This window comes from Alligator mississippiensis, chromosome 2, assembly GCF_030867095.1.
Source record: "Alligator mississippiensis isolate rAllMis1 chromosome 2, rAllMis1, whole genome shotgun sequence".
Lineage (NCBI taxonomy): Eukaryota > Metazoa > Chordata > Crocodylia > Alligatoridae > Alligator > Alligator mississippiensis.
In genome coordinates, this window is record NC_081825.1 from 23,689,064 (window position 1) to 23,761,152 (window position 72,089).

A 72,089-nucleotide genomic window follows, 5' to 3' on the forward strand; every position below is an offset into this window, starting at 1 on the left:
TCAATCTCATCCTCAATGGCTCTGATCCCATGCAGCCTGAAGTTCCCTCACCTGCCCCTCCAGGGCCACAATCTGGGCACATGTGGAACAGGTGAGGGGACCCCACCCATCCCACTGCCCCTGGACCCCCAAGGACCCCTGCAGGCAGGGGTCCTGGATGCCACCAACCCACCCAAAGACTCCATCTGGGTGGAGGCCTCAGAGGAGCCTCAGGCAGGAGGCGGCATCAGGACAGGGTCCCTGGCAGTACTCTGAGTCACCAGTCCCATTACAACTCCCTCACGTGCACTCACCTAAAGACTCTGGAGACTCTGTCTGAAGCCACCAACTCCAATGCATGGAGACTCAGGCCCCTCCTGCTCTCCCCCCTGTGCAAACTCCTGTGTAAACTCCAGCACACCCCTAATGAGCGCGTCTGTTTGTGGGGCCTGCTCGTGTGACTTGGGAGGTCAGCTCCCGCCTGGCGCTGCTGAATAGGGGTGGGAAGGAAGGAAAACCTCCTCTTGATTCCTTACAGCTGACCCAGCTGGCCCAGGTGCTCCTCCCTCTTCCCCTCTGCTCTGCCCAGCTTAGCTTGATTCAGCTGTCAGCTCCTTGCTCACTGCTCCGCTCAGTGTGGTCGTGGGGAGCCGAGGGCTCACGTGTGCTGACACATATGTGTGCCTTCCTTGGCATCCAAGCCCAACTGGCGGGGATTTTCAATATGTAAAATCCATATACATTTCTGTTGCTGGTTCCTGTGTGACTTCACTTGTACCTTTCCTTCCTCCTTACTTTTCTCTTGTGATGACTTACGCAGAGTCAAGCACCTTCCCGATGGAGTAGGGCCTAAAATGCATATGAGAGACTCAAACTGTCACTTATGCAATTAAAGGAGGAGATGGGTTTGGGATTTTGTGTCGTGGACTTTTTAATTTGTCTTTATATACTGGTATACTCATCCTTCATAATCTGGCATTGGTTCCACTTTCCCATGAGGCTCCCTCTTGAGTTTCAGGTCATCAAAGAGCTCATGATTTAACAAATATTTCTTTTCTTAATTCAATTCCTGTTTTTCCTTTGCACTGGGATAGTTTATACTTGTTCACACTGCTTCTTTGCAGCATTGCCAAGACTTGCTTCCCGTGGTATCTTACCTATCAGTTCTCTAAGTTTATTGAAGTGGAAATGTCAGGCCCAATGATAGTGTGCCTTATCAACATGACTAGAATTTCTTAATCCAACTTCTAGCCAGGGTAGATACAGCAAAATAGATGTATTCTAGGTCAGGAAAACAATCCAGATGTTTATCAAGGTACACTAAACTGATTTATTTTCCTAGTGTAGATAAAGCCCAAGTCAGATGAGCCATCTATGCTGGCTTCTTAGATATTTTGGCCATTCTGGGAGCCATGAAAGCCAATTTATGTCCCTTAGGATTCAGTCCCTGATCTCACCAGGATCTGTTTGGATTTTGACTGAAATAGATATTTCAATTTCTGCCAAAATCCAAAAATTTTGCACAAGGAAAAAGTAGGTTAAGAGAGAACATTTTCCAAAAATCTCTGCCTAATATACTATATTATGTCAGCAAGCTGGAGGGAAAAATGTTAGTTATAAGATATTTAATTTTAAAATTTTGAATTCAGCTGAACAGAAGCAAATTTTAAAACACTGATCAAACAGCTGCAACACATGCTACTGCACACATGTACCCCTTCCCCATACTACATATGCAGTCATAGTACTGTATACAAGTTAGCTCCCTTCACAAAAATACTTATTGAATAATAATAGACTGAATAGAAATAAGTCAGTAAAATATGCATAGTCCTTGTACAGAACAAATAACCACTTTAAATTCCTGGCTGTCAGAAATCTAATTGTGTGGTTTTGTTGGTTGTATGATTAAATCATGAGTGTAGATTTAATTATAGCATCTCCATTTATTCTGCTGCCTGCAATGAAATTCAGACCCATTTGTAATTTAACTAATGTTGTACAGGTAAAGAAAACATGACATAATCCTGACAGGCTTGAACAGACAAAAATGAATTACCTTGCCAAAATGCATTCAACGGCCTCAAAAAGCAACTTCACAGTTTCTAAGTGTGATAGATTTAAATTGTGCAACATCCTACAGCAGCTTGAAATCCAAAATTGTGCTTCACAAGCTTTGTCATGTTCATTGCCCACAACTTTTTATTCATATTTTCCTTTCAATTTTTAGTTTGATCCCTAATATTCAGGCAAACTCTCTACATTCCACCTGAACAACACAAAAATACACAATACTACACAAGGTCACAAACATGTGAGTATTGTCTTCATCACTTCACAGTAATGATACAATAACCTCTGATTTCACTTTTCTTCTGCCCAAATCCCTGAAGGGCCAGTCTGTCTTCCAAGTCTCCTTATTAAACCCATATCAAGAAACCCATTCCCAGGCTGCTCCACTGTCCCACCCCACCCATCTTAGAACAATGGCAAGAGGATAACTTTCCAAAGGAAGTACTCAACAGCACGAACAGAAAGGATGACAGGTAACAGTTTTAGTATCCTTAACAGGAAACTGTATCAGGGAAAACTGAAAAACCACAAAGAGCGTCATTTTCCTTCTAACCTGGAGAGTTGTAAATAGGTCTGGTAAAACTGGTCAGGCCGCAGCTGGAGTACTGCATCCAGTTCTGGGCACTGCACTTCAGGAGGGATGTGGCCAATATGGAGAGGGTCCAAAGGAGAGCCACCCACATGATCAGGGGGCAGCAGGGCAGGCCCTACGAGGAGAGGCTGAGGGACCTGAACCTGTTCAGCCTCCAAAAGAGAAGGCTGAGAGGGGATTTAGTGGCAGTCCACAAACTAGTCAAGGGGGACCAGCAGGCATTGGGAGAGTCCCTGTTCCCCCAAGGACTCCCGAGAGTTGCAAGAAACAACAGACACAAGGTAGCGGAGAGTAGTTTCAGGCTAGACATTAGGAGGCACTATTTCACCGTCAGGGTGGTTAGGACCTGGAACCAACTTCCAAAAGAAGTGGTGTTGGTTCCTACCCTGAGGGTCTTTAAAAAAAGGCTGGATGAACATCTGGCCGGGGTCATTTGACCCCAGTACTCTTTCCTGCCATGGCAGGGGGTCGGACTAGATGATCTCCTCAGGTCCCTTCCAACCCTACCAACTATGAAAATATTTGTCACTGTTAAAACATCTTCCTCTTTTACAAAGTGTATCTTGCCATGGTGGTTTAATGACAGTGGTTGGAGTATAACTCACAGGTGGATTACCCATGCTTGACACTCCAGAGGTGATTGGAAGTGGGTTCATGTTGCATCCCTACATAAAATTGTTTCAGAAATAGCATCAGTGTTCAACCTAAGAAACTCAAAGCAAAACTCAGCCAAAAGGACACCTGAAGGAGATGCAAAGTGGACAAACCAACAAGGAAATTATTCCACTGATTAATTTCTTCATTGGAAATCAATTACCAAAATCTGTATGTGGCATATGCAGACTCTAAATCATATTGGTAAACAGTCCAAAGAACAAAAGACATGGGCCAGAAGAGTCTGGATATACTGGATGCATCTACACATGTATTTTACTGTGGAGTTAAATTAATAGCTCTGCAGTAAAGCATCACCATTTATACATGCCCCCATATTAGGGTGCCATAAATTAACTAACTCCACAGCAGGATAGTACTGTCTGGGACAGGTACTATCCCACAGTGGAGTCATTTAAGATGCTGCAACAGACATGTAGCTGGTGACCGGGATTGGCTAGGGCAGGAGGGCGATATGGTGTGGGGCCTACCTGCTGGCTAGCCCTTCACTGTAGCACCCTTGTGTCCCAGATAGCCCCAGTGCCACCACGTGGAGCCCAGGGCTGACCCCCTGGACCCTCTGCCAGCCTGAGGTTGCTTTGCCCTAGCTCAACATGCTGCAGTCTCAGGTGCACATGTAAACACTGCACACAGGAGAAATAAAGTCCAGCATGGACTGCGCTGGAGTTTATTTCTCCACCCTAATTGTACCCACTGGGCACGTCCACACATGCAAGCACATACACTTGCAGCAGCTCAAATAGAAATGGTGGAAATTTGAGCTGGGGCTTTTTTCCTCAGCCCATGTGCTCGGACATGCACTTTGTTGTGGAGCAAATTGTGCCACTTCACAGTGAGCTGCTAGATAATCCCAAACAGAAGCCCATGGAGGAAACCCCTCATTCTGGTGACCAGGGACTACCATCTAAAACCACGGGCGCCGAGGCTAAGGCCTACCCAAAGGAAGGCCTGGTAGCAGAGCCTCCTCCCTCTGATCTGGGGGATATAGAGGCCCTGAGGCTCACCCCAGTGAGTCCTGAGGGAGGAGGTCCCCTTTCCCAGGACCCCGAGGCAGATGTCGGAGCCAGCCCGGTGCCTGGTGGGTCTCTTCCCTCTCCCTCCCAAGAGAACCTCACCTCCAGCCTGCCCCATGGTCCTGTACCAGAGGGGTCATGGTGGGGTCCCCTAATCAATGGGCTGATCTCATTTGGGACCCTGCACACACCCCCCAGGGCTCCAGCTCTACCCCACCATCTTGTGAAGGAGCCCCACCCCCACCCTTACCCCCAGCCAGCAGAGCTCTCCCAATCCCAACCAGAGTCCAGGGTCATAGTGGATTGGGGGGGTTCAGATGGTGCTCAGGGAGCCCTCTGAGTCTCAGGACCAGGAGGATGCCCAAGAACCAGCAGGCTCCATGAAGCCTGCAGACCTCTCAGTTCCAGTGGTCCTCAGGGATAAGCTACTTGCATTTCTTGACTGTGACTGCACCCGCCGGTCTGCCAGCAAGGTACAGCTAGCCTTGAACCACTGGGGAGATTTTGACAGAGTTCTTGCCACTGCAAGGGCACTCATGGGGGAAGGCAGGGGGCTCAAAAGCTTTAATGCCCAAATCTATAGACAGGCCCGCAGTTTCATAGATGCCCTCTATACATATGGGAGGGCACTACATGAACAAGCAGGCCCCACACCAGGTGTTGAGATGCATAAGGACCCTGCTGAACCATCTACTCCACCCCCCACAGCCATGAAGTCATTTAAGATCACAACCCTCAATGTCCATGGCTGCAGGAAGGGTCTCTGGAGGTGTCAGGTGCTCTCCTTCCTCCAGGAGGGAGGGTACACCATGGTATTCTTGCAGGAGACCCTGACGACTTCAGCCGATGAACCAAATTGGAGGCTGCAGTGAGGAGGCAGTGTCTTTTTTAGTCACTTCTCAGCCACCTCATGTGGGGTGGCCACCCTGCCTTCCCCAGGCCTGCAGCCAGAGGTTCTCCAGGACATTGAGGTGGTGCCAGGCTGCCTGCTGCACCTCTGGGTCCAGATGCAGGGGCCGGTCCTGAACCTTTTGAATATGTACGCCCCTGTGAGAACCCAGAGTTGGCAGATTTCTCCTGCCAGGTGGCCACATACATCAGCACCCTCAACCCTCATGAGTGCCTGGTCTTTGGCAGGGACTTTAACATCACCCTAGATGTGCGAGACCAGTCAGGCAAGGAGCAGAACAAGGCCACTATGGCATCCTCAGGGAGATCCTGAAGGACTACTCCCTGGTGGATGTCTGGTGTGCCTGTCACCCCACTGAACCCCCTGCCTTCACTTATGTGAGGGTGGAGGAGGAGCAGGCATACCACTCCCAGTTAGACTGGGTTTATATCTCTTTTCCGCACTTTGCCTGGGCATACTCCTCTGGCATCCAGCCAACCCCTTTCAGTGATCACCACCTTGTCTGGGCCCAAGCCACGCTGGGGCCTGGGTGTCCGGAGTTGACCTACTGGCATTTCAATGCCAGCCTCCTGGAGGATCTGGGCTTCAGGGAGGCTTTTCAAGAGTTCTGGCTCACCTGGCAGGAGCAATGGGCAGATTTCCCCTTGGCTTGGAAATGGTGGGATGTGGGGAAGGTGCACATCCAGCTTTTTTGCCGTGGCTACACTGGGGGGCACACCCGGCAGAGGGAGGTGGTCCAGGAGCAGCTCAAGTGGGAAGTGCTAGAGCTGGAGAGGCACCTGGCCACCGACCCAACCAACCCGGCCCTCTGCGGAGACTGTCGGGAGAGGCGGGAAGAGCTTTGTGCTCTGGATGACTTCCGCGCCCATGGTGCATTTGTCTGCTCGTGCATCCAGCTCCTTTGGAAGATGGACTATGGCTCCCACTTCTATGCCCTGGAGAGGAGGCAGGGGGCCAAGAAGTATGTCACCTGCTTTCTGGCAGGTGACAGCACCATCCCCTCATGGGTCCAAGCGAGATGCACCAGCATGTGCGGGTCTTCTATGAAGAGCTCTTCTCCCTGGATCCAACTGATGCTGAGGCCTGTCAGACACTCTGGGAGGGACTCCCACAGGTCAACGTGGGTGACCAGGACTGGCCGGAAGCTCCTCTCACTCTGGTTGAGTTTTCGGCCACCCTTTGCGTGATGCCTGGCAACAAGGTGCCGGGCATCAACAGGCTGACCTCGGAGTTCTACCGGGCTTTCTGGGATGTCCTTGGCCCAGACTGCAGCAAGGTCTGGGCCAAATACAAGGGAAGTGGGAAGCTCCCCCTGTCATGTCGGAGGGCTGTGCTGACCCTCCTGCCAAAGAAGAGAGATCCCCCACGACCTAAGGAATTGGTGTCCCATGTCCTTTCTCTGCATGGACTACAAGGTGGTAGCGAAAGCCATTTTGCAGTGCCTGCAGTTCATGCTAATGAACGTAATCCATCCTGACCAGATGTACATGGTGCCCAGATGTTCCATCTTCAACAATCTGTACCTGGTTCGGGACCTCCTGGAGCTAGTGCACCAGGAGGGCTTGTCTTTCACCCTCCTATCCCTGGACCAGGAGAAGGCGTTTGACAGAGCGGATCACGCATATCTCACAAGCACACTGAGGGCCTTTGGCTTTGGGCCTCACTTTGTGCGGTTTCTCCAGGTGCTTCACACCTCTGCAGAACGTTTGGTCAAGCTCAACTGGACCCTGACAGAGCCCATCCCATTGAGGAGAGGGGTGCGTCAAGGCTGCCTGCTGTCAGGCCAGTTGTAGACTGTGGCCCTGGAGCCCTTTCTCATTCTCCTGCAGAAGCAGGTGGCAGAGTTGATGCTCTGGGAGCCAGTGGTGCAGCTGGTCCTGTCAGCATATGCTGACGATGTACTCCTCATGGTCCAGGATTCGGGCAACTTGGCGCAGATGGAGGCCTGCCAGGCATTGTACTTGGTGGCCTCCTCTGCCCAGGTCAACTGGGTCAAGAGCTTTGGCCTGGCAGTGGGTGATGGGTGGCAGGTGGGCTCACTCCCACCTACGCTCCACGGGATGCACGGGGGTCTACCTGTCCCCCACAAACCCCTCCCTGCCAGAGAACTGGCACCAGCTGGAGGCAAGGGTGGTGGAATGGCTCCAGGCATGGGCAAGGCCCCTGAGATGTCTCTCCCTGTGTGGGAGAGTGATGGTGCTGAACCAGCTGTTCCTGTCCATGCTTTGGCACTGCTTACACACCACGCTTGTGCCCCCTGAGGTCCTGGTGGGACTCCAGAGATGGATGCTGGAGCTTTTTCTGGCCAGGACAGCACTAGGTTGCTACAGAGGTCCAAAGTCTCCCCTTGTGGGAGGGTGGCCAGGGCCTGGTTTGCCTGCACAGCCAGGTCTTGGCATTCTACCTTCAGGCCCTGCAGCAGCTGCTGTACAGTGTCAGAAGAAACACGGCATGGGACCACCTGTGATGTGCTTTCCTCCGCCACTTCCAGGGGCTCCAATATGACTGGCAGCTTCTCAGCCTGCAGGGCTTCTCCCTGCAGGACCTGCAAGGGCTGCTAGATTTCTACCAGGACCTCCTCTGGGCCTGGAAGCTGGCCTCCACCTCCAGGTCCCCCACAACAGTTGCCCAGGATGTCAGCCTGCTCATCGAGCCCCTTCTCTGGAACCCCCAGCTAGAGGTGCTGATGGCAGAGGCCCCCCAGTTGTGACAGAGATTGATCCTGGCTGGTGTCACCCATATAACAGACCTCCTGGACTACAATAGGGAGAAGCGAGTGGACCCCGCTGCATTGGCCTGGCACATGGGTCTACCCACGACACATGCAACCTGCTGTCTGGTCCAGGAGGTGAAATAACCCCTACCTCCTGATGTCCTTGCTTTTGTTGACCAGGCCCTGCACAGCGGTGCCCCCTCCCCCCGCGGTGTCCTCCAGTCCACCGAAATTTGTCATGGGGCCGGCACCTCGCCCAGTTTCATGGTGCTCCCTGCTCCACCAGCTGAGCCAGCAGGAGGACACCAGACCAGTCCACTTTTCCACCGTCCATCGCCGCCACCTCTACACACTTGTGCACTGCATTGTCCATCATGCCACCCTCGCGTCCCACCCAGACACCAAGTGGTGGGACCTGCTTAGCAAGGGCGTGGCTTGGGGACCCCAGGGGCTGAGTCTGTACTCCACCCTCATCCCACGAGCCACTGGGGACCTCAGCTGACAGCTCCTCCATGGAGCCATTGCCACGGGTGTGTATATGATGAGCTTCACAGTCACCCCAGTTTCCTGCCCCTTCTGCGAGCAAAGGGAGACCCTGAAACACATTGTGCCAGGCTCAATTGTGCCAGGCTGCAGCCCCTCCACCTCCAGAACCTCCTCTTGAGGTCGTGGTTGAATTTCACCCCCCACCTTTTAGCTTTTGGTCCCCCCCATCCGTGGCCCCACCAAGTCCCAGAACCTCCCGGTCAACCTCCTCCTGGCCCTGGGCAAGTGGGCCCTGTATTTGACCAGGAAGGAGGCTCTGGCCAGGAAGATGCCCAGGGACTGCAGGGCTGCTTTCCTCTTACTTGTCTGTGCATGTCTCCAGGAGGAGCACCAATGGGCGGCAACCACCCTCTCCTTAGATGCCTTTGAGGACCGGTGGATGTGACCTGGGGGCTCTGCTCAGTGTTCCCCTCAGGTGCACTTATTTTCATGTTTTGACCCTTTGACCCACACGACATTCCTATCCTGGTCTTTTCCTTAGTTGTCCCAAGTATTTTGTGTCATCTATCCAGTAGCTCCATACATTAGGAGCTATTAGTTAGCTGTGTGGACCTCAGAGCCCACCATAATTGCATGATACAAATAGTTGGGAGTTTCTGGGGCCCAGCCAATTGGCACCTGGGGAAACTACCCCTTGTGCCAGCTGGACTGCTGAAGCAGCCCTGAGAGTTCCCTGTACACTTTACCCACTGCAGCAGTCTGGCAGTGGGGACTGCTGCCTGGATGTGACCTGTTGTGCACCTGCCTGACTCAGATGGGGACTGCAGAGCCAAGACAGGCATTTGCCTCTCTGGGCCAGCTACCAGAGGGATGTGGCTGCAGAGTTGGCCTCTGTGCGGCACTATTGTCATATGTGCCCCCTGCCCGGCCATCTGGGCAGCTATCACCCGGAAGATGTTCCGGGTGTGGTGGCCTTCTTTGAACTGTCAAAGCATGTCCTCCTGGCCACCTTTGGCCAGGAGGTCAGACACAGCCAGCTGGGTCCAAGGTGCCAGCTCTGAGCAGGCAGGGTCCTGCCACTGGCCTCCCTAGCAGGAATTCTGGAACTCCCTATTGGAAAACTGAAAAATCCCTGATAATAAAGAATTCCAAAATGTGTCTTTAAAATATCCCTAAATCCATGTTCCTCCACAAGTAAAACCAAAGTCCACTATAAAGAGAGACAGAGACAGCAATCAATTGGACAAAGTTTTATTGATATATCTACAGTGTTAAAGTAATGTGGAAGCCTACCAGTGTCTCTACAATAATAAAGTGGACTCTAAATACACGTATTCATGAATTCATGAAACATGAATATATATTTTGTTGCCCCCACACGGGTTATGGCCCCACAACAGAGGCCAAATGGCCCCTGCAGGAGCTATCCCCCCACAAGGCCCACATGCCGCACCCCAGCCCCCCAATTGCTGCCCCACCTGGCCTCATTCCCCGCCAAATGCTGCAGCCCCACCGAATGGCTGTCCCACCCAGCCCCACCCCCCCACTTCTCCAGATCCCCTAATGGCTGCCCTGCCTGGCCCCACCCTGCCTCTTGTACCCCCAGGCCTCCATGGCTCTGCCCCCAACCCCAGGCACCATCACTTTAAAAAGAAAAAAATGCCTCTACTTACCTTAGAAGCAGGGGTGGGAGGGGCTCTGGGGCCTCCTGGCAGAGCCCCCCAAGCAGCACAGGTCAGTGGGGTGCAGGAGAGCCCAGGCTGGGGCCAATGGGGCTGTCCATCTGCCCTGTGCTGTCCGGGTGGGGTCCCAGTGACACAGACAGCAGCTGGAACTGCTAGTAAGTGCTGGGGTTTTTTGTTTTGTTTTGTTTTGTTTTAAACTGGGATGCTGGGGTGGGGGGGCAGGGGAGGCAGGCAGGGAGAGGGGCCAGGCAGAAAAGTGATCAGGGAGTTTGGGGGGCAGGCAGAGGATGTGGACAGGCAGGACAGGGCTGGGGGGAGCTGGGAGAGTGGGCGGGGCTAGTGGAGGTCCCCCCCATAGTCCCCTCCCCCCTCCTCCAGCCCCTCCGACCCATTGCAGCACCAGGGGAGGGGCCACCCACAGTGATGCTCTGGCAGCTAGAGTGTCTCCATGGAGGACCCAGCCTCTGGTTGCCTCAGGGCAAGGTCTGGGACCGTGCCCTGCCCCACTTTTTTTAACTTTGTTTTTTTAGACCCCTGGATATCCAGGGGTCTAATTTTCTCCTTACACTGCATGTTTGCAGTGTAGGGAACATTATTTTGTTCCCACACGTGCCTCATTCCCCATCTTAAAGCAGTTTGAGATGAGGTAAGAGGCACGTGTCTGCTCGTCTGGATGTGCCCACTGACTCTAGTTAAGTTAGATAGGAAACATAAGGATAAAGAAATTTGTCTTCTGAATGCATCCAGATATTTTCTAGAGCAGCAGATATAGATATTTTGTGGGACTGCTAAAAGCCTGATAAAATTGGTACCTTTTTTTACAAAGGATTAATATAAAATAGATTAGATTGAAGTTCCAAATGGTATTTATTGTTCAATATTATGCTCCAAACAAGTCAAGGTTGCCAAGAAAGAAAATATTTTCTAAGAACAGCTACAGAACATAGTATTCAAATCCCCTCTCCCAATATGATGGGGGGGGTTTTAATTAGAGAGATGAATACTAAACTGAGGAACACTTGCAAGGAAAATACTTGGTGAGAATGAAAATGATGAAATGTTTGTTGATTTTTGTGGGATGAAAGGCATGGTCACAGAAGGACCTATTTTTTCTTAATATTCTGTTCACAGTTAACTTGGTGGTCACCAGACTATAGAAGAGGTACCAAATAGATCCCATTTTAATTCAGGCTAGATAGAGAAGAGCTTTGGAAGAGGGGTGCAAACACAGGGAGCAGACTATACCATAGTGTACTGAAATCCAATAAAAAATAAGATCATTAAAGAGAATTGAAAAATAAAAGTATCCACATTATAACAACAGGAAGCAATACCAGAGAAAAACACAACAAAAGTTTAATATTGCATAAGCAAATGGATATCTGGCAGTTCTAAATGAAGACAACAGAACAGAATTTGGAAAATGTAAACCTGTAAAAGAAACTTTCACAAACACTTTCAAAGAAATGCCAGGGTTCCATAAAAAAAACTCATAAGGCATAGTTGTCTGAAGACACCTGGCAAAAAATACAAGACATTAAATCAAATTGATATCAAGCAAGTACAAGAATATAGAAACAGAACACAGAGGTTTCAAAGAGTACCATGAAATGCAAATGAGGGGTTTTTGGTTTTTTTAATAGATAAAATGGCAGTAGGCACTGAATGCTTCAGAGCAAAAGGGTATGAAGTGGTATAGTAGTATAGTGTGAAATATTATATCACTAAAAATCTCAATTGAGTAGCCCTATGCAACAAAGACAACTTAATAAATAAAATCAGAACAATTCCATTCCTCAGTTTCTAAAGCAGAAAACTGACTGCACCATTTGAGTTGACCACAGGCATTATCCCATATCACCCATTATCTCCCCACTAGTAATGGACTGGATAATGGGAAGCACCATAGAAGACCTAAGAAGGATATTATGGACCCCCATGCAGCAATTGGAGGACCTTGGCTTCGCAGATGCCATCTGATGGGTGTCCACCTCTGTCCCTTTAGATATATGAAAGGTGAAGTCAATTTTCACTGTACCTAAGCACAGCTGGTATGACTGAATCAATGACAAATGACAAATAAATATACCTGTGAAAACCAACACACAGTAGACAATGCCAATAATGGTTTCTAGGACTAACAAAGAAAAGATTCAGCATTTCACATCTCCTGGCAGCTTCATAAGCAAAATAGCCAGAATACATTTTAGCCAGAATAACAAAAGACAGATGTGTTTTTGTAACCCTGAAGTCAGCTTGAAGAAACAGAAATTCTGCCTTCTAACTAAACTCTATATATTGTCACCAAAGACTGTTTTACACTGTATACTGCTAAAATTTAGAGGCTTATCTTGCTATCCAAAATCCAAACCTTTCTAAACAGCTATCTTAGACAAAACATTAACATCCTTCGGCCAGATAAATAGCACAATAAAAGCGCTATGGGAAAGGCTGAGACAGAAGCCAATAGAATTACAAGTAACAGAATGAAAACTGAGATGGCTGAAACTCATAGCAAGAAAGAGCAAAACAATATAACAGATCAGCCATTAGTCTGGAAGTCTCAAGGAAAAAAAGGATTGTGATAGACCAAAGACATCATGGGGACATATAATAGAGGCTAAATTGAGAACCATCAAAATGATACAGGAAGTAGCCAAAACTGCTGTACCAGGCTAACAGAAGACAAGAAAGCAAACAGAGAGGGAGTAACTTCCTCAGTGATCTCTCTCGATTTCTAACTTATTCATCTATTATTTGTAGCAATTAACACCTGGAAAAGCCAACCAAATGAGGCTTATCTAAGTACACTGTGCACTTATAGCAAAAAATGGTCCCTACCCTAAACAGCTTACAGTCTATATAAACAAAGCAAACCAATGATGAAAGAGAGAAACTACTGTTATCCTCATTTAAGATGTAGGAACCTGAAACCAAGAGGTAGAATGTAATTTTCCCATAGTCTTATCAGAGTGGAAAACAAAACCCTGCTTTCCCAAGGGCCAGTACCTTAACCACAAAACCATTATGCTTTTTCTTTGTGCAGTTTTTCTGTGTTACCCATTTACATGTAGTTTTTGTATTAGTAGAACTATTTTAGCCATTAGTCTGGATGTTTCAGAGTATTTTAGTTAAGAATACATTTTTTTTTTAATAGTGCAAAGTTAAACCTGTACAAAAATGTGTTTCCTTTATTTCCCTTCCCAAATGGAAATAAATATAGCCACATAAAACATCTGCAGTACAACAGTAGGTGGGAGGTAGTCTAGGTACAGTAAAACTATGTCATTAAACTAACTACACTTATACTTAAAGGTACATCTTTTATGCTTAGACAAACTTTTAATATGATCTGAGAATGGAATGCATGATACTGTTTCATCATCATACAAACTAATTCAGATTGTGAATATTAATTATCCATGCAACCTGTTCAGCAATCTTATTCCTCATTTCCTTTATTCCTGCTTACCTGCTGATTAGAGGTAACTGCAAGTAATATAGTGTATATAAATACCTGCAACCAGCTGATGATGATCCCGAATGCCAAGATGATGGTTTGCCTAGGCAGGGAGTTCACTATCAATATGCTGTATTTCACTATACTAGAAGCATTTCATTGCACCCCTACCAACAAAAAAATCATGTTTTTAAAATTAAAGGAAATATCAACCAAAGAACTGCCCTAAAAGAAAACTCAGTCTTTGAAAGCAACTTCAGGCGTAGATCAAACTTTCATCAAACGCGCTTTATTGCACCTGGAAATATCTTGGAAGACTGATTTTGTAAAATATTAATATTTTCTAGATGAATTTGCATTCTTGCAGCATGGTGCCAACATGGGCTAGAAGCACTAAGGGCCTCGTTATACCTTAAACTATGAGCTGCACAAATGTTGATCAGTGTTAGTGCTTGCTTGAGTTTGGAGCATTCACATGTTCCAGGTCACAAGGACACAGAGGACTGAAAGGTAAGAATCCCCCTGTCCCAATCTGGGTTTGCCCCATACTATCCAGGGCTCTTTCAGTTCCCCCCTGCCCCAGGGTTCCCTCCTTCTCCCTTGGGATCCTCCTGCTTATACTGCCCTAGTGTTAAGAACTCCAGGAACTGCCCAAAATTTCCATGTAACAAAGCCTGAAGACACCAAAACACAGTAACAGAGAACTGTTTGGGATTTGAGTTGGTATAAACCAACAAGCCCCACTAGTACCAGGGTTTGATTCATTTTGACTCTGGACAACTAGCCAGATGAAAGCGCTTATTTTCCATGCTTTTTAAATCATGATTTCAGACTGTGGAAATAAGTTTAACCAGGCCTCTTACTTGACTAAGAAGAGAGACAAAGAGAAGAGAAAAAGATGCTGATGCTGATGCTATGTGTTTCAAAATGTTCTAAGATAAGGAAAAACCTTCATGCCTTGTTTTGTCTGTGTGCAGATGTTAACCTCCTCCCTTCCCCTGAACCAGAAGCTGATAACTGTTCCCAAAACACAGTGGGGTTTTTTCTGAATAAGTAAACTGCTTACGTGTGACAAACGAATGATCAACATCTTTCTGTTTCTCTCAAGGTTGCTTTGTCTGAACCCTGCATCTTTTCTCGCTGTCTAAAGTATAAATACACGTGTAAACTTGTAGAAGTCAGAGTTCCTTTGAGAACTCTCCTTGTGATCAGTTGTATAGCTTTAAATAAACCTAGATGGCTCTGCCAATTCTAATACAACCACAATGCAAAGTTTGATTTCTTTCACACAGACATATTTGAGCAATGAATGCAAAGGGAGGGGCAGTACAGAATTTTGAAGAAAGACAGTGCCAAAAGTACCATTTAAGGGAGGACTTTCATTGACTGCTTGGGTCAATATGTAGAAGCTGGCAGAAGAAGATGAGGAGTCAAAGCAAGGGGAGGTAAAGCTACACCATATCCAAGAAAAATTGTACATGTATATTGATAACAAGAGTTGTCATAAATTGATGATGACAAAAATATTTGGAAAAGGTATTAAATGCCATGCTTCTGGGCTTATGCCAAACTGATTATTAGATATCAGGAGTTTACATGGCAGACTTATTATCCTAATTTGCCTACAACAGACTTCATTGACCTTCCTGCTAAAGCATTGGGCGCTAAGCACTGCTTAAGATGCTGTCTGATCCAGGTTATTAACTCCAATATGAAGTAAATGAGTCTTGAAACAGGAGAAAAGGGAAGAAAAGAAAAGAAAAGGAAAGATTACAGTTGCTGCTGATTAATGCTGGTGGATTGGGAAGGAGAATGAGAAACTTTGACTTGTAAGTCAATACACAAACTGTCCAAATTTCTGGACCAAGATATCCTTTTTTTCTATCCACGTTATCAGATGAGGGAGTAAAAGGGACAGTGACCTAAAAACTAAGGCACAAAATATCTCCTTTACCAATAATGTACATTACGTTGCATTACATTGTACTGTTATTGCTGAGTATCAGTTTGTAAAGTCCTGGTTGTGGATGTGCTGAAGAACACATTACACTCAAAGCTACAGGCCTTTTCATGTTCCTTTTTCTGGCACCTCACACAATCATTTGTGCTTATGGATGCAAAACAGCATGAAGTTGGTGTAAATAACAATCCTTTTGACTTGATAGTGGGCTGAAAGCTGTATTGAGCATTACAATCTCTAGTTTGCATATGGGGTCCTTACAACTATTTAAAGCAGTACCAGAATGCAAAGGACTGAGGAGGGGCATTCTCAAAAGGTCCCTAAAGTGGACGCTAGAAGTTTAGGGCAGCTGATTGAAACTAATTTGGCAGAAGAGTTTGATACCTGAATCCTTATGTCAGCCCCATTCCTAGGGCTCACTGCGTAGGTACTGCATACATATTGTGGGAGTTTGTGATTAAATTCCCTTTCTTATTCCCCATAATTGATCACTCTTAAATTATTTATACTTGCCACAGCAAATCTGAATGCAACACAGAAGAATATGAGTCTTTTCTCCTTTCTTAGGATGTGATGTATGATCCTGTTGTATTCAGACAGACTCAACTAAGGTGGATGGTCAGTGAATGCAAAAGTTGTATCATTGCAGCTAATCACAGAATGACTACCCTGCAGTTGTAGCAAGGGCCTTTTCTGATCTCAGGAATAAGATAGGTTTTCTTCTTGTCCTTTTTATTTTCAGAGGTTTCAGATGAGATTCAACCAAAAGAAATCTACAGAAAACCACAATATATCATTCAAATACCCTGATTTACTCAATTAGACTCAATTTACTCTACCTATTTACTCAATTAGAAGACAAGTTTCCCCCAGTACATTTAACATGGGGGGAAAAAGCCCCCCCGCCTTATAATTGAGCATGAGGTGATGGGTGGCAGGGGTTAGGGCTAGAGCCAGAGCTGCAGCTGCCACCTACCCCTGCTGCCTTTGCATTCCCAACCACTCCTCCTCCACAGATCCCACTCTCCTCCCTATGCAGCTTTTACCCTTCTCTTCCCACTTGCTGGACTCCTGCTTACCTTTGCTCTGCACTGGCAGGCTCCATCCTTGCTGCAGCCTGGAGCACAGAGCATGGAGTGGCTCCATACCACTGCTACAGGGCTGGGCTAGAGCCATGCTCCATGCCCTAGGCTGCAGCAGGGATGGAGCCTGCTGTGCAAAACAAAGGTAAGTGGGGGAGTGGAGGGGCAGGTAGTGGGAGGGACTTTTGGAGAGGAGACAGGAGAAAAAGGGTGTGGGGACCCAAACCTAAAGGGGGCAGAAGCAGCATGGAGGGAGGTAGACAGGGGGAACAGGGGAAGGAAGATTGGGACAGCTTGAGGCTGCAGGGGGTGCAGGCAAAATTGAGGGCAAGTGGGGTGGGATAGGCAGCAGGGGGCAAGCTGTCTGCCATTTAACTGCCTGCCCCACTGTCTCCACACTGCCTTCCCCCTACTGCCTGTCCCCCACTACCCGCTTCACTGCCTGCTCCTTGAAGCCCCCACCACCTGCCCTGACATATGCCCCCTGTGGCAGGGCACTGTTTGTGCCTGCCACTTGAAGGCCCTGGAGCTGGCAGCTGCCAGGTGCCTGATTAGGGCAGCCATTTGGGGATCAGGGCTTTCATATAAACAGCGCAGTTGAGCTACTAGAGGCTAGGTAATAACATTGCCTAGTTGTAGGGCTGCTGATATCATCTGAAGATAAGGGAGGAACTGTAGGGGAAGGATAGGAGGCTCCTGGTCCTGGTCCTGGGTGTGACCTAAAACTGCACCCTGCCAGGAGTGGGAGGCCTGGTGGGGCTCTCAGTGGTGTGGGAGCCCCCAGAAAATACCAGGCCAGTTACCACCTTGGTGAAAGGTGGGTCGGGATGCCTTAACCCCTAGCCCCGACTACTGGGTGGGTAACCCAGGGCAGACCCCTGGAGAGAGTGGGGGGTAGAGACTTGGACCTGATCAAGAGAGTACCCTCGACTAGCCCATGCTGGGGCCAGGACCAGGGCAGTCAAAAGACCACACCCGAGAAGGGAAAATAGTTTCAGGGAGCTAGATAGCCGAATGAAGGCAGGGTAGGCTGCCTGAATGGAGGGATCTTGGAGGGGTCCTGATAGAAGGATTCTGGGGCCCAGTGTGGGGCCGGTGATGATAAGAACACCTAGATGCCATCTGTGAGGCTTGGGCTGTGGTGTAGGGGAGGAAAGGAGCTGCAGATAGCAGCCCCTGGCATTGGGGCAGTAAATGGGCAGCCTCCCACTTAATTAACATCTTCTAATTAATCAATTAACATCAAGGCATGGCAGGTAAGAATGCAGGTGGTTGGCCCAGGAACAGGTGGGTGGGCCACGGAGATCAGCTCCGAGTAGGCCCCCTGTTACACCTCCCTACTGCTTCCCCCACTGTCTTTCCATCTACTGCCTGCATCATTACTGCCCCCCCCATCACCTCTCCCCCCGCTGCCTGCAGTAGTGCAGGGGACAAATGTAAGATGATCCTCCAATAATTAGATTTCATACATGGAAGATTATAATACATATACATGGAAAAATTACATAGGATCTAATTATTGGGGGGGTCATCTTAAAGTCAGGGTCATCTTATATTTGGGTAAATATGGTACTTTGCAGATTGCAGATTGGCCAGGAGTTTAGAAGAGAGTGCATATGACTGGACTAGATGACCTCATGAGGTCCCTCTCACCATACTTTCCTATGATGCTATGATGAAACAGGTAGTCTAATTTTTCACAAGTGTTTTCTTCAGAGAAAGATGCTAAACTCTCACTGCTTGGAAAAATGCTGAGGACTCTTGATTTTTTTTTTTTTTTAAGAGCTGTACTAGTACAAATTTCGCATTTGCCATCCATGGATCCTCCTCTGAGACTTTCTGAATATTGAAAACCTTGTAAATACAACAGGATTGTATGCCCTGCCCTTACATGAAAGAAGGAAGAAAAAATTCTGTGTTCCTGTATGCTCTTTTGTTTGTAATGATTTCTATGGAAGTTGCTAGGTGCATAGCACTCTTAAAAATTGGACAACTTTATTTTGGGTCATAAATATTAATGGAGGTGTCCAACTTTGGGCATTTAAAAATCTTGGTTCTTCTGGTCATTATTAACCACACAATAGTATATTAATTGCAGAATCTTAACTCCGAACCTTAATCTGATTTTACTGCCTTGAAATTAGTATGAGTTCATGTTAATCCTGGGCAACACTGAAAGCTGAGATTTCAGGCTGTCATACTTCAGAAAAACAGAACCCTTAAGTATGAGAGATTATTTCTTACAACAAGCACAAAAAAAAAAATGAATTCTATTATATTATGTTTAAGCCTGAAGAGTCTCTGGACCTTCCCCAACTATAACCTTAGCCATGAAATCAAAAGACGTCTCTTCCCATTGGTTCCACATAGGAATTAAAGTTGAGGATGAGAGAGGAGATTAGATCAGGAATATCTTTCAAAACCTTAATCTAAATTACCATCAATTGGAAAATATGCAGTGAAACATGGTTTCAGCAGGATTTGCCCATTTGCAAAAATCTGATTGTTTGAGAGAGAGCCCAGTTTCACCAGTATTTAAATAAAACCAACCTCCAGTTCTTACCAGAATCCTCCCAGGTTCTTTTCAACTCCCCCATCAAGTTTGTCAGCAGCTCACCTGGGAGGCTACTAGGAGGTTAGGCTTTGTGACCCCAGAGAAATTAATAATGCCAACTAATCCAGAAATTTCCCAGGGCTCAAACTCTGGGGCATCCAGGCAGCAGTACTAGGGCACTCTTCCTGAAGAATTTCAAAAGTTTAGATTTTTGTTCCCAAGTATAAAAGGGAAATTTGGAAAAGTCAAAATCCTCAGTGAAACTTTTCCTTCTTTTCTTTTAATTTTAGACCTTGTTTCCTAGCCCATGTGTGTCCATATGTAAATAGTACTGTACAATAAATTCAAAGTTAGTGCTGAATCATTTGTGGGGAGATGGGGTAGTTTTTCACTGAAAAACTGCAGCTTTTTTCTTATGAAATGGCTCTACCTTGTTGCTGTCCAGCTGGCAGCCTGTGGCTTGCAATGCTGCTCCCAAGGGGTTAAACTGCAGCCCCTGGGGTCTTGGTCCAGGCGCCAAGTCCCCCACCACTGTCCTGGTGCTGCTAGCCTATGCAGCATGCAGCCCAAGGTACATGTGCGCTGCATGGCATATTGCCAGTGGGCCAGTGATCCCTAGCCATACAGAAGTTGGACAGCCCTAGTGTAAAAAATATTCTTTGGCCAGAGTAAGAGAGAAAAAATTACTCAGAAGCTATATATGGTTAATGCAGTCTCCTGAGAGACCCAGGTTCCAGACCCTGCTTCACTGAATATTTATCTATTTCTACAATGAGGAATAGCTATGAAAAGAGAAATACCCTATAGCACAGGGAGCAATAATGGTTTTGATTCTCTGTGCTGAATTAGACAGAAGGTGGATTTGAAGTCACATGCATCCCAAGAGAGTACTTAATCAGTGGACTATAAAGGAAGACACTATTCTCCTTGGGTTTTGTGAATTTTGCCTAAATTCCTTTTGTGTTTCTAGTCCTTTGCTTTTATTAAGCATTCCTGGAAATAAAATTAATTGTTTAATTTAACCTGATATTTTTAATTTTCCAAGCACTCTGAACTGCTTTGTTATGGATCAGCCTCAAACAAATAAATAATAGTAAGCAAGTCTTCCGATCAAAAAAAGGACCACTTTATTTGCACAGTCCTATGTAAAAGCTGTTTTATGTAGGCTCACCTGATGGTAGGAGTAAAAAGAAACAGGACAGCTGCCTAAGATTTCTAACCAGGCCCCCGTGCCTGGGTCTGTTAAAGTTACTACTATATCCCTTGACCTTATTTTTCTACTGCAATAGGGTTTTTTTTAACTACTGTCTCAGGATTCTAGCTGCTGCAGAATGCTATATAAAATATGCAGGGAATGTTATGCCATTGTTTGATTTGAAAAACATACTTTCAGCAAAATATATTTACATAAGTCAAAGATGCACAAATTGTTCACAAACCACTTTTTTTTTTTTTTCTCAAGGAAAGGAAGCTGTTGCTTTTGAAACCAGTAATAAGAATTAATATAAGTAAAATGAGGACAAGATTAAATCTCCACCTCCATCTTTAATTCCAAACTATCCTGTGTTTTTACAGTGGAAACAAAATATCTACCAAGGCTGGACACAAAAAGCTACAGCAAACTTTGCTCACGGTAAGTAAAAAACACTTGGCTGCATTCAAAAGAGCTCTTTCACAGATGGCATATAGAACTATATCTTTTCCAGTTAAATAATGATTCTGAAAGTATACTTTGGCTGATGTGTCAGGTTACCAGTTTTGCAAACTGGGCATGTAGAAATTCCTGCTGACCTGGAATAAAAACTAGAAAAGAGATCACTTGAAGCAAATCTTTCAGTCATTTGGCCGTGTGCTCCTAACTAGCATCATAAGGAATTTGTGTGTGGCTTTGGGAGGAGGCTGGCAAATTGTAGCAGCTCCTAGAAAGGCCTGTATCACCTGAAAACTATGGAGTGGTGCTCTTCAGAGTATTTATTCATAGGCCCCTTCTGCAGGGATTTGGGGGCTGGAATAGGTGGAGGTAAGGTCAATGAATGTATTACACACTGCTGAGTGTGCATCTACTGCACAACCCCTACGAGTAGAGGCTGCTCTAGCCCCTCTCCCTTCTTCTCCTATATATACTTTTAGTTCTGGAAATCTCCAAGTCAGTCATTCTGTACTGGCCAATGGAATGGTTGCAACATGATCACCCACAAGCCAAGCTTGGCTCCTTCCCCTAACTTCACCATTCCCACTACCAACTGAAAGAAATACAAGAGCTGGAAATTTCTATAACCTTAAGGCAGGGACTGCAGCTTTTCCTCTGCCACTCAGCTGGGCTAGAAACTCCCTCAGTTTGCCAAGGAACCTCCCTTCACCCTGTTCATGGACTGGGGATAGACACACACCGCAATGGTCTGCTGTGGAGCAACAAGATGAGGGGTGACAGAGTAGGACATGTAATAGCTGCCTGTGATAGTTTAAAAATATACCTCCCCAGCATCATGTTCCCAAGTTGGTATGAAAGGCCATCCTGAGATCAGGATATTAAGATGTTTTGCTTTTTTAAACCTAAAAATCTAAATAAATTAAATGCAGACTGAGGCTTTCTTATTGTTTCTGGGTGCCTCAGAAAAATGCTACAGATTTTTTAATGTGTATCATGACGACTCAGAAAAATATGGTCCTCTAAAATATCCAAGCATCAACGGATTGTTAAGAGTTAACTGTGCTGCACAAAGCAACCTCCATTTGCTTTATATTAAAAAATCCTCAGCATTTGCCTATGCTGGGTAATCAGATATCTTTAAAATAATGAAAGCTAGATTTAAAATTAATGAGCAGAAATGATTTTACAAAGCAACATAAATTCATTAAAATGAGTTGTTAAATACAGCTTATCTCCAGACTGCAAAGCTATTAACCTTCCTTTTGTGAATGCTATTGAAGAACGTATATGATGTCTCATTATCTATTCGGTTTCGGACACAAGGATTTAAGCATTCAAATTTGATTTCATGTGGTTTGTTATGAAAAAAAGATGAGATTTCTGTGAAATGTATTTTCAGATAAGAGAAACCAATGAGTTATTTTATATGCAAATATAACTGATTTCATGTAATTGTTTCTAAGGGAAGCAGCAGATTTGTATGCAACTGTTTTGCAAAATGTTACTAGTTACAGCCTCCTAAATTTCTCTCTCACGGTATTTAGTTTGTCTCTGAGCCCTTATAATGGAGGATAGCACCATAGCTAAAAGTTGATCCCTATCAAGTTAATGGTGATCAGAGTCATAGAAAAGTACGGATGGCAGGAGGTCATCTACTCCAACGCCCTGCCCAAAGCAGAATAATTCCTGTCCACATTATCCCATACAAATCCTTCTTTAACCTATTACTCAAACTACACAATTAGTCCTGTTGCACAGCTATGAGGCATAGCTCCTAATCGACCATGGTAAAAAGCCCAGAGTCGCTAACGGTCAGTGTCCCGCTACTGTAAGGGTTGGTAAAATATGCTCAAAGGGGCCATGCCCCTCACTACACAGGAAGTCAAAAACCCCAGCCCCTACTGATCTGACCACAGGGGGGAATTCCTTCCAAATGTTTCAGTTGGTCTAAGCCTATCCCCTCCACCTCCAACCCACCAAGACCAGACCTCCAATTTGGTCCCTGGCTTGTTTGTACAGGTAATTATACTAAAAAAACCAGGAATCTATGTACAGCAAAATAAACTTCTAATATATACAACATACCAAACCTATTATCAGAGGGTCCATTTTAAACTGACATGAAGTAGCTGGTACAACCATTCTAATGCTTCTGTACAAATCATCCTCAGTTCAAACTATTATATTTAGGTGCTGCACCACGGAGTTGAGGATACAACAAGGGATCTATCATAAAGCAGTTCTCAAGTCCCATCTCCACCTATCACCTGGTAGGAAAGCCTAAGCAGTGTCTTCTTTGGGAATCTGTGTGTTTGAAATGCATTGTCACAAACACAAAAGTCATATTACTGCCCAACGGGCAGACTTGCCATGATCTGACACTGTTGGCCATTTGCTTTCCTCAGAGATCTGAGGCAGCATTTTTTGTTTTCTGAACCCACCAATCACCTAAGCAATTCTTGCCATTAAACTCATTCTCTCTCCATCCCTCTCCCCATTGAATTATAGGTAGAGTGCTTACCATGTGATCCTAGATTCCTTGCACATTTTACTTTCTCAGTGGCTACAGTGGGAGTTTTGAGAATGCTACAAGTCCAACACTAGGATTCAATTCAATGAGTACTAGCTCAAAAATAGACATGTTCCTACATGAAGCTTTTAGGTAATGCAGTATTTTGAAAAAATGTAACCATATAAGCAGTGTTGGTTAGTAAGGAGCAATCATACTTGAACAACTGCACAAGCACTCAGCTCATGCTGAGTCTTGCTAGACTTCTGAAAATATCCAAGAGGCAAGGATTTCTTACGGTGCTATCTTTTATGAAACCAACTATGTAGTTGGGATACAATTAGACAAGTTTTTTAATTCAAGGTATTCTTCCTCAGGTCTGATGCCAGGCATAGCACACTAATTTGTAGGCTTAGAAACAAATACAATGCATCCTCTGCTATCACAGGCAACCACAACATGTACACACACAGACATTCATGGAACTCCTCCTTTGTTATGGAAGTGTTGGAGTGATCTTGTAGCCATGATGGTGCAGCAAAACTGTAAGAGGCAAGGGATTTTGTTGGTTATATCTATTATTGGACAAACTGCATCGGTTGGGAAAGACGTAAACAAGCTTTCAAATGCAATGCATTCTTCTTTTAAGGAGTTATGTCATTTGGCTCCACTATTGCGATTGTGAGAGCATTCCACAACCTTCTCCCTCTGATAGTTAGAAACCTCCTTCCAACTTCAGCCTAAATTGATCTGGTCATACCCATTTGATTTTGTACCAACGATGTCCTTTAGGTTTAAAAAAGCTCTTCCCTTTCCCCTGCTGCCTTCTTTCCCCAATATCATTATAGATAGCAATCATGTCCTCTCAGCCTTCATTTTTCTAGGATAAAGAAGCTAACCCTTCTTAGTTCTCATATAACTGACTTGCAGGCCAACTTGTCATGAACTAGCATTGTTTGACTTCCTCAGAGAGCTCTAAAAGTGTTCCTGATCATCCCACTAGCCTTTCTTTGCACCTGTTCCAGATATTAAGGCAGATATTAAATTAGCCTCCTATAATCTATCCTTAGTATGCCATGTTGCATGCCATGTTGCATTGTATCCTATTTTTCATTTAACTCCAGGTCTGTAAGGTATTATTTCTTTCAAAATTTCATCTAAAGCATTGCATCCTGGTGAGTACAAACTAATGGATCTGAAATTGCTAGGATCACATTTTCCCTATCACTTTCCTAGGTAAAGATCCTACATTGCCTAGTCTCATATAGTACCATCAGTGATTTAATAAAAACATTTCAATACCTTTGCTACTGAATTTGTGAACTTCTGTGCCAGTTCACTGGTATTTTTAAAAAAGGTAAGTATAGTCACTCTCATGCTAATACTACATTGTATTTAGATAGTAACATCAATATTAGTTACTTCATTTTTAATTATACAATTGTTAATATAGTGCTGTGATTATCAATTATTTTTTCTGGACACAACACAATATTGACTGTAAATTTATTGCCATTTCTAAACAAAAAGGAAAGCAGAGGCCTATTACTGCTGTCCCGTGATTCTAACACCTACTGCACACCCAAGGAATAAGTAATTCCTATTCTGTCTGATAATACTTCCTAGTCTACTTAATACTCATCTCATATATTTATTATTTATGTGTATATTCCTCATAAAGCTGAACACAGTATCAGGGCTGAGCAAATATTATTAGTATTATTATTAATGATTAAGATTATGACCATGATAATCAATGCAAAAGTAATTACAATATTGCGGTACATGCATCAATGGAACTGTGACATTTTTGTCATGAATGCCGCATGCCCCTGGAGGCTGAGGGGGCACGGCGAGCGCCGCAGGTGGCAGCGGCACTATCAGCAGCAGGAGCATGATGGCAGCAAGTGGGAGCTCCTGCAGGCAGCTGCAGCACTGTTGGAGGGGAGGGGGAGCGCTGACGAGTGGTCGGCAACCACCTCCAGACACCACTCGCAATGTCAGCAGTGGCCAACAGCGATCGCGGGCTGCCCACAGACACTGCCAGCAGTGTCAGCAGTGTGGGGGGGAGGGGTGACTGGCGACCACCCACAGGCACCATCAGCAGTGTCGGTAGTGCCTTTTCACAGGGGGTGCATCACCAAACTCAGGGGGTGCACGTGCACCCCCTATGCTTTGTCAGTGCTTTTGGTTTATGTGTAATGTCTGTGTATGTTCAAAACAGCCATTCAAATGCTGGGCATCATTAAGAAGGGAATTGAAAACAAAATGGAGAACATCATGCCATTATACAAATCCATAATGCACTCACATCTTGAATATTGCGTGCAGTTCTGGTCTCTACATCTCCAAAAGGATGTAGTATAATTATGAAAGGTACAGAGAAGGGCAACAAAATGATCAGGGGTCTAAAGCAAGTGCCTTACCAGAAGAGACTAAAGAGACTAGGTCTCTTCAGTTGGGAAAGGAGAAGGCCAGGGGTTGAGGGAATATGATGGAGGTCTATAAAATCATGAAGAGTATGGACTAAGCGAGCAGGGAACAATGGTTGTTCACCAAGTTCCAGAATACTAGAACTTGAAAGCACCCACTGAAATTAGTAGGAAACAAGTTTAAACTTAACAAGATAAAATACTTTTTTATCAGCAACATGTAGTTAACTTGTGGAAAAAACTGCCACAGAAGATGGTAGAGGCAGATTCATAGAGGCAGATAGCATACCCAGAAAGGCTATGTTCAAAAAGAGACTAGTCAAATTCATGGATGATAGATCTATTAATAGGTGTTGAACAGAACAGTTGGAGACATTTTCTCTGGTATTCAGAAAGCAATAATGGTGGATGCCATAGAAGATAATGAATAGAGAATATATCACTGTAGATATATCTGTTTCAATGTGCTCCTTCTAAAGCATCCACCCCTGCCACTGTTGGAGACAAGATACTGGCTTAGATGGACCTTGCTGTCACCCTGCCACTTCTTGTGTTCTTACCTTTGTATTTCTATGAATAGAGAGAAGCTGCTCAATTCCTAGATTTGCTGTTTTCCTTCTAGCACAAGCTACAACACCCCATCGTTCAATTTGCATTGGACAATTCAAAGCCCTTATGTGCAAAGGACCACCGCAGACACATTTGCACTTACCTCTGGGGTTCTCCTGCCTGCCCTCAAACATACCCTAGAACATCTAGTTCACTAGCATCTTGCACACAGATGGGGCCCAAAGGAGGCTATGAGTCTGATGGAGAGGCATTCCAGCACTGAGTAACTCTGGGGAAAGGCAGGAGTGATGTATATATAATAGCTTTCTGGCTGCTCTGGACCAGCTCAAGGGGTCTAGGACAACTGTGAATTAGGTCTACAGATGGTTTGTTCTTGGGAGGAAACACTGCTGTTCCTCTTTCCTGATGTTTTCTTTATTCTGAAATACAAATTGCTCAAATGGAAAGAGCAGGGTTAGATTCTATGTATGTAAAAACATAACAACAATTATACTCTTATTAAATCTTTTTTTTTTTCCTTACAGGGGCTGACAACAAGTGCCCCACTTGATGATGATTTTTTTACATTAAAAAATGAGTAGGTGAAGGAGGAAAGAACTTCACAAAAAGTCTCAGAGCTCTAAGCTCAGGTAATTAGTGTGTTAAATTTATTTAGCGGAACAGAAAGATAAAAGAAGGTGTGGGCAGAATATTTCTGGTTGAGAAATCTTTTTGAAAGGGAATTTCCTTTACCTCTCCCACTCCCAACAGAGAAACTGTTATCATAAAGACTATTTTTTCCTATTAAATCAGCATCAGGTTCAGGCTTCAAACCCTTCTTTCATCTGGGTCTGTTTGTTATGGATAGTCAGGACGTGGGTTTGGGGGGTTATATCAGTGACCTGGTCAATGTTCTCAGCACAGAGTATATAATTAAAATTAATCTTGTACAGCTTGAGAAAGCAGCCTTGAACAACCACAGAAACAATGTAAAAAGTTTGCTTAAGCTAGCTCCAGAAACCTTGAACATCCCTGCCCAGAACAGCTTCTACAGGAGCAAGACAGGAACTCCAGCTACCCAAGAACATCATCATTAAAAGTGTCAAATACCATGGAGGAAAAGGCAGTGCAGGTTACTACTTTGCTTCATACTGAATTAACTTGGGCTGTACCTGACTGCAGGTTGAAGCAGAGAATCAGAAGAGCACAAAACACCTTCTCCAGCTGCAGAGAATCCTGTGTAGCCCAAAAGTGTCAGGGACTCTGATCAAGCACACCTAGACAGGCCAAGCCCTTGAATTACCATTCCTGACCCTGATTTGGCTAATGCAACCACTGCAGCTGAATTGGCTGCCAAAAGTGCCATTCATCCCTTATAAGCACACTTACAGCCTCAGGCTGCAGGCATGTCTTGGCACAACCTCAGTCTGTTCTGGCAAGCCTCATGTCCATAGCTCTCCCAGATACTAACCCTGGTTTTCTCTTTCTTAACCCTGATTTGGATCTCCCCTGAAATTCAGCACTGGCTCTTCCCTCTCCTAGTTCCCTGACTCAGCTTGGTTTCCTTGATCCTGATCTTGGATATACCTTGGAATTTGGCACCAGCTCTGACCCCTGGCTCCTGACCTCAGCTTACATCTCAGACTACATCTCTTGGATTTCCCCTCTTGGTTCCCCTGAAACTTGATCTCATGCTCTCTGATCTGCCAACCCAGGCCATGACCTGATGATCTGGTAACCTGTACCTCCAGCCTACTGACCTCCTAGTTGTCCCTCAGTGCCTGTCCGCAGGCCCAGCCACCTACATCTCAGCCGAACTCTCACATATGGTAAGTGTTAGGAAACTGCAAAATGTGGAGGTACCTTGCATCTCCAAAAACTAGAAGTATACAAGAACCTCAGTGCTGAGGACCAAAATCAAGACAGGATATAAAAAAAAAAAGAAGCCAATTTGCAGCTTAATACACACTCCAGAGTGACCCAGAAAGCTGTTCCAAGCCCTGTGAGACATTAACTTGGGAACATTAGAAAGTTTTCCCCAGAATGATTTATGTTTTTCCCCCATGATGATACCATTCCTATTCTTCAAAAGATAAGGCTGACAATTTGTATTAGGAGCACATCAGTAATGTGGTAAATATGATAAAACTACTCATTCTGCGCAGGGAAATAAATAATTCATTTTAATTTATTATTCTTATTATTATAAACGTAGCAGCAGAAATGCCTGCAGTTAGAAAAATAGGAGCCATAGACTGCTCAGTTCTGTACAAGCATATGGACTGTAACTCTGGCCTCAAAGATTTTCTATCCATTGCCCATTAATGCTTCTTCAGCTTCTTAAGTTAAAAATGGTTTGAAAGCTCTTCTTTTGCAATTTGAATAGGACTTCACTGCTGCACAAAACTGTAACCACTACATGGCAACAGTCCACACTGGGTGTACCAACATGTGTGCTTTACTGCAGAGTTGACTAATTAGTAGTGCTGCATCAGATTTCACCCAGCCTTTCATTTCAAAGCTGTTCCAATGTGTTTTGAGCTTGAACAGCGAAGTCAAAATGAAACAAAAGGCTTTGAAACAGCTTCAAAACGAAACAAGGGAACTCGAAACGTTTCAAAAGTTTTGAAACATTTTGACTTCTGTCATCCCACGCACAGATTGGAGGCATGCACCCCAGGGAGGACTCCAGCACAACCTCCGTAGCCCTCCCAGTTGTGTCGGGGGCCCCCAGTCTGCACATGGGATGACAGAAGCCAGGTGCTGTCACCTAGGGCCAGCAGCAGCGTCGATCTTCCCAGCACTAGTCCCAGCCAGCAGCACCCGGCTCCTCTCCTCCAGCAGGCAGATCGGAGGCTTGCCTGCACCCCTGGACGGACTGCAGAGGCTGTGCCGGAGTCCTTCTGGGGGTGCATGCCCCCAATCTGCTTGCCAGATGACAGGAGCCAGGTGCTGCCCCCCGCAGGAGGATTCTGGCACAGCCCCCACAGCCCTCCCAAGGGTTCAGGTGAGCACCTGATCTGCCTGTCTGTCGCATTTTATGATTCACCATTATACCCTATGGGTGAAACAGCAAAACTGTGTCAAAACAGTGAAACAGCTTCAACGAAACAAAATGGAACAGTGATTTTGAAACAAAACTCAAAACGAAACACTGTTCTGTCGAAGCAGAACAATGCTGTTTCACATAGGCCTACTAATTAGCTCTGCAGTAAGGCATTGCAGTCTACGTGTGCACTGGTATTAAGGTGCAGTAAATGAATTAACTCTACTGTAGGATAGTACTGTCAAGGACATCCAGATGCCTGTTCAAGGTTGACCATTGATTCAAAGAGTAAATCACAGTATCACCTTACTCAGTTTACCTGTCTACAAGGTAAAAATTATTATAGGGTAATTGAAGTATTACTGCCTAAACTAAAGTTTTGAAAGTGCTTTGAGAGCCCCAGGAGAAATGGAAATGAGAACTACTCTATTTTAAGTGCTAATAAGTAGCTGAAGTTATTTTTCAGCAGACATGAGAGTAGCTGTGCAGATGTGATTTTTGTCCTCTGCATTTGGCTACAATGAAGCAGTTAACCCTTTTAGAAAAGTAAAAGATTATTTTCTGAAATCAAGATCCAGTTTTCTGTAACCTTAGCCTTCTGTTCGAAACAACTCTGAGGACTTCCTTGATGTTTCCTAAAATAATAATTGTCAAGATGTCATTGACTGAAAAAGGTAAACACACAAAGAAATTATAACATAGTCATACCAAAGAACTGTCCAGTTTAAAGTTCCCAGTCAACTTTCATTCTAATTTCCACTTACTGTCTCATAAGAAGAAGCTTATCAAAATGATATATTATCTCTTGTTAGTTTATACTTAATGTTGCTAGGCATTAAGATGCACCTCATAGATGCAAAAATGAAAAATTCTGTCACCCAACTACTGATCCAACATAGGAATCTTGGGAGTTCATCATTTGCTGAAACCCTTGCTGAAAAGTGGTAATTATGAAAGCCATGTCATATAATTTTGGGTGACAGATTATAGTTTCATGTGACACTATAAAAATAAATTGTTCCCAGAGTTAAGCAGTCACATAACTAGGACAGGTCAACTAGGCAGCTGCCCCAGGCAGTGAATAAGAGTGAGTGTGTATAGAGTATGGAGGCGGGGGTGGAAAAAAAGCTGATGCCTCAGCCATGCAATTTTGGCTAGCAGCACAGTGGCAGCCAGAAGTCACTTCTAACCCCATGCGTTATAGCTGCCTTGGGGGCCTGGCTGTGTTGTAGCACCTCTGGGTCTAAATACTAAATGCTGTGAAGAGTTTAAACAGTTCAATATTAACTCAATAGATATAGGTTTTCCAAGGTGTTACCTTAACGTTACTATACAATGTAATATAACAAGTCATGCACTATTGTTCTGAAGAACTGGATAATATCTATTCTTCTGCAGCAGAATTCTTATGAGAGTCTAGATAAACTGGAGAATGATTAGAAATCTAGAAAACATGACATACAAAGGAAGGTTGGAAGAACTGGAATAATTTAGTCTGGAGAAGGGATGGAAACAGGGAGAGGTAATTTGATAATGGCTTTCAAATACAAAAAAGGTTTAGAAGGTCGTGATCAAAATAGGACAGGACCAGAAGTAACAGTCTTAAATTGAAACAATAGGAAGTTAGGTTGGCTTGGCTAAAAGGAAGAACTTTCTAACTATGGAAGTAGCGAAGCATAGAATGAAATTACCTTGAGAGATTGCAGAATGTCCATTCTGGAACTATTAAAGATCCAGTTACACCAAAACTTAGCTGGGACAGTTTACACCAGGGGTAGGCAAAATACAGCCTGCATGCCATTTTGGCCCCCCAGTCCATTCTATCCAGCCTGCAGGGCCCCTAAAAAAACAATGTAGTGCTGGAGCAGTGGGTGGGGGTGGAGGGGAGAAGCAGAAGGCAGGAAAGTGGGGAAATGGCTGTGGCAGGTGGGAGAAAGAAGAAGCGAGCGGGCACATGGAGCGTGGTAACAGCAAAGTACAAGCAGGGGGCCCGCACTGGTGTCCAGAGGCCAGCACCAGCAAGGCCCAGAGCTGGGCAGCAGGAGCACAGGATCTGGGGTAGCAGGGGCTCTGGAGCTGGGCTGGCTCCCTCCTGTCCATGCTGGCACAGCCCAGCCTGGCTCCAGAGCCCCTGCCAGTCCACACCCCGCACTCCTGTCACTCCACCCTGGGCCCTGTTGGCCCTGACCCCAGAGCACTGATGCAGGCCCCACGCTTCCATCCAGCTATCACTGTGCTCCCACACTCCCACTCACTGCCACTCAACCCCCACCTGCTGCAGCCATTTCCCCACTTTCCTGCCTGCCACTGCTGCTGCTCTCCTCCACCCCCCGCTCGCTGCTTCAGCACCAGGTGGTTCCCAGCTGCAGCACTGGGTCCCACGATTCTTGGCTGGCTCTGTGTGGTACTGGCTGGACTGGGCTGGCTCCTGCTGCCTCCTGCAGTCTCGGCCATGCAGCTGGGACATGAGCAGAGAGGGGGAGCGGGAAGTGACAGGAGAAGGGCAGCGGTAACAGATGGGGGGGAGAAGTGGCAGCGAGTGGAAGCACAGGCCCCATGCTGGTTCTCTGGCTGCCATGGGGTGAGGGGGGGGCGCTGTGGGCAAACCCTCCCACTCTACACATGCCACGACCCTCCCCAGTCATCCCCCCCACACTCACAGACCCCCACAAGCCCACACCCCACACATCCACACACCCACATGCTCCCCCACCCCACATACGCATATCCTATCCACCCTCACATACCCACACACCCACAGCCCCACACAAACCTATACCCACCCACCACAACATACAGGAGTAAGACTTCATTTTAAGCTATTATGCAATCACCTCTACATACACTACACAAAGATGTGTAAATCAAGACAAAAATATTTTTTTGAAATCAAATTAATGAATGTTGCAGTAGATGTTCGATTTTTAGAATATAATTTGTTATTTTTATGATTCCAAGATAGCAAACCCCCTTGCTCAAAGGAGTACTTCTGAGGGGGGAAGGGGAGGAACTGCTGGTGACACAGGTCAGGGGTTAGGGGGTGGGAATTCCAGTCACAAGATGGCAACTGGAGAGGGGGCACCTGTTAAGGGGAAGGGCCACCCTTTGGCCCTTGACAGCTTGCCAAAACTTGATAAGTGTCCCTTCAGCCAAAATAATTGCCCACCCCTGGTTTTGACAGACTACATGACCTCCAGAGATATCTTCCAAATCTACTTTTACTATGACTCTGTGGTTGTCAATCACTCCAGGCCTTTCTCAGGTGATCACTGACAGTTTGTTGAGTACCCAGGTTGAAACCCTAGGATCCAATTTCAGAAGTGCCTAGTGTGACGGGGTCATTGTGAGGCCAGTCAAAACATTGGTCTGCCCACCTGTCTTGGGCAGTCTGTCCTCAATTTCCTGCCACATCTTGCTGTTACGTTAATTGTTGTAAAGTGTGGGAGGCTGCCCATTATGTGTCCTGATGCCTAGGGCATCATACACAGCTCTGACCTTCCCTATATCATGTCCCATGCCTCTCAGATGGTATCCATATTGCTCCAATACTCCACACTGCCACCCATGCTCCTGAGTCTCATGTGGGACTCTCACTCCCCACTAGAGCTCTCAGTCATTGTGCCCTCACACTGGGCTCTGAACTCACACCTCCACACTGGGGCTCAGTCACTCAGTCCCCCCCTCACTGGGGTTACTCCTCCACCCTCTCACTAGGGCACCAACTCATGACCTCTCACTGGGCCTAACTCCCTGTATTGCAGGTCACCCTACTTTGCATGCCCCCAGTGCAGCCCCTCAGGTCACCCCTTGAGACCCTACTCTGCACCCATTCTGTGCAGCCCTTCAGGTTGCCCTTTGAGGCCCTACTCTATGCAGCCCATTCTCTTACTATGCCCCTCACTGGGGCCAATTCCTCGGCCCCTCACTGGGGCTATGGGGTCTTACACTCCATGGGCTCAGGTGTCTGAAGATGTGCCTGGGCCCACTGCCTGTCCCTACTACCCACTAAGTTGTAGGTCCTGGGGCTTTAAGGCACCCCTTACTCACTTTTCACTGGGGAGACAACTGGCATGGCATTTCCTGGGGACCACCTTGCCAAGCATGGATCCACCCTGCCATCCTACCTCAGCAGGGTGCAGTTTTATGTCATGCCCCAGAACCAGGAACCTCCTGCTATCCCCATAGATCCTGTCCTTGTCCCCTAGGATGTTCTGAGCAGCAGCTCAGCTGGGTGGTGTTCTTCTGGCTGCCAGCAACAGACTGCCGGCTCAGCCCTGAGGGGCTGAGTTAAAATGGAGGCTGCTCAGCCCCCTCCTCCATTCACATGACCCTTCTGTGGTCATATGACTGCCTCATCAGGGCTGGTCTGCACCTGCGGTCTACCCTGCTGCCTGCTCTAAGCCCTTAAAGTGGCAGACACCAAAGTTGCTCTGCCACATTAGGTATTCACAGCTGCAAATTAAATCCATGGGCGCCATGCTCTTAACATACAAAGTGTTATATAATATCATATATTTTTTTTTTTTAAAAGCATCTGGTCATTTCAGACTTCTGAATAGCATACTCACTGTATGCAAGTCTCCCATCTATAAACTGTGGGTAATAGCCTTATATGACTGGCAGGTTCAAAAAATAAATGAATGTTTGTGAAACATTCAGATACACTAAGACCATGGAAAACCTACCAGGAAAATTATTTATTCTTCCTTCAAAGCATGGAGCTACTTACTGACAAATGATGAGAAAACCAAGTATTGAATAGCTGCTCATTAACTGAGAACCATAAATCCAGGCACTGAAAGAGACATTGAATGTGGAAAAAATAGTGTATGATCATGTAATTACAGGTCTGATCATAATACAGCCACACAAAGGGACTGAATTAAAGTTGCACTTTCTGGCATATCTTAACCTTTGAGTGTTTTAATCATCAACCTTAATTATGTTCTTTTAAAGTAGTTTGTATGAATTATAAGTATGTGTGTATTAGCATACTCAGGACTGGGTTAGAACAACCTTTACTCAAACTGATGAGTGCTTAAAGGGATTGTTCAGTTGAAGTTAACATGACTCCTCATATAAGAAAATGTCTTTTTGGAGTAAAGGTTACATAATATAGCCTATACAATATATAGTGAAATTAATCTCCAAAATTTAAAACAACCCTTTGAAAACATGACCTGATTAGATGATAATTGTGAAGATTCACTTCTTACAAGTTAATTTTAATAACTTTAAAGAGGATTATTAGGTGAGTTAGCATGTGACTATTTATAGTCCTAATTCAAGAAAATTGTGGCAAGCTCATGATCACTGCACTGGTGATGTCGTGCCCTGCCTGTTTGACTTTGCCACACAGGGGTCTACTTTCCTGCCATGACTTGTTGTTCTCTGAGGTTTTACCAAGGGGTAAAACCTCTCACAGGCTTCTTTTATGCCTGTAGACTCCACGAACTGGACCAACTGGCAGGGCTTCTTCCAACTGCATGGTGCCAGCTTCTTGGCACTCTATTGGCACTTCTTCTGTGGGGCTCCTCCTCCCTTACGCTCCACCCCTTCCCACTCTGGTGGTACAGATTCAGCCTTGGTGGTATCCTGGCATGATGAGGGCACTGTTTCATTCCTGCATTAGGGCCTGGTCTTTCAGCTGCCTACAGGAGTCTGACTGTGACTTCGCAAGCTAACAAAATGATGACTAAACAATACTTTAAATCAAACAGTTGGGACAATGCAGTAGACAGGGCAATGATGCCCACTGCACCCAGTGCACAGCATCTGGGACTTCTTGAAGTAGAATTCACATGGTTCTCACACAGTCCCACATTGTGAGAAACCCCAGGTTGGAACTGAGCCTTGGGCTCGCTAGCACCTGGCCACATACCCAAGTGCCCTGTGGATCATTTCTTCATGCCCATGCAACACCCACAACTTGGTTAACTCCTCACTGATAGGCTCTGGCTCCATGATTTCCCAGGCAGGGTGAGTGGGTTTAAAGGGATCCTGACTGGGGTCTTTCCCCCTGTGGGCCCTGCCAGGACCCACCAGGCTGCCCTCTCCCAACCGCAGCTGACATACAAGTTCCTGTAGGCATCATTGCGAATAGGTATGAGAAGAGTCAGACTTGAGTTCCATGGTTCATCAGCCACTGCTCTGACACTGCTACTGGGGCTGCTTCTCCCTGTGCTGGGCCAATCTCAGTGCCATTGGGCTCACAAAAGTTTCTTCCCCAGGAAAAATCTCTGATTCCTGGGTGGTAGATAAGCACATACTCAGACCCTCTCTGGCTGCTTCAGTGGCTGACCAAGCAAGCTCCACTTCACTGGGCAAAAACCCTTGGCAGGGCTTCACCGGCTCCATTCTAGCTGTGGGGGGAGCCTCTGTTTCTACCACCAGTGCTCCCTCTCTTCTCCTCCAAAGTTCATCTCCCAGGCTTTTTTTATGCTTGGAGACTCCATGAACTGGACCAACTGGCAGGGCTTCTTCCAACTGCATGGTGCCAGCTGACTCATCCACAGACTGGCTGCCTGGATGCTGGCACTGTGGTAAATGGAAGCCTGCTACAAAGACACTTAGAATGTATACATCTATAAAATCAATAGCTAAATGTTGCTTTTATTTCCTTGAATACTCAATTACCCTCCATCTGTATCTAAACATTTCAGGGTAAACACACAGAACACCAGAGCAACCACAGGACCACTTTTGGGGGATACTGCAGTATATATGGCGCACTCATTCCATGCATGGTACCTAGGATGGCTTACTGCTGTGCATCCTATGTGACACTAAACTAGCTACATTGCACCTGCTTGGGGAGATAGCACAAGAATGGGTATGTCATATTTCACTCCCTAGCATAGTCTTCAGGTGGTATGGACATTTCCATACTTTGTTTAGCCTCCATGAGTATGTCTCCACGTGCAGGGGCCTATGTTTTCCCAAGCACAAATAACAATAGCACATATTTGTGCTGCTGCTAGTGCCTTGGGGCATGCCCCTGCATGCATGCTCTGGCATGTGCCAAATTGTCCAATGTGAAGTAGGGGAGGCTGGGGCCAGCACAGGTCCTGGGGGCCTCCCAAGGCAGCAGCAGTGCCAGTATAGCTACGCAGAGCCTGGCCAGCAGCCAGTGTGTGGCCCTGGATGGCCAGGCTCCATTTCTGGCAGCACAAGTTACTGCAGTGTGCACCACACTGCTTTTTTTGTGACAGACTTTTTTGACATCAGGATGTCCCAGTGTCAACTTTTGGTGCCACACTGCAAATTAGTAGCATGGAAAATGGGTGCACATGTACTATGTGTGGTTTTTGGCAAACCACATGTGCACACTCATTTAGACATGCCCTAAGATTCTACTCTCACATAGCATGTACCTATAGAGCTTAGACCACTTTAGAAGAGGGAGAGTCATACCCATTGTACATAATGAGAAACTGAGACAGAAAGGGGAAACATATTTAAGCTTATAAAGGAAAGTGGATGGCAGTGTGTAGTTATGATATGGAACAGATCGTGTTCCCACAAGCCTACTGGTCCCACAAGCCTATTCCTAATTTTTTGTTAATTAAGTCAACAAACTGTGATTTCCACATTACTTATCCTTCTCTCCACTAATATATATATATATTTGAACACTAATGTTCTTATGCAGAAAAATGTAACTTACTTTTATTCTATTTTATCCCTTCATCTATTTTCCTTTGTTCTCTTCAGCAGCTGTTACTTCTGCTGGGAAACTCATTTCTAAAGATGACTCAGCTTCTACAATTTGACTTTTCTTTTTAACAATACTACTAGCACTTTTCCTTTTCTTTCCTTTTTTGGTTTACTTATTTGCCAGCCTAAACAGCCCCTAGTTCTTTCACCCTTTCCTCATAAGTCACACTACCCAGGCCTTTAATCATTTTGTCACTCTCCACTGGACTCCTTCCAAACTGTCCACATCTTTTTTGAAGTGTGGGTGCCAAAATGGTCATAGTACTCAAGACGAGGCCTCACCAGTGCCAGATACTTCAGTGTGGGTGCAACTACATGTACAAATAAGCATGAATAAATGTAATTTACATTAATTGTTTTTTGGCAGGTGTCTACATGTGCAGGGACTTGGGACATTAAATTTCCAGTCCTGCCACGTACCCCTGTAGCCACCAAGACAAGCTCCATCCTCTGGCCACATGGCTGGCACCACTTGATAGCCATGTTGAAGCCAGAGCCAGCTGCCAGTACATGGCAGCCATCTTGGAAACTCTGATCCCTGGCCAGCCCCTTCCCTGCCCAGGAGCCACGTGCCCAGTGCAGAGGCAGCATGCAGCAGCTTCCTCATTGCCCACCCTGCCTCCCCATGACAGGGCTGCTCCAGTCCCCACCCCTGCTAGTGATACCCGGTGCCCCACCACTCCAGCCCAGCCCCTGCCAGCAATGACCAATGCCCTACGCTCCTGCTGGCCATGGTGCTGCCCCCCCCCCAGCCAAGGCCCCAGGATAGCCATGCATCCACCAGCAGGATCCAGGCCAGAGGCTGTGAGAGACCCTGGCTGACTCCCTCCTGCACTCCCCACTCCAGCCCAGTTGCCCTAGCACGCGCGCACACGCACACACACACACACACACACACACACACACACACACACACACACACACACCCCTTACCCCCTGTCCATCCCCAGCACCACTCTCAGGATACACACATGTTCAAAACAAAATACTTTATTACTCTTACAACACCCACCCCTATCCCTCCTTCCTCAACAAACAGAACCCCCCTCCCCAGTCAAACAACAGTCTGTCTCCACCACCCTCCTCACCACCACCAATAAAAGACCCGTTTACAAGTGGGAAAATATATACAGGTGTGAAACTATATAAAATAATTTGGGTCTTAAAGACAATAGTGAGTAGCTGTGGGAGGGGGGGGAGGGCTAGGGGGCAGAGCCCTAGGGCAGGTGCCCAGCACCCCAGCTCCTGGACATTCTCCCATGGGTCTGGGGGTTGCAGCAACCTCAGTGGGTGGCAGCCTCATGTGCAGCTGGGTCTTCAACCATGTGGTGTAGGAAAGAGTGGTGGGTCCTGGCCCAGGCAGGTGGCAGCAGGTAGAAGGTCCCAAAGACCTCCCAGGGCCAGGTGGGGGCCTGCTGTGGTGTGGCAGGAAGGACCGAGGGGCACTATGGTGCTGTGGTCAGGGGCCAGGTAGTGGGGAACATGTACATGGCCACTAGGCAAAGGAAGGTGCGCATGGCTGGGTGGTCAGCATCATCCAGCTGCTAGAGCTCCTCCAGACACTCCCACTTCAGGGCCTCCATTTGGGCCTAGTGCTCCCACTGTGCCTGGTCCTGTGCTTCCACCTGGGCAATGTCCTTCACCCAACTGGGCCTGTTGCCATGCCTCCCACCCTACTACCACCACCACAAGCCACTGGAGCAGGAGGGTCCAGTTCCTGGTGCGCTGCTAGTGCAGCCAGCACATCTGGATGGCTCCAGCAGTGGGTGATGGTGACCCGGCACCTGCATGCCAGCTGGGGCTGTTGGGCTCTCCTCCTCCCCCCTGCCCTTCCCAGGGCAGGACAAACTAAGCTGCTGGCAGCACCTGTTGTCACAGCTCCAGACCCCACTCCCCCCTCTGCCTACAAGCCAGTCACTCTGTTGCACTTCCGCCCAGCCCATGGCATCCAGGCTTGGGGCGTGCAGGGCTCCCAGACAACTAGAGTGAGGGGCTGGCTGTGCCCCTGTTTTCCCTGCAGGGGGTTCTCTGTGGAGGTACCATATGGTCAGCCTCCCATTCTGCTGCTGCACCCTGAGCTACTACACCCTGCTCCTGCTGATCCTGTTGCTGCCCTGGGCATACCTGGACTCCTGGTTTGGGACCCTGAGCTACAACTCTGTGGGGGGGCAAGCCCAGGTTTCCCCACCACCTCTGTTGCCACCTGGAGGGCTATCTGTGGCAGCACTACACATCCCTGCCCCCCACTGCCAAGGAGGGCATCACTGCCTTCCTCAATGTGTGAGAGACCTGTGCCTGCCCAGCTGTTGGAACACAGGCTGCTGAATGAAGTTCTGAAGTGTTTCCCAGCTGTCTCCATGCTATGGTGAAGGGGGCAAACCTGGGGCCAAGGGAGCATAGGTGGGCTGGGGGCAATTAGCCTAAGTTAATGTACAGTAAGGGCACACACATGTAGACACACACCTGTACTGCACATTAAATTAAGCTAATGCACCTTAAGGTGTCTTTTGTAGACACACTCTGTGTGGAGAAAATGGGCAAGTTATGATCATTTGCTAAGAAGGAAATGCTTAAGCTTTTCAAGGAAGTGGAAAGTAATGTTCTTGGGGGTATGATGCTATCAATTTTTTTGTAAACCTGTCCCTTTGATTTTAAAATGCATGTCATGACATGTGTAGAAATAGGTCTTACAGCAAACCTAACAACAGTTATTTAGCACTGAAAACAGACAAGCACTTTGCCAAGTTTATTTTGCTTTCATTCACAAGCAGAAAGGAGATTTGATTAGTCAATTTTCAATTTACTTGATGGAGTTTTTCTACTCTGAAATAGCACCGAGCACACTCAGGCTGCAACAATCCATCTATAATTTGTTTGCTTAGGGTGTTTTGCTAGAAAATATTACAGGGCACAATCACCAAGCCAGACACAGAAAAGTCAACCCTAGAGACATCATTTGAATGAAGAACTATAAAATTGGCCTCTCTGGCTGACATTGCCAAAAGTCAGATATTAAATCTGGTTATTTCCCAAATTTAAGAATAGGTAGACACACACTTGTCTAGCATAGTTTAGATAGGATGATCCTGCCTTAAGCAGGGAGTTGGACTAGATGACCTCCTGAGGTCCCTTCCAGCCCTACTTTTCTGTGATTTTTGTAGGCATGATTTAATTTAATCTATTTTAAGTAACAATGCTACTTGTTTCTCTGCAAAATAAAATTCACCCACATAGCTAATATATCAGTAGTACTACTAAAAGCTGAAGATATGTGAAAGTTGAACCAGAAAAATATTTTTTAAAAGAGTTTCTGGAAGAGATGCATTGTTTTCTCATGTCATTTAGTTTCCGGTTTTAACATCCCAATCTCAGCCAGGAATACATTTCTGATTCAGCACTGAAATGTCCCAACCTAATGTCTTGAAATTTTTACCTTCTCTTGGAGTGAAAATGTGAGTGAGATTTTAGCAGCATTTCCAATAAAATATAGGCACTTTGAATGCAAGGTCCCAGGATGAAGGGGTAGATTTGATTCTGTGGTTTTACACTGGAAATTGCACACATACAGATTCAAAACTATTTAGGGTTTTATATTTGCTTAGAGTAAGTACCATAGCCAACATTTAAATTCACTGCAACATGAGATCACTGAGATCAGGAGACTAGGGTGGACTAATGAACAAAGGATTAAGCAATTTGACAATAAGCAATCTAAAGTAATAACCATAAAAAAATTAAGGAAATATCCACATGTAAGAATTCTGGAAGCACAAGTGATGCATAGGGGGTGCATGGGGGTGCATGTGCACCCCCTGAGAGTGCTAGTGTCCCCCTTGAGAGTGAGTGCTCTCAGCTTACGTGATAGGCAGGGGGGCAGGTGGACATGCAGATAGTCCCCACTCAGCCTGCCCTTGCTGCTGATGTCAGCATGGCCACCTGCGGGTGGTCCCCACTCACCACCACCATGCCCCCCGCCACTGAAACCACCGCCACAGCCACAGGATGCATGCATCACCTATGTCTAGAAGAATGATAAATCATATAGTTTTAGGTTGATAGGTTATAGGTTTAGGTTATAGCATAGGTTGATCTCCAGCTCTCAGAGTTGGAACATCTGGCAGCACTGGATCCTCTGAAGCAGCTTACTCTAGCCACTATCAAAGTGTAAGTGGTCTGATCCAGCAAGGTGGTTCATATGCAGGCTGTCCTGTAAACAGCCCTTTGAAGACAGCTTAATGGTGCAGGGGGATGAGGTATACATTTTAAGGCCAGAAGGGACTTCCTGAGTAGAACATGTAATTTAATTTTATTCAGTAGTTCCTCTGTCAACCCCTACCTTCTGTATAAGCTACAGAATATCTTTTAGAAAGACAAAAGTCAGGGAGGCAAGTCATTACAATGTTTCATTATCCCCTAATGAAACATTTGCATTTTTATTCTGAATTTGTCTAGCTTTAACAAGGTCTAACAGTTGGAAGTTATGCCATTGTCTGTTAGAGTAAAGAACCTTTGAGGATCATAAAACTTTTCCCTGAATAGGTATTTATAGACTGGAACCACACCACCAGTTAACCTCTTTGTTAGCTAATCAATCGGGCCTCTTTATTATTTCATGGTAAAGCAGATTAGACTTATCCATTTAGGCTAGGAACAGACATTAAACATAAACCAGTTTAAGTGATCAAAAACTGGTTTAAACCTGTAACAGAATAGATGTTCAGTGCACATAAACCAGTTTGGAAATGGCTGAAACCAGTTTGAGATAAACCTGGTTGAATGTGGTATCAGACTTTTAACTGATTTGGCTCAAATCAGTTTTGGGTCAAATGTCTGTCCCAGACCTCTTGCTGGTTTAAGTTAAATCAGACTCCCCCAGTATCCTAGCATTGTCTCTGGGCTGGGCAGGGCTCTCTGCTTCACAGCAGGGCTGGTCCCTCCCCTCGTCTCCCTGTCTGCAGCTCTGGCAGAGACTTCAGGTATCTGCCTGGCTTCTGCCCCCTCACCCCCCGCACCCTCCAAGCAAGGATTCCACCATCCCCTCTGCCTTACACAGACACATAGCATTAGCTAGCAGAGCACATGTTGGCTACAGTCCATGCTGTGGCAGATGGGACAAAGGAAGAATCAATAGGTAGCTGGCAATGTCCCTCTGCTATTTTCTTAATGGGGTGATAAACACTGAGTTAGGGGTGATAAACACTGTTATCAATTCCCTTCTGGGCTGGTGGGGGAGGGGACCCCTCCCTAATAGAAATATCCTGCTGGGACCCGGTCATACCCCCTACTCAGCTCAGCAGTGTGAAAGGGAAGGGAGGGCTGCTCTAAAGCCCCCCAGTTTCTAGCCTGAGCCACTGCAGGCATATGCCTGCATTTTTTCAGCCCACAGGGGATGTCTGTATAGTTACAAACTGGCTTAGCCTAGCCAGGTTAGACTTATCTGCAAAGGTTGAATCAATTCAGGTTTAGGCTTTTTGAATGTCTGTCCCTAGCCCTAATGCTGTTTGCAGGGCTTTCCAAATCCTTAGTAAACTTATTTTTTAAAGTTCTAAATAATGAAAATCAGTGCTTCAGGTTTTATCTATCAGAGTCCCTGTGCGCCCCACCATGCTTTTCTTTCTTGTCAGTACACACAAGTCCATTTCTCTGTCTGTGTATTGGTTACCAAGGCAACATCTGCAGAAAGAAATTTGATCGCCTGTGTTGTCAGACTGATTGGCTGAGTTGTGGGCATAGTGGTGAATGTGCATCTGAGCAAATTCCCCACAGCAGAAAGGGCTTGTTTGAAGGTGAAGGAAACAAGAGGCACCAGCAAATTTTACTTTTTAAAATGCATGATTAACTGAAGTGGAGAAATAGCCCTGATTGCCTAAATGGGAATTTTATTTAAATCTTTAGAAGGGAATGTTGCCAGCATACAGTGCTGAAAACGACTACATTTAAGTACTCAATAAAAAAAAAAAAATCCATAAATTAAAAGAAATATTAAGGATAAATCTTACATAAGTGTACTTCTTATACTAGCCAGAGTAGAAGGATCTGACAATTTATAAGAATCATGCAAGAAATAGTGTCATTTATAAAGCATATTCTTCATATAGAATCTGACTCATCTGTGTAACATGCAGACATAGTCCTTGTATATTTGAGAATATGAATGGAAAAAACTGGTTCAGACAAAAAAAAGCTCATGGAGTGTTCAATTTTTTTTTTTTAATTTGTTCTGGGAGCATATTCTTTTTCTGAGACTTGGAATTCTCCAGCTAACTTTTCTTCCTCTTCTCTTTCCTACTTAAGACTGAGAAACAGAGTGTGAAATACCATGACAAAAGCACTCTCATTCCATTTTCTATGTACTCCATCATCTTTACAGAGCACATGAGGAAGCCTGCCTGTGCAAAATTTCCACTGCAACTTTGAAGATTAAATAAGGATATTTTTTTATCAAAGTCTGACTCTGAAACAATATCAAACCCACAAATTTGCTGGAAAATATAAAGTGTTGACCCAAACAATGTTAAAATCTATTCAAAGTCTTTGTCTATTGAAGACAAAAATATGGTGGTCATCAAGAGTTTCCTCTTTTCAAAATGCAGTTCCATGCTTTGTAGACAATATGTTAGAGGCAAGTCCTAAAGTATGAACTGAAAAGAACAAGAAAGTTTCAACACTATTTATGTGAGCAAATCCATGCACACTTGGGTAGACCAGAAATTGAACAACAGGCAATTTTAAAGATTTACGTATTTCTCTTTATCAGCTTGTTGGTCATGGCCAGTTTTTATAATTTGCTTTTATAAAAATACAGTAAAGTAAATGTGATTACTAGCTATGACAGAAGTAAAAATTAACTTAGAGATATGAGCTTATTCCAACATAATGTAAGGCTCATAGTCCTTGGAAAGTTTGCCTAGAACAGGTCATCAGGTGCCAAAGTCCCCTCTGATTCAAAGCCACAATTCCTAGGCCTGTGAGAAATTTCACCAGCTGTTTCATTTTGACACTGCTCGACTCATTTCAAGCTTGAAACACTGAAATCAAAATGAAATGAAGGGCTTTGAAACATCCTCAAAACAAAAAAAGGTCAGTCAAAACGTTTCAAAAGTTTTGAAATGTTTCAAGTTTCAAAGCTAAAGCTGGGCTTGCCTGCAGGGAAACAGAAAGTAAGGGGGGGGGGGGGGGAAGAAGGTGGAAAGAGTGCTCTGATATTGACTGTGTAGCTGGCCAGTGACTGTGATCCTTCCCTGAGGTCCCTTCCAATACCAGTGCTCTGAGGGAGGGATAGAAAAACAGCAAAAAAGGAAGCATCATTTGAACTGGCCTGCTGTCTGCCTTGTGGTCATTTATTAGCTATCTTCCAGAAGCTCAGGGACGTTAGACAACAAAATCTACTACTACCATTGATTGCCTACTTACTTGCCTAGCAAGTGGGATTCCACAATACCTTTTACTTTCTTTCTAGACCCGTTTATTTTATTATTATATTCATTGATTGATTCTTTTCAATTTTATTTATTATATTGCAAACATATTATACTATAGAATTTATATAGGAAAACACACAGATACATTTATATATTTTTATAAAAACAAGACACTATGAAACGCACCATGAAGCATGCTAGAAATGCAGCTGACAAGCTTTCAGGGAGGGGTGGAAGAGGGGATAGAGGGAGAGGGGTAAGTTCCCCCTCCCACCCCCAAACTGAGCCCCTTTGCTACAACAAGCAGGCATGAGGCTTCCACTAGTACAGGCAACAAGGAGAGGGGAGCAGTGCCAGTGCCACTGCCTGTGTCTGAGTCTGCATCCCCTCCAAGAGCACCAGCCATAACCCCCACTACCACCATCACAGCAAGCAGCACCACCAGCATGACAGTTTGTCTGTCACCCTCATTTCACTTCCCATGCTGAGTCTTCCACTGCCAGAGTGCTTTAGCAAATCCACTGGATTTGAGTGCTTTAGCAAGGGAAATTCCGGGGAAGGAGGGGGAATCAGCTGAGTTTGTGCTCCCCTCCCCTCAAGTTTCCCCTACAGCCAGGTCTCCTTCCCCAGAAAACACTTCAGAAGAGGCTGAGGTAGAGGTTGCAGAGGCAAGCAGCTCAGCTGAGTCCGTTGCTCCTGTTACTGTGCCTCTGCCTGCTGAGGAGAGGGAAATTGCAGCATCCACACATGCACCCGCACCCCAGAAGTGAGTGGGTAGTGTGGTCTGGGATCATTTTGAGCTGGCAGATAATCCCATGTATGCTATCTGCCTGCACTCCTGAGCCAAAACCAGCTGGGGCACGGGAACAAAACACACAAGCACCACGGGGATGCTGATGAATCACCTCAGGCACCACTCCTTGCCCTTCCTCCTCCTCAGCCTGGCACTAATGGGAGTGTGCACAAAGGGAAGTGCCCCTCTTGCTTCAAAGCTCTCATCCCCACAAAGAAGAGGCAGACCACCCTGGAACAGTGGAGGAAAGGTGGACAGAAAGAGGGGCACGTTGCAAGGGTGATCAAGATCACCCAGAGCATTGGGGAAATGCTTGCTGTAGATGACCAGCCCTTCTCCTTAGTTGAGCAGGCAGGGTTCAGGCAGCTCATGTTGCTCATGGTCCCATCATACCAAGGGCCCACATGCACCACCTTCAGCAGGATAGTGGTACCCTCTCTGTATGAGGCATGCAGGGAGTACTTGAGGGAGGAGCTGTGCAAGCTTGAAGGAGGAGCTGTGCAGGTCCACAGGTGACTTTACACTTCACCTCAGACACCTGGAGCAGTCAGGGTGGAGATCATGCATACCTCTCCCTCACAGGGCACTGGTATGACCAGTCAGGCCATTGGTGGACTCTCCTTCAAGCCGAGGTGATGGATGAGTCCCACACAGCAACAGAGAGAGATCAATGGGGCCATTAACTGCTTGGTACAGGGGTGGCTCATTGGGCAGGGCAAGCTCACCCTCAGATCCATGGTCAATGACAATGGGGTCAATATGGTCAAGGTGGTCCATGGTGCCAACTTTGTTGGCATCCATTGTGTGGCACACATATTTCACCTCATAGTCAGGGATGCATTGGAGCAGGACAGGGCTGCCAACAATGGTGTCAGCACCACCAGCAAGTTCATTTCCAAATGTAGGAAGGTGGCAGGCTACTTCCACCAGAGTATCAAAGGTGGAAAGATGCTGTGGGACAAACAAGCAGAACTGAAGATCCCACAGCACAAAATCATGCAGGATGTGAAGACTCGGTGGAACTCCACATACCTGATGCTCGAGAGGCTGGTGGAGCAACAGAAGGCCATCCTTGAGATGGCCTTGCTCAGGGAGTTTGGGATCAGCAGCCCCTGTAACAGAGCTGAGTTGGATACCATCTCCCAGATCTTGGTTGTCATCATGCCCTTTCTTGAGGCCACCAAGACCCTCAGTGCTGACAACATCCTCCTTAGCCAAGTGATCCCTGTAGTGCAGGAACTTTAGAGCCAAATGGCGAGCTTCCAAGGGATCAGTGTTTCTGGCTGGGGCAAACCGCTGTCACCGGACATGCAGGCATGGGTGAGGCGGCTGAATAAGGGTGTCAGGAAACAGCTTGATCCCTTGTAGTCCAGTAGAGTCCACATGCTAGCCTGTGTGACCTGTGGGTGAAGGACAGTTTATGCAGCAGCCAAATCCTGAATCAATGGATGGAGGTGTTGATGAAGAGTCAGGGAGGCAGAACGGTGGAGTTCTGGGGATGTGGAAGAGGGGAATACACTGTCCCATGCTAACACACCATCCACCAGCCAGTCTACTCCTCCACCACAGGCACTGCCAGTGTAGGCCAAGGGCATGGCTTCCATGATGGGGTCCAGAGGAACCAGACCCCACCATCAGGCAAGTAGCACTCAGGCTTTGGTGGCTGCCTATCTTGCCAAGGATGGGGAGCTGCTGCTGTGTAACCCCTTGGCCTACTGGGCAAGCTGCAGCCAGATGTGGCTGAATCTGGCCACAGTTGCCTGCAAGCACCTGTCCTGTCCACTGACCAGTGTTCCAAGAGAGAAGGTGTTCAGCATTGCTGGGGACGTAGTGACACCCCACTATACCTGCTTGGATCCTGGTTTGGTGGAGCAGCTGGTGTTCCTGAAGGTGAACCTCCTGCTGTTGGGGTTCCCCAAGCTCCAGGTACATCTGGAGTGAATGCCACCCTCCTCACTCCATCCACACCTGTTTCCTTTTTTCATTTTTTAAAAGCCATTTAATTCCCCACTTTCAAAGCTGGAGGGGGCACTCACTGCATCACCAGCAAGCAGGGGAAGAACAGGTGTTATGCGTCTTGTCATGGCCTGGATCCATTTGGTGTGTTTTGGGAGGAAGTTTGCCTCCTCATGTGCGGTTAGAGAGGTTAAGTGCTTGTCTGAATTTAAAAACCACTTTTCACAAATGAGCCTATGAACTGCACTTCATCAACCTCCTAGGTACAGAAACTCATTGACTCAATATAGATATTGGAATTATGACACACTACAACTTGCCAGACATCTGACTCCCCAGGTACCTCTCCACTTTTACCTGTACTGCTACATCCCCCTTCTCTCCCCACCCCAACCTGTCCCTCACCCCCTGAAGCCTCCATTTCCATTTTCACTGACTGGCTTTCTTGTCTGCATTGCATGCCAGCCTCTGGCTTGTTTACTATTCCTTCTAGCCAGAAACAGCACACGCACATAGCAACTGCAGGTGCTTACTCAGCCTGATGAATGGTTTTTCAACCCAAAACCTTGCTAAGATATATTTATGTAACTATTCAGTTGGTCTGCTCAAAGGTACCAGATTAGATTGACCCAAAGAACCTTGTTTTCCAGGGCCATGTCTTTAGACCAACACCCCTAGCACCTGTCCCTGGTCAGCAGACTGGAAGGACACAGGGCCCTGGGAACATCTAATCCCCAGGACTGGGGCTGGCAGAGAGAGTTCTCTGGCAGCTGCTGGAAAAGAAGCTCCTACAGGAAAGGAAAGAAAGGCTCTGTCAGAGTTTGGCTCCCTGAGATGCTGCTTGTGCTACTGTGCTGCTTACTAAGTTATTATTGCCTGGTGTTATTGAAAGTGGTGGACCAAACTGAGGTTGTAGGGGAGGAAGAGACCTAATTTGGGCACACTACCATGTCATGTAGAGGCCCCAGCACCAGTGAGGACGCACCTTAACACACATACATAGTCATACATGCCACAAGTTTTGCTTGTCAGCAGCTTGAGGTACAGTTTCCCAGAAACCCCCTGCACCTATCTCCTTGAAAGCTGGCAGGCTTCATGGCCTGAGTGAGGCTACCATGCCTGCAGTTTTCACCCTGCTGTGCCTTAACACATACACGTGACAGAAATTTTGCTTGTCAACAGCTTGAGGTATGGTTCCCCAAAATCCTTGCACCTATCTCCTTGAAACATGACAGGCTTCATGCCCTCAGAAGGGGCTCTCATTCTTGCTCTTTGGTTTGGAAATATTGAGGGAAAATGCCTTGATGTTTCTGAGTAAACTGGAACATACAGACATTCTTGAATCAAAGTACTGCATTTTCACTGATTCTGACATAAAGTTACTAGCCCAGGGGTTCAGTGGCAAGCAATTAATGCATCTTGCTTTAATTCCAGGGCTATGAGGTCAAATCATGCTCTGGACTGGAGCCAAATGCTACCTCTAATTGATCCAGTTTTGCCAGATTTGGCAGGCTGTGATTCAAAAGATGGCCAAATATGGGATGCAGACAGAAGTGACAATTTTTGCCCAATCAGGTCATAGAAAGCAGTTTAAAGCAATGACCAAACACTACTACATGGCTTCAGACAGCTTTAAAAATGGCCAACTGAGTGAAAATCTGACCCCTCACTGCATGAGGTATCAGATAATGATGTCTTTTGTAACTTGTGTCTGCAGAACTCCCAGCCAATCAGTGTTTTCAGAATGGGAGATGGGAAAGGGAGCAGAGGAAATTCAGTCTGGGGGGTTTTCAGCCCTCCCCTGGAGGGTGGGCAGGTTTATTGGAACCTCCCCAAGGCAGGGAGGGGCTCCAATTCACCCACCCCACCCTTCAGCACCAGCTGGAGAGGCCCAAGAATGAGTCCCTCCACTGCCTTCCCCCACTCCCGTTCTGAAAATAGTGATAAGCTGGCAAGCAGTGTGGACACAAGTTACAGAAGATGCTCTGTTTTGAACATCATCTGACCCCCTCATTCAATGAGGGTTCAGATTTTAACCCAATCAGCCATTTGTGAGGCAGTCTGCAACTGTGCACTTGTGTTTGGTCATGGCTATAGACTGCTTTCTGTGGCTAGATGGGCAAAAATTGTCATTTCTGTCTGCATCCATGTGTTATTTGCCAGAGAAAGGTATATGCTGTCACTGCATTAGTCCTATAAGCCAATAGTAATAATAGGTGCAAGAGGCCCTTTGACCTTAACCTTAACATCCCAGAGCTAACACACCTCTATTCTCTATAATCTCCAATTGTATAGCATGATCTTCTGACATCTGTGGCTCCGTCCAGATGAGGGCAGCCATGCAGTATGTGGTGCTGCAAACACATCTGTCGTGCCACATATTGCACAATCAGATGTTCTCCACACTGCAAGGGACCCTGCCCATGTGTGCACTGCTCAATTTTTTTTTCCCAGGGGTCAAAATAAGCTGTGGGGAGAAAAAAGGTGGAGCAAAACACACATGGGCAGTGCACACCACTCAAAAGCAGGCCCGGGCTGCCCGAAGTTGTGTTGGAGCTTCCAGCTAAGCTCTGTGTGGCAAAATCACCACCGCTGCAGCCCGAGCAGTCTTTAAATCTTTACAATTGCCTGTTATGCAATATCTGATCTATATAAGTGTGTATGGATTCACACACATATTCTTGTTCCCAGGACCCCAGGTAAGGCTTCTGGAGCCACTCTAGTGCTGGCCCCAGCCCCCCCCCTACGCCATGCGGGATAACTTGCCATTAGGGCTATGCAAAGCTTCAGTCCCTGATTTGATTTGGTGGAGATTTGGCCCAATTCAGTGGCTGAATCTCTGAAGCCGAATCGAATCAGAGGACCCCTTAATCTTTCCAAATCAAATCAGAACCCTCCAAATCAATTTGGAGAGATTCAGAAATATTCAGAGATTTGGACATAGCTTTAAATGTTTTTTCTACGTACTTTTAGGTAGCAGGGGCTCATGACTGCTGCGATGCTGGGGCACATGGAGTGTCCCACAGGAGCATGGGGGGCTCCCCAGTGTGCTTGGCAGCAGATCTGGAAGTGCATCAGAAGTACTTCCAGTCCACTTCTGGGTCCACCAGGGAGCTCACAGGGCCCCCCCCTCCCAGCCCAGTGACTGGTGCCTCCTGGGTCGGGGGGGCACCCGGGGTCCCCCTGTGGCCGACTGCTGAGCTGGGAAGGTGCAGGGGTGCCCCCAGTGCACTCCCCAGCAGACCCTGAAGTGGACCAGAAGTATTTTTGGTCCACTTCCATGTTCATCACTAAGCATGTGGAGCACCCCTCCACCCCCCCCACCCTGCACTCCTGTGGGACGCTCCATGTGCCCCAGCATCACAGTAATCATAAGCCATGCCTGCTACCTCAAGGTATGTAGAAAAAATTTTAAAGCAGTGTCCATGTCCAAATTGCTGATTCTCCAAATCAGCATCACATCTTCAGATTCAGCTGAATCAAATCAGGGACAGTGATCTGAATCAACTAATCAAATCACTGTTCCTGATTCAGGCTGAATCGGAATCCAAATCAAAGAGGGCCCGCTTTGCACACCCCTACTTGCCATGCACCAAAGCACATGTGGCACAGCCATTCCCCAGGGACAAGCAGCAGTGGCACAAGGTATGTCGCTAATACTTGTCCTCAGGGAACCAAATGTCCATGTTCATATGGACATGGCCCATGTTGCAAGTCAGTGGCTCAAGTAGGAGGGGATAGTAGTAGAAGTAGATGTTCTCGATTGGTCTGGTTCCCTTCCTTCTTGACTAAACAGAGTGAGGCTTTAGGCTTTTTATATCACTGAATCCACACTTCTGTCACAACTGTACCCACTCATGGATTCATATAATTATTTTGACCAATGTTAGGTATAGTAAATCATCCACTATGATACCTTGTGATTTTTTATGATTTGTAGATTTTAGTGAATATGGAAGAGACCAGTCTCTTTACTAATGTAAAACATTTGAAAACCATTTCTTTTAAAGGAAAACTTGTGACATTTGCTGTTTACCAACATTGATATAAGGGTATTAAACTTCAAAGTTCCCTCGTCTTCTTGATTTCTCTGTGTTTTCCGAGCATGACAGGTGATATAACCTGTTCTGTCACCTTCCAGCTTCCTGAAAAGTTCTCACACACATTTCAAAGAGGTTAAGTTACAAACATTTAAAATATATATTTTTCTATCTTTAAATCATCTTAAAACTTTGAAGCAGCAGAAAATGACATGTTCTTGAAGGATCGAGTAGGCTTTATGAAAGATCATTACTCTTTTTTTTTTTAAAGTGCACCACTCAGTAAAGCCAAAAAAATAGGGGGGGGGAGGGGGGGAAGAAAATCCAATTATCTATGCACATTTAACTGGACCTTACTGCCATTTGAATCATTCTCCCCTACAGAGCATTATATTTTCTCTGTACAATATAATTATAACTGCTTACAGTAGCTTTGAAAGCCATCAAAAATTCTTGACAGTATCTAAGCTAACAGACTTCTGCAGTTTGTAGTGAAAAAACACAAGGAAGGTTCCAGCTGAGGCTTCTAAAGAAAAAAGATTGTCTTCATTAAAAGAAGAAGAACTTCTTTCGAGTTGAGGCACTAAAATGCCTCAGCACTGAACGATGTCATGATATTACCACATTATCGGAGGAAAAATACAAAAATTTGACAATTTTTTTTTTTTACCATTATAGAATCAGATTAGTGTAGCAGTTTGCATTGCAATCGATTTTCTATTCTGTTTGCAGGGTAGTAATTAAGAAACCATAACGGGAACAATTCAAGGAGAAAGGAAAAGGAAAAAGACTGACAGAGGGCAAGTGAAAGATACATATGCTATTAAGACAAACAATAGAAGATGGTTACAGACAACATTATATCATTGTCGGTGTTAAAGGTATGTCAGCACAGAGAAGCTAAGGTCAAATATAAAAATAGTTTCCCTTATAAGCAGTGTTCCATCACCAAAATAAGCAGCAAATGCCAAAAGGGGAGAAGGAGGGGAAATAGCTGGAATTTGGGCACTCCTCATTTGTGTACCCTCATTTCCACAGCACAGAACAGAAGTTCTCAGACTCTTTTACAGTGTAGATCATATCTAAACACAGACATTGTCTTATGGGCCACCTGCTTGCCACTCACCCCTTCCAACTCCCCAGTTCATCATTGCACAGGCCATTTCTACTCATAGTTGCACGAGACCTTATGACACCTACAGCAATTATTTTAGTAGCAAAAAATAACATATATATTTTAACATAATGTATATTTTAGCTGTACATAACATAATATATGTTTTAGCTGTACTTTTGTGTGATTTGGCATCTGGAAGCAAGGAGAGCCACCACAAAGATGGGGGGGGGGGGGGGGGGAGGAAGCACTTTACTGGAACCAACAGCACATAATTTGATCTGGCTCTTCAGTATCTATATAGATCAAACACTTCAGTGGGGCTTTTTGGCACATTTATTTAATAGCTGATTGAATCAGCTTTTGATAAAAGTGCCAAAAAGCCCCGCTAAAGCATGCAATCTATACAGGCAATGGGAAAGCCAGGTGCAAGTAACGCAACGCCTCTTCTGGTCATGTGCTGGGCTCGGCACAGGAGCATGTCAAGTTTAAAATAAAGTGCTATTTTTTGTTTTCGATTTTTCCACATCTGCAAGCAGCCAAAAAATGACAAAATCATAGGCACAAACACACTGTTGTAGTTCATCATAGTCCTATTTCTACAGAGGTAGAGTCATAAAATCCCTCTAGTAAGAGGAAAGAATGTTTTGTTCATAGCACTCAAATCAGCTATTTTATCAGAGAAATAGCATAATCACTCTTAAAAGTTCAAATGAAAGGCTTTTTGAGACAGAAAGGGCCATTAGTGTTTGAACAGAAGGTTGATGTTCCATAATCAAAAGGCTGCCAACAGCTGAAAAGGGCATGGATTAAAATTAATTCAAAATGTTCATAGATGAACTGAGGTATGCCTTCTCAAAAGCCTCACATAATGGAGACACAGACATCTACAGGGAACACTGATTAAGAAAAGACAACTTCTTGGAACATCACTTTTCATCATCATAATACTAATGAGAACAGTTTTCAAGTTCTCTGAAAATACTACTAAAAAAGACCAAACCATCCCCATAAATGTCTGTTTCTTATATTTTACTTTAAACACAAAATTAAACTAGCAAGGGACAAATTGGTGCCAACCACTGCAGTTGTTGTTCAAGAGCAATGTCTGGAGCTTCCTTTTCTCATCTGAACACCAACACATCTTCTTTTATATTAATGGGAATTGAAAAGCTAAAGTAACTCTGCAAGTGCCAATCCTAGTTCTCCTCGAGCTCTATCCCTCTTGATTTTATAAGTGCAGTGCCCTAATAGCAGTTTGCACCTAGAGGACACATGGGTATATAACCCCAAAGGATAATTTTTAAACTAATAAGCACCTGAAAAAAGATGCTGATAAAGAATGTGCTCTCAATGGAATAACTATTGCTTTTCTTGTCATTATGACACCATATGATAGAAGCATAAACATTAGAGCTGGTAATTTTTCCATTTTAAAATTTGAAAAATTCAGGAAAAAAATTCAAACAAGTTTATAGCTTTCCCATACTTTGAATTCCAGTGTAATCAAAATTTCAAATATTAACATTTTTATTTTTAAAAGATCAAATGAATTTTCACAATTTTTCTTAGCATTGATAACAGGATTAGAATAATATTTACATAGTAATAGTTTATAATATTTTTATCTATTACAATATTTTCATCTATTTTCTGCATTTTATTACCTATTCTTATTAACTGTAAAAATATTGTCATATCCAATATACAAATAAATTATTTCAAAATAATATCTTCTTTTGTAAGCTAAAAACTGCAAAGAGTTTCAAATGTGCATAAAGACATCTGCCCCTGTATACGGGCAAGTGTAACAGGGAGCCTGAGGCTCCTGTTACTTTAAGGGAGAAAAGGCAGCAGAAAGGGCCCCAGGCAGTAAAATAGGAATTAGTTGCAGGAGGAAAGGTGGCAAGGGAGCAGCTACAGCCTAGGTAGTCAGCTGCTCATTATGGTAAAGCGGTATACCTGTAGCCAATTAAGGAAACACCTGACTAGATGGGGCAGGGCTTGGGAGGCATATAGGGCACTTTTAAACATGCTCCACAGGTGCAGCACATCAAAGCCACCTCAGCACTCATGTACAGACACCCATAAGTCCCAGGTATGAGCTTGGGCAGGCTGTCTGGATGTACAGGCAACAGGAGGAAGAGCTCCTGTAGGCAGCTGAGGGAGGAGCTCTGCTATTAGCTCTTGGCTGACAGCAGAGCTGCCTGCAAGTAGGGATTTGTGTTTGGACCCAGTGTCAGGATAGTTTATGTTATATCCAGTGGACTTACTCTTTTGAGACAGTTAATATTGGTGGTTTGGTTGTAGCTGTAGGGGTTTGTGAGAAGACCATAGCAGGATGCCCAAGGGAAGCATTCTAGCTATCCAACAGTGAGATGCCTAAGGGGCGCATTCTGATTAACCCATAGTGGAGCGCCTGGGGGCACACTGGTGTTTTGAGCCCTACCAGGGGCCCAGGCTCAGAACAAAAGAGTAGGTTCAAGCCAAAAAGTGGCAAAATCCTAGAAGCTGATGCTTAACATGGGTGGAAGTGAGACAGGGCCAGGGGCCCCAGTGCTCAATAAGGGCAGAGTCAGGGGGCAACCACAGCCCAAGAGGGATGGAATTAGGGCTAAGAGCCCAATAGGGCAAGACAGGGAGTGAAGCACAGAAGCCAAGTCCAGTATAGTGGGTCTAGACTAAGGTGCACCAGTGAGAAGCAAGGGGTGGAGGCCAGGATGACCAAGGCCTTAGCAAGGGCGTAGAGGCCTGAAATGGATCAATATTGGATTGTGAGGGATGGGTGTGGCTACAGGGGAGGTCAGAGGACATGAATAGCCCATAAGGCAAAAGGTACTCCAGGGCATGGACAGGCCAGGAGGGCCCACCAAGTGTGAGGGCAGGATTGGTACTAGCTAGGGATATGCTGGCAGAGAGAAGAACTAGGGCTCATTCTAGGACCCTTGGGCATCCTCCTTTAAAAATCAACCAAATACATCAAGGCATGGCAGAAGAAAAGGGGGTGGGGAGGGTACTCTAGAGCCAGAGCAGAGCAGGAGCCAAGTGCCCACCAAGTACGACTGCTCCTGGGGCATGAGCTTTCTACAGTAAGCATTAGGGGTTGAACTGCAGGAATTATGTTCCAAAAGCTCTAACTCTAAGAACTGGAGATAAAGGAGAGTCCATCTAACTGAGTGAAAGTAGCTCCAAATTGTTGGGGCATCTGGTAAACGATCCCAAGTAATAAGTCAATCTATTATACTAGGGTAATATTTCCACCCACAACAATTGGTTTTTAGTGATCATCACATGGCACAATTGTTCAAGTGTATGGATCAAAAATTAGTTTCAGCGGCTAGATCTTCTTTTCTAATTGCTTATATTTCTTTGTAATTATTGTGGCAGAAAGCCACCTTTGTCTCTCCCCCAAAAACTCTGCCCTGTGACAGTTTGATTTGGATGGGCCCAGCAGAGGATACACACATTTACCCTATCTCTTTAGGTAACCTGAGCTGGCTATATTCCTGAGGGAGGGGGGAAACCTGCTCCCTCTGCCTACGTGACTAGTATCACATACCTGGGTGAAGGGCTTCCTCCCTGGTGGGCTAGAGTCTGCCCGGCAACTAGTGATGTATTTCAAATTGGTTGGCTGACAACCAATAGGTGCTGGCCTCCATTGGACCAGGTAAATGAGGTCATAAGGGCTATAAAAGTTAAGGACTGCTCAGGAGGAGGGGGCAGTAGCCATGAGGGTGAATCAGAGACAGAGAAGAGCTGGACCATCTGAAACTTGCTCTCTCTCAAAACTCATGATCAAGGAACTGCCTGCCTCCAGAGGGAATCTGCACCTGCCTCTGGATGACACTTGTGAATAAGCTACCTGAGATCTAACTAGATATATAGCTTGCAGTAACTCAGATGCGTGAACAAAAGGCTACCCAGCCAGGGGAGTTTGCTCTATGGGTTTTCTCTGATATTGCTCTACCCTGTACCCTATTCTAACCCTACCCTCTGTAACCAATAAAGTTCTCCTTTGTACCTATTTGTGGGAGACTTATTGGGAGTGGGTCTAGATTATGCCTTGGGGTCCTTGGTTTGGCTGACTAAGGGAGACCACTACCTGTGCTTCTGACTGAGGCAAGCATCCCAACTTCTTGAATTGAATCAAGTACCCTTGAGGGCTACTAGGACTGTGTTTCCCAGGGTTCAGAGAGCCAGAATTAAGTCCAGAGCCTTGGGTGGTGGCAGTGGACCCCCCAGGCTAGCAGGTGTGCTCCAGAAAGGGGGTCAGCTAGACGTGAGGCACCCCCAGGAAGGCACTCGGAGCCTGGAAGGTAGTCAGGCACAGTGAGGTGGGTGGCTCATCGCAGGAGTGCCCCCATTTAATTGCTTAAATTTCTTTGTAATTATCCCTTTTGCACAACTTACTTTGATGTTTTCAAAGGTAGGAAAAGATTTCACACATTTTTTAGTACCATGATAAATGGCAGAGTTTCTGGAAATGCTGTTTCAAGCCAATTACAACCCAACTACATTTTGTTGGCATAAAATGCCTGCTAGTATTTTATTCCTCTTTGCAAGATGGAGTCTTACTTCCTCAGGACATGCATGATTTAAGTTCACCTTTTCGTCAGATCCAAATGTAACAAGTATTTATATAGGTATGGACTCAAAAGGAAAATTAGACAAATATTCTTAGAACTGTTAAAATATTAAATATATTTTCTAAAATAAAAATCTCCATTTCTCATGGAAAAAATTGAAAAACTATTTCTGAGGAAAAAAAACAAATTTTCAAAATCTCAAGCTAGTTGGGCTTGGTGTTGTGTAGACTCTGACCCCGCTGGCTGGGGCATGAGGATGCTTCAGTGCAGGAGCTGCCTGCTGACTAACCCCACAGTGGAGCACCCTTTTTCCCCAGTCAGCCCCTCCACAACACCTCCTTCCACAGCCCCTCCACAGCACATTGAGCCCTGGGCTGGAAGGCTGACCTCTGGGATTGCTATGACCCAGTTCAATGGGCTGCAGTCCTGGGTGCACATGTAAACACAGTGCCTGAGAGCAATAAACTCCAGTGCAATATGTGCCAGAGTTTATTGCTGTGCATCAATATGCACATGTAGATGCACCCTGGGGCCCATGGGTTAAACCACTGTGGGTCTTATGTAGCCATGTTCAGTGAGTTGGACAGCCCTGCTCTGAAAGATTAAATGTTACTTTCCTTTAAAAGTAACACTATAAAAATGAAGTTTTGCTTCTCAAAGTAAATCCTGTCCTCTGTCCAACCCCCATTTTTTCCTGGAAACTTGAAAATTAGAGAAATGGTTAGAAAGTTTCCAGTGAGAAAACATCAAGAGGGATTTTTTTTTCCTGTATAAAAAGGTCACATGAAAAGTCCCAATTTTCCAGCCAGCTCTGTTATTTTTATTAGTATGAGTTTTATTTTCTTTACTATTCAAAAAAATGGTGACTTCAGTAAATAAATTATGCAGACTGTAATATGTAGGCAATAAAACTTTATAACAGCACACAACAGGTATATTTATGCCACCTATTTTGCATATAAACACAGTTTAATGTATTCTAGATAATGTTCTTGGTATTTACCAATATTATGCTGGCTTTCCAAACAGATTGTGTTAGTCAAACTTGTCTAGCCATTCAAGTTTTGGTGGGAGAAAAATAATGTATTTAAACCCCTCTAAAAGGTGTATTTGAAATATTTTATTAAAAAAAAACCAACACACACAAGTTACTAGTTTAAAATACGCTAACTATAATTTTCAGGGCTCAAAAAAGTTCTTTACCCATTTACATGTGGAAATTCCCAGTGCCTTCTTCAATAGGGAAAAATGCTGCTGCTTTGATCGTTCATAAGATAATGGGCTTTAATCCTGGCATTATTATAAAATTGTGTGGAGCCTGTGTAACCATTCAAACCAAAGTAATTTTGGAGACAAAAAAGAAAGACCACTGGCAGATGTTAGCTTTGTTTCACATTGTATCCAAGTATTATACAACATATCATAAAGTGCCAGACATTGAACTAGTTCATTCCTAGATAAAAATGGTGGATCAGCCACAAAGATATTGCTTCTTGAAATAGCAACTTTTTCATGGCATAAAAATATCCCATGATTATTTTAATATGTGGCTAGTTGGCATCTTACAATTTGTCCTGTGATACATAAAATGCATGACAATTGTAATGTTTGCCAGAGGCGAAATACTTACATGAGGGAAGTTTAAGTACAGGCTACTTGAAAATTGCTCAACAGCTTTTAAATGTTAGAACCCTCTCACCTGTCTGGGGTCTTGTGAACCCAGCATTCATTCCTGCTTGTGGCAGGGGGTCAAACTAGATGATCTGTTCAAGTCCCTCCTGACCCTAGCTACTAAGCAGCTATGAAACTATAAGTCCTAGTGAGACAATTGTAGGCCGAGTGCAGAGGAAGGAAGAAAAAGGCAAGATGAACAGACTTTAGCACATGGATATCACAAGCACATTCATATTCGGCAGTTCAAAAAGAACTGGTGTTTCAAGGGTTAAATTGAAAAAAAAAATATATATATATATATTAAGAAAAAGTTCTTATCAAGAAGTTCTCAGTGGGTGCATCTACACAAGATGCTTTATCGTGCAGTAAAACAGTTCACTGTTCAGTAAGCATGTGTATTTACACATGCACATGCTTACTGCACAGTAAATCTTGCTAATCATGAGTAAATTTGCTACCTGCAAATGCAAGTAGCAAATATAGTTGTGATTAGTAACTGTGCAGTAGCACACATGTAGATGCCTGACTGGGAGCAAGTCTGTTCCCAGTCAGCCAACCACCAGGGGTTGAGAGCCTGCTTCCTAGAAGCTATCTGCTGCCAGGGTGAGCTATATGACCGGAGCCCAGGAAGGGATTATGTCTCCCCCCACTGGCAACAGGGAGCTCCAACCCCCTCTCTATGAGATTGTAATCCTTACCTCCCAGCTCCTACTTCACCATCATGATCAGGGAGCAAAGGACTAGAAGATCTTTATCTCCCAGCCTGAGCCCCAGGACCAGGGAGCTGGTGCTGGGATCTGGCTGCTGGTGGGGGCTGGGAACCTGTTCCCCACCCAGCTCCATGAGTGCAAAGCTGGGTGGGGAACAGGTTGGGAGATTCTTATCTCCCAGTAACAGCTCCATGGTCAAATGGCTCAGGCTTGGGAGATAAGGATTAGGCCTGTGCAAATAGGGAAGTATTTGATTCAGATTTGGCCAATTCAGAGGACAGTGATTCAATTTGGAGATTCACATCACTGTCCTGAATCAATTCGGCTGAATTGGCTTCAGAAGATTCAGTGCTGATTCAGAGAGATTCAGTGATTCGGACATAGATTATAATGGAGAATCACTGAAATACCTATTACTTTATCATTGTTTTTCAGATTTGTATGAAAACAACCAGGATGGTAGCTCCTTCTGAGGGCATGAAGCCTGCCAACTTTCAAGGAGATAGGTGCAGGGGTTTCTGGGAAACTGCACCTCAAACTCCCAAAGGAAAAACTTGTGTCACTTGTGTGTGTTAAGACAGATTTGGATGAAAACAGCAAGGTAGCCTGTAACAGGGGACCTTCCCAGTGCCAGTTAGATCCCCACCCACACATCTGTTTCTGGGCCAGCTTCCCACCCCTCTTCTGGTCAGGCAGAAACAGCTCACAAAAGGGACAGAAAGGCTAGAGACAGAGGCTTATATGCTGTTTGTACATCCCTCCCCCAAAGCACTGTGATTGGAAGGTGACTCAGAGAAAGATCACAGTCACTGGCCAGCTACAGATGTCAGTCTTTCTATGCCTGCTCCCCATCCCTCTTCTCAGTTTCTGTTCCCATGAAAGGCTGCCTTCTGAATCTCCAAATCTTTTTTTCTGAATTGATATGGAGGCTCTGAATTGATGCAAAGGGGAGGTTTTTTGGTCTCCTGATTCGATTAAGATTTGGTGATTTGGCCTCTGAATCAGGCCAAATCAAATCGGTGACTGAAGCTTTGCACACCCCTAAGAAGGGTCTCCCAGTGCCGGCTCTGCAACTGCAGAGCTGGTGCTGGGAGCTCCCTGCTAGCAGGGGCTGGGGAACCTGTTCCTTGCTCAGCTTCATAAGCATGGAGCTAGGTGGGAAACAGGCTGGGGAGCCTGGCCCTCAGCCAGCTCTGTACTCACAGGGTGTGAGCTGTTGCAGAGCTGGTGCTGAGATAAGGATCTTCCAGCCCCTGCTTCCCAATTGCAAACTCATAGCACAGGGCTTGGAGCTCCCTGCTGCCAGTGCAGGGGGACATAGTCTATGCCCAGGCTCTGCTTGCAGAGCTCGCCCCAGCAGCATGCAGCTCCTAGGGGCAGAGAGCAATCTCCCACCCTCTGGTGGCCAAGTGACAGGGAGCAGATTTGCTCCCATGCAGGCATGTACACAAGCAGTACATGCTGGGCAATAAGTAATCAGAAGTAAATTTGCTACTTGCATTTGCAAGTAGCAAATTTACTCACAATTAGTGAGCTTTACTGCACAGTAAGCATGTGCACATTTAGATGAACATTAGGGCTGTGCAAAATTTCACCAACCATTTCATTTTGACACTGTTTTGACCAATTTCAAGGTTAAAACAGCAAAATCAGAATGAAACAAAGGCCATCAAAATAGCCTCAAAACAAAATAAGGCTGTTGAAACATTTCAAAAGTTGAAATGTTTTGACCATAGGCTGGAGATGGGAAGTCAGTCCAGCTGGGCTGACTTCCCATCCCCAGTGCAAGATCCGGCTGGGGGTGGTGAGGCAGCCCAGCTGGACTGCTTTCTCATTCCCTGTGCTAGATCGCACTGGGAGTGGAAGGCAGCCCAGCTGGGCTGCTTTCCCATCCCCAGCACTAGATCCCCTGTGCTAGATCACACCAGGGGCAGGAGGCAGCCGAGCTGGGCTGCCTCCCGCCCCCAGCGTGATCTAGCATGGGGAACAGGGAAGCAGCCAAGCTGAGCTGCCTGCTGCCCCTAGTGTGATCTAGCGTGGGGAACGGGAAAGAGCTGAGCTGGGCTGCCTCCTGTCCCTGGTGCAATCTAGCATGCGGGATGGGAAAGCAACCAAGCTGGGCTGCCTCACCGCCCTGACGTTATCCAGCGTGGGGGATGGGAAAGCAGCCCAGCTGGGCTGCCTTCCTCCCTGGTGTGATCTAGCACTGGGGATGGGAAGTCAGCCCAGCTAAGCTGACTTCCCATCCCCAGCAAAATAGCAAAACAGCTTTTCTGTTTCAACGGAACGGAATGGAATAGCTGTGCCAACTTGAAGTGAGATTCAATACGAAACACTGTTCTATTGAACCATCGAAACTCAAGGTGAAACAGAATGGTGCCATTTTGCACAGCTCTAATGCACATGCTTACTGTGCAGTGAACTATGCTACTGTGCAGTAAAGCATCTTGTGTAGATGCACCCAGTAATAACTTTTATAGCCAGCATGGTATTCATGATATCTTTTTTCTTTCATGACTTTTTCCATGTATTTCAATAACATTTTTATCCTACAGTTTGTAGAATTTCCTGAGGTACTCCTTAAAAATAAAAATGCTGAACTGCTATATACTGAATTGTATACTTTTGTTTCTTTCATTTTTCATTAATTCCATTTATTTATGTATTTATTTATTAGGGAAATGTAAGGATGGCTAAAATAAATTCCTATGGGACCAGGATTTTAAAGATGAAAATTATCAGCGTCCTAATTCCCTCCTGTCTATACACCAAGTTCAAACATACCAAATGTATATAGTAACTCTTCAGTGGAACTTAACAAAAATAGTATAACATTAACTTGATTTCTCTCCTTCTATTCCGCCCTCTTAATTATATATTTTTCTTGTACGTTCACTGTATTTCCTTTTTACCTCAACAGACAAAACAGCAAAACATTCCATAGACAAAACATGTAGGTGTGTTGCCAAGGACAACAGTTTCAGACATAAATTACTTTTGAACCACAAACCCTTTTATTGCTCTTTATTGAAGGCCATCTGTATGTTGTGATGTTAATTTGGGGCTTTCAGCTAACCCTTTTGCACACAGTAATTTCGTATTTTAGCAAACGTCTATATTATAACTGTTTTTCGTGGAACAGACACATTAAACTTTCAAACTGCAAACAGGTATGTCTTACTATAGCAGTAAGCAAATTACAATCTGACCTGGCTTGTCAAGTGCAGCGAACCATTTTAAAGGTATTTTCTAAAATGTAAATACATTAACTTTATGTAAAATGCATAAGTATTTCCATTGGTTTATTGAGAAAATGAAGCATATTAAGTCACCCAAGTCATCTGACATCACAAGAACCACAAGAAGATCTGGTTCAGCCTTAACCACCCCCCTCCCAACCCCAATTTAAAAAAAAACAACAAACAAACAACAACAAACCTTGGCCTAATTATCACATATTGGGGTACAAGGGGTGGACGTGATGCCCCCTGGAAGCTCTGTGGCTATGCCCACTCTGCCCCTAGGACACCTTCTAATCTTGCCTGCCACGCTTTGATGGAAATATGATAAGAGGGAGGTTGCCCTGATCTTATTATAAAGACCACCCGGAATGTGGTCATGGCCTTGTAGGCTAGTTACCTCCTCTGCACCATGCTTCACTGATGGCATCCTTGCAGATGTTATGGCAGTTGCTAATACACCTCCTCTTTAGGCTTGTCTCAGCCTTGCTCCAAGCCTCAGACCCCTCAGTCTCTCTTCATATACCCTTTTCTGGTTGCCAGACCCCTTGGTCTCTCCTCTGGTCTCTCAGACCCTATGTCCCACCCAACCACTCCATGGGCTACCAGGCCCCTCAGTTTCTCTCTGGACCCCCCTCTGGGGTGTCAGCTCCTCTGTATTTTCCCAGCATGTATCCAGGCCCTTGGGTCTGGCCAGCCCTGTGCTCTATTTTTGGCCCCTCACTGGACCACTGGATCCTCCTGGTACTGGCCTTCCCTGGCCAATTCACTGGTGTTCCACGGTCTCATGGGGCCTCTCCACCCCCCCGGAGCAGCATGTTATTGTGCTCTCTATATTCTGCCCCCCTTCACTCGGGGCTCCACACCACCCCCTTCACTCAGGGCCACAGAGCTTCCCTCCCCAGTGGGCTCAGGTGGCTGTAGCCATGCCTGGCCCCAACTGCCTCTGGTGTTATGCAAACCCACCCAAAGGTGAAGGCTAGGGTTAAGGTGTCCCTTCTCACCTTTCATCAGGGTGATCACTGGCCTGGCATTTCCTGGGGGCTCCCACACCACTGAGAGCCCCACCAGGCCCCCCACTCCCAGCAGGGTGCAGTTTTAGGTCATGCCCAGAACCAGGAGCCTCCAAACCATCACCTACAGCTCTTCCCTTACTTCCAGGATGATACATGAAGCCTTGCAGCCAGGCAATGTCACTGCCTCCCCTGCAAGTAGCAAAATGCTCTGCTTATATAGGCAGCCCTGAATCTAAAATGGCTGCCGCAATCAGGCACCTGCTGGTTGCTTGGCTTAAGTCTTAAAGTGGCAGGCACCAACAGTGCCCTGCCACATACCTTCCCCCTTAAAATGGTACCTGGGGAAAGTTTCTCCTGCTGTTCCTCCAAAACAGGCTCCCCTCAGAGCCTGTGAGAGCCCTTAAGTGGCAAGCACCCCCAAAGGTGCTCTGCCACACACCTCCCCCCTAAGAATGAGATTGGTGGGGCTTTGCTTGGCTGCCTTCCCTGCTGGGATCTGCTTGGGCCTACTGCAGTCCCTGCTACGTGGCAAGCACCCCAAAGGTGCTCTGCCACAGGTTAGTAATACAAGACCTGCCTGCAACGAAGCCATGCTGGCTGTCATTCAGAATCCTACCTTCTGCAAGCCTATTGCACATAGACTCCTTAATGAATGTTTACAGGATTTTCCCCAAGATAGAAATTAGGCTAATTGGCTTATAGTCACCCAGATCCTCCCTCCTCCCCTTCTTGAAGTTGGGTACAATACTGGCCCTCTTCCAGTTCTCGAGGACCTCCCTGGAGTGCCATGAGTTTTGGAAGAGATTCACCAGGGGTTCCACGATTACTTCAGTCACCTACTTCAGCACTCTCAGATGAAGTTCATCTGGGCCTGGTGACTTATATACATCCAATTTCTTTAACTGATTACACACCACTTCTATGGAGATAGTAGGAAGGCGGTCATTTGAACCCTGCTAATTCTGTACCCTAGCTGGTGTGATTTTCCCCTTGGCCCAGTGAAAGACCAAAGCAAAGTAGCATTCAGGAATTCAGTTTTTTCCTGCATGCCAATGACTAGCTGTCCTGAGTTGTTGAGCAATGGCTTCACACTCCCATTCATTTGCCTCCTGTTCCCTATGTACCTAAAGAAGGACTTCTTGTTGTCCTTGATTCCCGTTGCTAATTTTAGTTCATTCACCACCTTAGCTTTCCTAATCTGATCCGTACAAGTGTGAGCCATTGCTATATAGTTCTCCTTGTGGGCTGTCTCTAGCTTCCACTGACTGTATGCCTCTTTCTTCTTTCTTAAGAGAACCATGATTTCCCTGTTTAGCCAAGAGGGCTTCCCAGTCCTTTTGCTACATTTCCTTTGCATGGGAATGGACTTCGTTTGTGCTTCAAGGATTGTGCCCTTTAGGAAAAACCACTTTTCATGCACGCCTTGCACCTTCAGTCCCTGGTCCCTCAGCATATCCCCTACTAGTGACCTGAGCTTGCTGAAGTTTGCATTTTTGAAGTCCAAAATTTTAAGCCTGCTATCCAATTTGTCTGCCTTGTAACAGACTGTGAACATAATGATTTCATGGTTGCTATCAGCCATGCTGCCCTCTATGTTGAACTTAGACTTCTAGACTTGGTCATCTCCTTTTGGCAAGACCAAGTCTAGAAGAGTGTTACCTCTGGCTGGCCCATGCACCTCCTGAGTCAGAAAAAGCTCTTTGATGCAGGTCAGAAAGGAACACAACTGATCCGACTTGGCCGAGTGTTCCTCCCAAGAGATGTCTGGAAAATTGAAGTCACTTATGATAATCATGTCCCATACCCGCACAGCCTCTGTTAGTTCTTGGGCAAACTCTAGATCAACTTCCTTACCCTGGTTGGTGCTCTACAGTATACACCTATAGTTAGATCTCTCTCACTGTGCCTCCCCCACTTGCAGCTTGACCCAGAAGTTTTTAAGCTATTTTTCTTTGGAGCCAGTGTTGGCCTCGAAGGAGGTGTACTGCTCCTTCACATAGAGAGCTACACCTCTACCTTTTTTTCCTTGGTCCCTTGTATACAAGGTGTAGCCCTTTATGGCTGTGCTCCAACAGTGTGAGGAGTCCCACCGGTTATCCATAATCCCTACTAGATCATAACGGCTACTGATCTTTTGAAGATCTCCAGGGTAGGTGCCTGCATCACCCCCACTGGGAATCTATTCCAGAGTCTGGTCACATGTACAGTGAAGAAGTTTTTCCTTATATCCAGTCTGAAACCTTCTTCCAGGAGTTTATGACCACTGCTTCTGTTTTTTCCCAGGGTGCTTTGGTAAATAGTTGTTCACCTAGCCCCCAAAACTCTCCCCTGATATATTTGTAAACTGCCACCAAATACCCCCAAAGTGTTCTCTTTTCTAGGCTGAACAGTCCCATATATGTCAGCCTTTCCTCATATGGCTTCCTCTTCAGGCGTCTAATCAGACTAGTGGCTCTTCTCTGGACTCTCTCCAGCTTCTCCACATCCTTCTTGAAGTGTGGCACCTAGAACCGGATGCAGTACTCCAGCTGTGGACTCACCAATGCTGAGCAGAGCAGGAAAATAACTTCCTTAGTTTTGCTTGAGATGCATCAGTTGATGCATGCCAGGGTATTGTCTGCTCTGCTAACTGTAGCTTAACACTGGTGGCTCATATTCATTTTATGGTCAATTATGACCAGACTTGGACACAGGCATGGATGAACCAGGTGGCTGCCTGGGGCCCAGACAGAAAGGGGGCCTAAAAATGAAAAAAATTACAATTGCAAAAAAAGTTTTAATATTGCCCATATACGTATACCTAATCCCGCATTTTTATTTCCATGAATTCGGTTGATATGTATACAGGGTATTTTTTTTTCCATTGTCCAATTATTATTATCATTAGCTCTGGTGAAGGGTGGGGTCTGATACTAAAAGTTTGCCCGGGGGCCTGCCAGGAGTCTAGGTACAGCATTGATTATGACCCCCAGGTCCCTTTTGGATACGGTGCTACCTAGCATAGCACCACCAAGCCTGTAAATTTGTTGTGGATTTTTCCTCCCCAGATGGAGCACTTAACACTTCTGTGTTGAACAGCATCTGGTTCTGGTCCACCCATCTAACTAATCTGTCTATGTCTGCCTAGATTGTCAGCCTACCTTGATGCATGGCTGCACTTCCCCAGACTTTAGTGTCATCTGCCAACTTTGCCAGTGTGCTCTTCACCCCCACATCCAGATCATTGATGAAGCTGTTGAAAAGCACTGCTCCAAGTATTGAACCCTGGGGGACCCCACTGGCTACCTTCTGCCAGGTCAACACAGATCCATCTATTAGTAGTCTCTGGGTCTGACCCCACAACCAATTTCCCACCCATCTGCCCATTCAATTGTTGAGCCCATAGTCCCCTAGTTTTACGTGGACAGCCTCATTGGACACCAAGCCAAAGGCCTTCCTAAAGTCCAAGTAAATGGTGTCAACCTCATTTCCCCTATCTACGTGGTGAGTAACCTGGTTGTAGAAAGAGATGAGGTTAATCAGACATGACCTATCCATGACATAAACGATTGCCTGTTACTAGCTTATTGCAAAAGGAGTCCTTAAGAATTTTTTTTTAGGGTTGAGGTTAGGCTGATAGGCCTGTAGTAGTTCCCTGGATCCTCTCTCCTCCCCTTCTTGAAGATGGACACAACATTGGACTCCTTCCACTCTTCTGGGACCTCTCCTGAGCAATACAAATTCTCAAGGAGGTTCACCAGTGATCCTGCAATGACTTTGGCTTGTTTGTTCAGCACTCTTGGATGGAGTTCATCCAGTCCTGATGGTTTATAGATATCCAGCCTCTCTTGCTGTTATTTCACCAGCTCTACATTGACTGTTGGTAAGTCATCATCCCTGCTGTGACTATTCTGTGTCATATTTGCATTCAGCAGGCTATCACTCTTAGATTGGGGGAATACAGATGTGAAGTACTCATTCAGGTGTTCAGTTTTCTCCTTGGTGTCAGTGACCTGATGTCCAAATGCATTAAGCAATGATCCAACATTTCCACTGGTTTTCCTCCTGTTACCTACGTACCTATAGAAGGACTTCTTATTGTCCTTGATTTCAGTCGCTAACCTGAATTTGGTCACAACCTTTGCTTTTCTAATCTGACCCCTACAGATGTGGTCCAAACTTATAGCTTCCATCATTGGTAAGCCTCCCTTTTCATTTTAAGAAGATCTGCCACTTCTCTATTGAGCCAAGATGGCCTCCTGGTCCCTGTGCCACCTTTTTGCATACAGGTATGGACAACTTCTATGCACTGAGGATCATGTCCTTGAGACATGACCACTCTTCATCCACACTCTTTTCCTGCGGTCCATGATCCTGTAGGGCATTATTCACCAAAGTCCTTAGCTTATTGAAGTCAGCTTTTTTAAAGTCAAGAATTTGTACCTTACTGACAGAATTCCCAGCCCTACAATGGACAGTGAAAGTGACAGTGTAGTGATCACTGTTGCCTAGGTTACCCTCTATCATCAGATCACTCATCAGGTCGCCCCCCCTTGGCCAAAATTAAATCTAAGAGCGCATTTCCTCTGGTCAGCCTATATGCTTCCTGAGACAGGTAGAGCTCATTGATAATAATCAGGAATCTATGCGACTGGTCAGATATGGCCAAGTGTTCTTCTTAGGAGATGTCTGAGTAGTTAAAGTCACCCATGATGACCATATACCATGCCCTCACAGCCTCTTCCAGTTCTCTGGAGAATTCCAGAACTAGCTCCTCATCTTGATTCACATTCCCCCCGTATCTTGACCCAGAGGGTCTCAAGTCACCCTTCCTTAGTACCCATTTCAGCTTCCAAGGAAGTGTACTGATCCTTTACATAGAGCTACACCTCCACCCATTTTCCCTATGCAATCCCCCCTATGCAGGGTGTAGCCCTCTATAGCTACAGTCCAATCATAGGTAGCATCCCACCAGGTCTCTGTTATCCCTATATCATAGTCCCTGCTGGAAAGCAAGAGGGCCAGTTGCTCCCATTTGTTCCCTATGCTCCTGGCATTTGTGTACAGGCATTTGAGCTGTCCACTGGAGGTCCTTGGTTTCCTGTCACATTGAGGGAGCTCTATGCCCTCATCTTATACTGTAGTGTCCTTCCTGTCATCTCCTGTTGTAATGGTTGTTTGTTTGTTGAACCCTGGGCTTGCTCTGCTCATTGACCCCTGTCCCCCAGCAACCTCAGTTTATAGCCCTGTCCAGGATGTCTGCCATCCCGGTCAAGAAAATAACCTTCACCTTCATTGTGAGGTGCATACTGTCCCTTCCCAGAAGACCTCTGTCTCTCAAGTGCGTGCTGTGGTCAAGGAAGCTGAAACCCTCTCAGTAGCACCATCACCAGAGTCTTTGGTTCATCTCTTCGATACATCCATCTTTCCTTGGCCCACAGCCCACAAATGGAAGGATGGAGTAGAGCATAAATAATGTTAATAAGGGATCTGTCCAAGGATAATGCATGTCCCACAGCTTCTGTAGCTAGTAATATTTTGTGTTTGCTATTCTTTGGGTCTTCACTCCTCCTACCCCAGTCAACTATCGTTACAAACAGACAAAAAGGAAATGATGCATAACAAACTCCCTCTACAAACACCCATACAACCTCTCTTCTATTGCCTTCTGTTCACTGGCAATATTGGTTGGTTCTTAAAACCTTGGGAAAACACTTTGACCTCTACCAATGATTAAAACTATACAAAAGAGTTTTGTATTATATAAAATCAAGTTATTGCATAAAAATGCACATACATAGTTCCCACTGAAGTCTATGGCACAGACAGACAATGGATGACTAGGGACAGAATGTAATACTTTTTTTTCCTCAGTGCCATTGCTTTACAGCAGGGTGTCAAAAATATTGTCCATAGGCCAGATAGAGCTTGCAGAGCCATATCATCTGGCCCTGACATAGGCCTCACATGGGCCCAGTTCAGGACTTCTCTCTCACATGCTGGATTCAGAATTCACAGCACTTCCTCCAGCCAGTCTGGGACTGAGCCACATGTGGCTCCAACTCTGGCTGGTTTGGGATGTAACCTGCACATGGCATCTACTCCAGCCAGTCTGCAGCAGATACTGCCATCCAGTAGCAAGTCTACCATGTGTGGTGCAGTCCCAGGCCAGGGGCAGGATCAGACATGCAGGGCAGGAAAGGGAGGTCTATGGATCTCTTGCATGGCATTCCAGTACCTGCTCTGGACAGTCTGGGACTGTGCTGCATGAAGCATGTAATCCAGCCAGTCCAGTACCCACTCCAGACTGACTGGAGAAGGCACAATGTGTGGTGCAATCCAAGACCAGCCAAAACAAGAGCTGGTGCTGTATCTGGCATGCAAGAATGAGCAGAACAGAGGGGGAGGGAGAGACCATGGGCTTGATCCAGCCAATGGGGCCAGCTCCATGCTGTTCATTTCCCCTTGTGCTATTCCTATGTCACTCATCCAGACCACGGGACCAGATGGGCTTGACATCTCTCCTTTACAAAAATACTCCTTAGAATAAAAAAAAAAAATAGGGTTGGAAGGGACCTCAGGAAGTCATCTAGTCCAACCCCTGCTCAAAGAAGGATCATCCCCAATTAGATCATTCCAGCCAGGGCTTTCTCAAGCCAGGTCTTGAAAACCTCCAATGGAGATTCCTTGATGGAGAACCTCCTTGATGGAGATTCCACCAACTCTCTAGGTAACCCATTCCAGTGTTTCACCACCCTCTTAACAAGAAAGTTTTTCCTAATATCCAACCTAAACTTCCCTTGCTACAACTTGAGACCTTTGCTCCTTGTTCTGTCATCTGCCACAACTGAGAACAGTCTAGCTACATCCTCCTTGGAACTACCCTTCAGGTTAGTTAAAGGCTGTTATCAAATCCCCTCTCAGTCTTCTCTTCTGAAGACTAAGTAAGTCCAGTTCCCTCAGCCTCTCCTCACAAGTCATTGCCCTCCACTGAACTCTCTCCAATTTGTCCACATCCTTTCTGCATTGGAGGGCCCAAAAATGGACACAGTACTTCAGATGCGGCCTCACCAGTGCAGAATTACCCCAACTTCCAGGTGGTTAATGAAGATATTGAATAACAACAGCCCCAGAACTGACCTTGGGGGCACACCACTTGATGCCATTTGATCCACTTACATTATCATTTTTAGTACAGTGAGCCAAAAGTAAACACAAATCCTGATAAAGCTGTTGATATATCATGGGCTATAGGCATTTACAATGACTGAGTTATTTATGATCCTAAACATTTATGTTCACTATTTCAATATGGTACTATTCATCAAATAAAGACAATCACTGAGAAATAAAGTCAGCTCTTTGGTTTGTGAAGAATGATCCTAGTATAAACATTCTCTTCCATCTGACTAAACATTAATCTCCTATGGAATAAAATTTCTGTCCCTTTTTCCAGATCAGGAACAACAAAGTGATTGTGAGCCACACAGCTTTAAAGATTCTCTATAGAAACCATACTTCTTTAAAATATCCTATCCATCTTCCTCAGCAGTTATGTATATATATTTCATCTGTCAATATTAAATGTCAAGAAGAATTTCCCATGCTACAGGAACTATGTCATCAAAAATATAGCAATAATTTCCCTAATAGCTATTTTTAGCTATTTAAGGCAATACTGTCATTACTTTACACACAAGATCATCCTTATTTATTGGATAAGTCTTTTTCAATGGGGTGAAAGTTCATCAAAATCTTTGCCAAAAAATCTGGAAACAAACAGAATAGCATTCTCTTGGAAGAAGGGCCTATTTTTTATTGTGGGTGTATGCATGTGTGTGCAGCAACTAATACAGCCCTAATCCTTGTCTAGGGGCCTCTATGCCCTCCTTTCCCAGTAATAACAATAGAGTGCTTTAATTGAAATGTTCAATAGTCTGGGCTATTAACAATAAACTTAGTTCTTCAGACCCGGGTTATATCTACACCATTCCTCAGCCAAGCCTGTGACAGGCTCTTTTCTCAGGAGAGCTTGAGAGTGGTGCTGTGGCATTTGTTTAGGTGCCTTCCCAGCCACCTACTCTTCTTGATTGTTGGACTTGGAGAGAAAAGGAGATTTTTTTTCTTAGAAGCATCCCAAAATTCTATGCATCTCAGGGATAGTAAGGGTTTATAGTAACTGCATCATCAAACCCTTACTATACCCGAGATGCATAGATGACATCTTCATCGTTTGGACTAAAACCCTGCAGTCTCTGACTGATTTCCACCAAAAATTCAACAATCATCACCCCTCCATCAGACTATCACTTGAATACTCTAACACCAGCATTTCCTTTATGGACACCATGATCCATATCCAAGATGGTAAAATTCAAACCATCATATATAAGAAACCCACAGCCCAACATACATATCTCTACAGAGAACCAGCAATCACCCTAAACACACCAAAAAAACTGTTATTTACAACCAA